This window comes from Saccostrea cucullata, unplaced genomic scaffold, assembly GCF_032062105.1.
Source record: "Saccostrea cucullata isolate Sc308-1 unplaced genomic scaffold, CSIRO_AGI_Scuc_v1 ctg1288, whole genome shotgun sequence".
Taxonomy (NCBI): Eukaryota; Metazoa; Mollusca; class Bivalvia; order Ostreida; family Ostreidae; genus Saccostrea; species Saccostrea cuccullata.
Genome location: NW_026940095.1, coordinates 3954 through 76042, shown reverse-complemented (window position 1 = coordinate 76042; position 72089 = coordinate 3954). Strand labels below are relative to the sequence as shown.

The 72089-nt window shown below is 32.7% G+C and overlaps 6 protein-coding genes and 1 long non-coding RNA gene across 7 annotated transcripts in view; 1 reads left to right on the top strand and 6 right to left on the bottom strand.

Moving 5' to 3' along the window:
* LOC134254756 (caveolin-1-like) overlaps positions 1-1058 on the bottom strand; it is a 1193-nt gene extending 135 nt beyond the window's left edge. Inside the window, exons 1-2 of the mRNA XM_062737281.1 lie at positions 924-1058; positions 1-580 (exon numbers count right to left, since the gene is read on the bottom strand). The exon at positions 1-580 is cut by the window's left edge and continues 135 nt beyond it. Coding sequence (XP_062593265.1) covers positions 248-580; positions 924-986 — 396 coding nt within the window. The 5' untranslated portion in view covers positions 987-1058 and the 3' untranslated portion in view covers positions 1-247. The remainder of the gene's footprint in view (positions 581-923) is intronic.
* Positions 1059-9513: 8455 nt separating this feature from the next.
* Positions 9514-10780, bottom strand: LOC134254760 (caveolin-1-like). Its single transcript, XM_062737285.1, has 2 exons — positions 10662-10780; positions 9514-9924 (listed from the first exon to the last, which is right to left on the bottom strand). The coding sequence occupies exons 1-2, from the start codon at positions 10728-10730 to the stop codon at positions 9595-9597; spliced, it is 399 nt and encodes a 132-aa protein (XP_062593269.1). The 5' UTR covers positions 10731-10780; the 3' UTR covers positions 9514-9594.
* A 5743-nt stretch (positions 10781-16523) lies between these two features.
* On the bottom strand, positions 16524-17712 carry LOC134254763 (caveolin-1-like). Its single transcript, XM_062737288.1, has 2 exons — positions 17647-17712; positions 16524-16853 (listed from the first exon to the last, which is right to left on the bottom strand). Exons 1-2 carry the CDS (start codon positions 17710-17712, stop codon positions 16524-16526), a joined length of 396 nt encoding a protein of 131 aa, XP_062593272.1.
* Positions 17713-34081: 16369 nt separating this feature from the next.
* On the bottom strand, positions 34082-35457 carry LOC134254761 (caveolin-1-like). Its single transcript, XM_062737286.1, has 2 exons — positions 35363-35457; positions 34082-34590 (listed from the first exon to the last, which is right to left on the bottom strand). The coding sequence occupies exons 1-2, from the start codon at positions 35429-35431 to the stop codon at positions 34261-34263; spliced, it is 399 nt and encodes a 132-aa protein (XP_062593270.1). The 5' UTR covers positions 35432-35457; the 3' UTR covers positions 34082-34260.
* A 12754-nt stretch (positions 35458-48211) lies between these two features.
* Positions 48212-50829, bottom strand: LOC134254758 (caveolin-1-like). Its single transcript, XM_062737284.1, has 2 exons — positions 50339-50829; positions 48212-48759 (listed from the first exon to the last, which is right to left on the bottom strand). The coding sequence occupies exons 1-2, from the start codon at positions 50393-50395 to the stop codon at positions 48430-48432; spliced, it is 387 nt and encodes a 128-aa protein (XP_062593268.1). The 5' UTR covers positions 50396-50829; the 3' UTR covers positions 48212-48429.
* Positions 50830-61520: 10691 nt separating this feature from the next.
* On the top strand, positions 61521-63920 carry LOC134254766 (uncharacterized). The gene is made up of 3 exons (XM_062737289.1): positions 61521-61647; positions 62619-62719; positions 63363-63920. The coding sequence occupies exons 2-3, from the start codon at positions 62636-62638 to the stop codon at positions 63720-63722; spliced, it is 444 nt and encodes a 147-aa protein (XP_062593273.1). The 5' UTR covers positions 61521-61647; positions 62619-62635; the 3' UTR covers positions 63723-63920.
* A 2987-nt stretch (positions 63921-66907) lies between these two features.
* LOC134254764 (uncharacterized) lies at positions 66908-68567 on the bottom strand. Its single transcript, XR_009989377.1, has 3 exons — positions 68472-68567; positions 67957-68043; positions 66908-67652 (listed from the first exon to the last, which is right to left on the bottom strand). It is a non-coding gene; the product is annotated as an uncharacterized LOC134254764 (long non-coding RNA).
* Positions 68568-72089: the final 3522 nt, after the last annotated feature.

Genomic DNA, 72089 nt, shown 5'->3' with positions numbered 1-72089 from the left:
TACTTGTTGTTCAATCCAATTTATAGTTTAAATAAATATATTTTATATCAATTTACATTCATTTATTTGTATCAAAACACAGAATATACGGAAGATAATTCAGAAATCCCAGGCACACAGCTTTAAATCCAGATTTTAAAAAAAAAACTCATCCCAAAATACGGGTTTCATAGTTTGCTGATATGTGGAAGACCATTTTTGAATTCATGTCTCAAACATTTAACTCAGTCATATGTTAACGCTGTTGTTATTTTTTCTCTATTCTTATATTAGAGAATAATAGGCTGAAAACTTCACAGAATGGAGCACAGCAGCAGTTGACGCAGGTTCCGAAGGTCTTCTGGCAAAGATTGCAGTGAATCATGCAGACACGCAGGATAGGGGTTACACACCATACGTGGGCGAAAGCGATGAAGGCAAACTGTATTCCCCATCCAATGGCGAGGAAGATTCCTATGAGGATGGCGAAGAGGTTGTAGCAGCAGGACTTGCAGCCATGGAAGCAGAAGTAGGACGCCTTCCACACACAGTTACTGCTGTGGGTACCGTCAGTCTCAGCAATCACGTCCTCAAATCCTGTCTAGAATTATAAAGATAAAATCCATTGATTTTATTTTTCACTTTTTACTTTTGATTTTCATTTAGAAGAAACATTTTTTGCCTTCTTTTGGACATAAGACATATATTTTTATCGTATTAAAGTACTGAAATGTGTACAACAGAGACAATGCTTATGAAACTTGCACTTACATATTTAAAAAAAATAATTTTTCACGAATTATGGGATTCAACAATTAAAAAAATTTTTTTTTGCTAATTTTTTTTCGACAGTGAACGATATGTAAAAAAAAAAAAAATACCAGGTAGTAATTTCTTGCAATTGGGTACGTTAATATTATATTTTTTTAAATTCATTTATTTACCTTTAAATGGTCATTGATGGAGTTGGGATCTCGGTTTTCCATGTCTAAAGTGGATAAATCCATTTTTGAGATTCAGCAGAAGACACAGACACAGGCGTTCACTTAGGCGTCTACCGAGATCCTGAGGACGTGTAATATGCATATTCTTCTTTTATTGAATTAACCCTTATGTTAAATCAAGATATCTCAACAAACAATGATGAAACATAAAAGACTTATCATTAGAGACAGGACTTTAAAACAATTGTATTATTAGGTTATTGTACGTAAATGGTGGGTTTATAAAATATCTATAGCGTGTCCTTTTTGTAACAAAACCAGGTTCAGATTAAAATCCAGATTCGGAGTCTTCAATGTCAAATTCAAATTATTGACTTAAGTTTCTTAACGACCACAACGGACTGTTGATGTTTTCTGAGGAGTAAATAATTACATGTAAAAAGTTTTTTTTTTTTTTTTTTTTTTTAATGCTTTATTTCCATGCTTTGAATACAGTTGCATACATTTATAAAATTTGCACAGAAAAAAATTCACACCCACCCACTTTCGCACTTCACTCATACCTACATCAACAATATATAAATTTTTGCAATTTTTTACACACTTTATATCACAGGCACTTGTTTCGTATACGGGATACACTCTACTTATATTTAATATAGAATAGAATAGAATTTATTTCCAATCATGGTCCCACTGGGGGCATAACACAGATACAAGTATATTATTACATAAAATAAAGACAATGTACATAATATATAAAACATTAAACCAATTTACCCATGGTGGTCTACAAATATTGTACAATATAGTAATATTCAAAAATCATATACAATATTTTGATATGAATTGACTTAATAATCTTAAGATTTACTCATTTTCATTTGTAAAAAGCCATATTAACTTATCATTATGAACATAATAAAAAGAAAAAACCAATATTAACATGGTGGTGTGCAAATATTGTAAATATATTAAAAGATAAAGGTCTATTAATGGTTGCCAGTCTACAAAAGACATCAAGGGACGGTGCTTCAGGAAATGCATGAATTCTAGTAAAATATCTAAAATGAATAAAAGGTTGCATTCCTCCTCATGTCTAATGTAATATCTTGTATCTTGTATCTTGTAGATAGGCAAAAAGAGCACAATTATAAATTACAAAAAGTAACAATGTATATACGTAGTAATGTTCAAAAATCATATACAATATTTTGATATGAATTGACTTAGTAATCTTAAGATTGTCTCATTTTCATTTGTTAAAAGCCATATAAGTAGGGAGTATCCCGTACACGAAACAAGTGCCTGTGCTTTATATGGATAAAAAAGAAAAAAAAAAGAAAAAGTGTATGCCACATTTTTTCTAAATATGTCTTTCTTTTTCAGAGGATTACATTTCCAGCATAATTTTCCAATGTGACCATGCAGACTCAAAATTTTCTGCAGTTAGATTTTTAACAGATATGTACTTTTCAATCTTATAAAAAAATTTTAATGGGCAATCAGCCCATTTAAATTAGGCTTCTTTGCATTTTTAAGCAATGAAAAACATGTAAAAAGTTAGGTAACTTGTAATACAGTCCGAAATATCTGACGTTTTCTAGGCTTTTTTTAACGAATTTGTTTTCCTGGCATGCCGTATCAAAATCGTATAAGTCTGGAAAAAAAGGTCTGGAAAACGTCAGATATTTCGGACTACTTGTAACATATAGAAAAAAAATATAATGCGTTAAACCTCCCGAATGCTACTATTATAATGTTATTGAATTTACATCGATGACTATTGGCACAAGTTGGCTGTGCAGATGCACGAGTTTGCGAGTGCATGTGTACAGCCAACGAATGTCAATAGTCACCAATATAAGTTCAATGAATCCTTTATTATATAGCTTTCTCCCATTGTTTGTTGATTTTGCCAGCATTGAAGTGTGATTTTTTAAGCTGGGAGGACACAAATGTTGTTCTCGCAGTAACTGCTGATCTGTATCTCTGGTCTGAAAAAAAAAATAGGTTGGACGACAGAGAGCTACGTACAGTGCGACCCATTGAAAAAAGTATTTATTTATTGCGCACAAAAAAGATATTTGGGATAGAAGTGATCCAGATAATTAAGTTCAAGTGCACATACGGAACACATGTTTTGTTTGTTTGTTTTAAACATATTATAAAATTCATACAAAGGGATTGGTAATACAGGTATGCATGTACAAGTTAATCGTTAATCATAGAGAAATGATCGACGTAATATAAATGTAATGTAAATTGCAATTTTTTTTATTATTTCAGAACTTTATTATTCTGATGAATAATAATAATTTTGTAATTAAGAAAATTAAATTGGCAATATTAAAAGTATATATAGTGAAAAAAAATGCCGTTTGTCCATTATTGAGTTCAAGGGAGCTGAAATTATATGTCAAAAACTATGCTGCTCAATTCAATTGCCGGTGATTTAAATTCTTTAAAACAATTGCAACATTCAGTAACTATATGACCATAAGCGATCATGATCAGTGCATATTGCATTTTTAAAGTATGCAAAAAATTGGGGTTAACAACAATCTGGTGTCAATGCTTGTCTCTAAATGTGGATTTTCATATAACTTTTTAAGCTTAATATAATTACAAAATTTATAATTTTTTATTCACAAAGAATATAAGACTCAGACTAACAGTTTGGTTCGAGGGGTCGACAAAACGCGTTTTGCTCGAGAACACAGTCAATAAACGTTTTGCTATACTTTTAATTTTTCAACATACATGACGTGCTAGCCTCCGTTTTGACCATCTCTCTCTCTCTCTCTCTCTCTCTCTCTCTCTCTCTCTCTCTCTCTCTCTCTCTCTCTCTCTAAACGATGCATACTGAGGTTGGACACGTTCAACTCCGCCACTGTCGAATACTGAGTATCAACGAATGCAAATGAGAGTTAGCTGATCCAACCCAATGTGTGACGTAAAAATCCCACTCCGCGGCCAATCATGAATTTATCGATTTTTTAAAGACAGTCCAGTAAAAAATGAAAATGTGAAACTTTTTAAAGCATAGATTTATATAAAGAACATAATTTTAAAGTTATAACTACATACTTGTTGAGCTTAAAAAGAAACAAAATTACATGTGTAGCCTTTATCTGTGATAAGTACTGCGGATCCACAGCACACGTTCACGGTTGCAGAAATACATCGATTTCTAAATTCAGATACAGAAAACCCCCTTTCTCTTAAGCTTCAAATGTTGAAATCAAGTAAAACTAAAATAAAAATGGATAAAAAAATAATCACGAAGTTAATTGAGGGCATTGCAGGTGAAAACATATACAGTAGCCTAAGAGAAGTAAATAAAATGTTTATAAAAATTCTAAGCTAAACAAAAATCTGTTGATAGTTTAATTCATTTCACTTGCAAGATAAAAATTAAATGTCAGCAAAAGTGTAGCAAACAACGTGACAATTATACGGGGTTATTGCTGATATGTTAATTTTAAAATAAAAAAAAAATGATATTAAGATGAAATCATTTCAGAAAATGTATAAACTGAGGTTTTCAATAAAAGGGACATAACTTCAATGTTTTTGAAAGGATATCAATACTCTAGAGTTATCGCTCCTACAAGTACAGTGTACACAATGAAATTATGATTATTTTTTTTTAAATCGTTTGAATTTTTTTTTTAAATCGTTTGAACCCTAAATATCTCATGTATACATTATTACATGTATCATAAATGACTGTAATTTATTCTTTTTTGTCAGTTGAAAAAAAAAAACAAAACATTAAAACATTTTGAAATGGCAAATTTGATACATGTAACACATTTTATCCAACAAACATACATGACTCGTACACACGGTGTACATGTATACATAAATATAGCTTAGTTAGGCATGGATCAAAAGCATCCAATGTTTTCCACATATTTTCTCTTGAACCGAAATTTAGTTAATCCTTATTATCAATGCACTTCGTGTAATTTATTAGGCCGTCAAACAATTCTTATTCCTTACTTCATGAATAATTTGGGGTGAGGAACTTAAAATTGTTTTTTTTTCTGTTAAAAAATGCAGTTGATGAATGGTACTTCTCTTGAAGATATTTTAATAAACACTGATTTCAATGAGTTGTCAAAACTGTTCATTGGCCGAAGGATAGAGTTAAGAATAGAAATCCAAAAGTACAGAACTGGTAAGGTTTTGTGGAGAAATATCGGTAGTCAATTCAAAAAGTAGAAAGTCAATGTATGTATATTTTTCAAATTTTATTCAGGGGTTTCTAATCCTATATATCTATTAAAAATCTTTAATATCTTGTAAATATATTCAACGAAAACTGGGATCTATACGTTTTTGTTTGTTGTTGTTTTTTTTAAGTTTCAAAACGACAAGGTTAATTAAATATAATAAACACTTTGGCGAATGAACCACATTTTAGACACGTACAATTTACAAACATCAATAAAACCCTTAGCTTCATGTATGAGAACATTTGAAATCATTCTATTAAATTTTATGTTTATACATCGGATAACTGCAAACTACTTTGTTATCAACAGAGAAATAGTTTCTTTTGTTGATTTTTTTTTGGGGGGGGGGGGGGGGTGGATGAGGTGATGGGGTTGGAAATATTTAATATAAAAATAACATTTTCGTACAATTAGTATGGACTGCGTGGTTACTTCTACAAAGAGAAACAATTTATCCACCCTTACAGTTTATTACACAATTTCGATTTTTAATTTTAAAACACCCCAATATGAGGCCCGTGTCTGTATTAAAATCACCTTTAAAATCTCTGTGTACATCCGAAGTAACGGTAAACAGTGCAGTAGTGGACTCCGGTAACCGTCTACCGTTGTTTGTTGTGATGGGGCCCTAGGTTACGGTCTCCCCCAGCATTACTGGTCAATCACAGGGGAGACCGCAAACAGGTAATTCTCTATTGCTTACATTATGGCTCAACAAAACAACCTACTTCTTCAATTAACCCCCGATGTTTTGCTCCATAAAGAAAATCAATAAATCTACAAACTGGAGCCATCAAAGGCTAAAAGTGGGGATAAGGCAAATATAGGGTACTGCGAAAAGTTCAAGGCATGTACAAGTACTTATACTGTACAAGATAAAAAGAAAATGAATGAATACAATCGATTTTCTCTCCTGTTGATTAGTTTTTTTAGGTAAAAAAGCGCCAAAACAAATACCGGGGTATCTTCCTACAGTAATCTACGGTAGAATATGCCAATCTTATATCAAAAAGTTATACACTGTATTATAATTTGCCCACAGTGGATTTAACATTCATAGTAATTTTTAAGTGATCACAAAATATTGTCTTAATTTCTTTCTGCGTTTACTTGATATCTGATTTTTTTTTCTTAATTAAAATCAACCCATGAAACATTTGAATGTTTTCTTTTCATTTAAATTAATATTTTTGAAAAAAAAATATCTGATATAAAAAGAACCTGGTCTTGTACATGTACATGTATGTACCACTCCCATGCATATGGGGGGAGGGGGTGGGGTGGAAAATTGATATCTAGAATTTAAAAACTCTTTCCTTATTGTCGTTAAAGTTTATGAATAATATTGCACAAATTCCTTGCTTACTGAAGGCTAAATTTTTAGACCATCCTGGCATGACATTTCCGTAGATATGTAAATGGACATAAATATTTTGAGTATCCACACACTATTCAAGACATTCACAAAAGATTGGTCAATATTGACCCAACAGCTAATGGTCAAACCTTGGCATTAATCGATCTTTCTACATCTACATACTTATGTTTGGTGGAAAGAGGTCGCACAATGCCATTTATGTGTGAACATATTAAACATCTTACCCGAATTTTAAATGGATATAACCTTTCATATTCAAAAGATTAAACGCTGGAAAATTCCGGACGATTGAAACTGTCCTCATTCTCCACTATCTGAAAAGAAATTACTGAGTTTCTTTTAGAAAAGGTCAGGAAATATATATGGAGAATGAAATCCATAAATTTGCTATAGATTTTCAACACTATCTTTTACAAATATATAATTTTAAATAAAAGAATTGCTTTGGTTTGACGTTAATTATTGACTGGCTCGTCTATGAAAGAACATTTACATCACTTTAAAGCTTCTCGATTAATCTATCATGCATCACCCTTTGATTAAACCACCATGTATTCTTCAATTATATTTTAGGATATCGTTTCGTATCAGCTTTTTTTTTTTTGATTGTACTCTTGTTTTAGCAATCGCTATAATATAATTGAATTGTTGATCTTTAAAGCTTGAACACAAAAACTCTGAGCCCACACCAATATTCTGTCCCCTCTAAACATTATTGTAACTTCTCGGTCCTTTCTGACTATCGGAAAAACAACCTCGAATGTAATACAACGTCTTGACAACCCCCCTTTTTCACTAACATGGAAAAAAATGTGGGAAGACCCCTTATCTGTGGACTATGGAGTTTTTTATTGATTATAAATATATTACTCAAAATATACAATATCCGTCTATCCTATATTTAAATAAACAAGAAGATGCATTTGAGTTTGAGTTTTTTCCCGACCTTTGACGGAAAGACCCAAGATGGTGCGATTGCTCTTTACAGCTGTTATCACTCTTAATCATTAACCAGAAGGCATGCAGCCACGTGTACTACTTTTTCCCGCGTTAAAGTCAACGTAAATTAAATCGAAACCACGATAAAAGCTAGATAGGGGAAATGATGTTAAAATACATTTTTTTCATACTCATAAAGAAAAGACGTAAACACGTATAGGACATCTTTAATTTCATTTCTAAACAAGAAATCTTACACATAGAATAAATATGTATCACCGAGCGCAGTATTACATTGCACAAATGTCTATATTTGTCGGGGCATATAGACGAAATAGATCGAATTCGAAACAACAGATTATGAACAGAAGCAGAAAATCATTAATTTAGCGTTTAAAGTGATGGAAAATTCCACCACAAGACTCAAAGCAAGGAGTTAAGCAACAGTTAATGCACAATGAATACAGTCTCTGACAAACTCCACAATTTATCTCTAGCTCCTTAAAGCATGGCGTCAAAAACCAGATATGGACAAAGGCAATGTACGCAAATTCGCAACCCCACTCTGCAGCAATAAAGCAACCGCAACACAGTGTCATCAGTTTATAGCAGCAGCCCTTCCAAAACTCGAAGCAGGCGTTGGAGAGTTTGAAGACACAGTCGATACTGTGAGTTCCATCTGGTTCTCCGATGACGTCATTGAAGAGCAACGTCTGCAAAATTGATTGAAATTCAAATATGCAAGAGTTTAAGAACTAAGTAGTTCAATATTTTTAATGTACCTACATAATTCATATGCTTTTTAACTATCTTCAATATCACAGTAGGAAAAAAAAAACAAATATGAGAAGGGCCGAGACATAATCATGAGATGCCATACGACTTCATTGTTTTTTTTTGTTTTTTTTTTTTTTTTTTTTTTTAAATCATTATTTTTTATATCTCATGTACTGCTTTTCATGATACATTGTACTATTTCTGCTGCAAATTCTAAGAAAAGAAATACAGACCGATTTCAGTGACGTCTTACAGCAAAATATCTATCACAGTTCTATTTTCATACCAGACATACTTTCTGATACAGTTGAAATTCTTTAATGTCATTTATTCCGTAATCGAAAAAATAAAAAAAAGCATACCCCGAGATGGCTGTTCAGTCCATTAGGATCCCTGTTCACCAAATCCATTTTTATCACTATATTTCACCGTCCGTATACACTGGATTGAAGTCTTTTGGATGGTTTGATAAAACCGCCCCTCCCGATTCCTCCCGTGTTGTTGCACGGTGGCTATAGCAATAATCAGCGGTTCATAAAATTTGGCGACAATAACGGAAGCTTTGCTTGTAATTTACACGTTACAAGATAAAAAAAAATTACCTGGTTTGTCAATATTTGATAAGGATATGAAATTCAAAAACAATACATGTACTGTTAAGACAATCTGTAACATTTATTTACTCTATCAATTATTAAGACTTCTGTTTGAAAACAGCAATATTATTTATCTTTACATGTTTGCACAAAAGACCTTCCAACTTCGTAAGATATCCGTCCCACTTTTCCATTGTAGTAAATCAAAGTTACTTTAGAAAAGAAAACGCTCATGAATATTCAATAATCTAACTATTGGATAAAAATCCACAAGTCCGCATAACCGATAAAAAAGCATCCTCAGAAGATAGTGAGGAAGACATTTTTTAAATTGTCCTCTCCTAATTTATCAAACTGCAGTTATTTAGTAAAGGTGTCAATGCATTGTTCAAAGTGAGCCATAAAACAAAATTTACTAAATCGGCCAATATATCCGATATACTAGCTAGTATTTTAATTTACGGGTTTCTTTCTTTCTTTTTGAGAGTATGATATAAAATAGATAGCTTTATTCTATTCTCATCAAATCTTTCTGTTGGATATAAGATTTCGCCACTAAAAGAATTATATCTCAAAAAATGATGCATAACACATTTTATTACAAATTAAACTGTATAATTATGCATTACAAGGATAACAGAGATCCACAAGGCACTATCTGCAGTCAGAGTCAATAGTAATATAGATTAAGTTAAGTGGATTTAGGAAGAGTCGTTCACGACTGAAACCGCGTTGTTTTATCCTCTTTTGAAATGATGGAAAATTCCACCACAAGACTCAAAGCATGGAGTCATGCAACAGTTGATGCACATGGCGTACAGACGTTGGCAAACTCCACAGTTGATCTCAAGCCACTTAAGACAGGGTGTAATATACCAAATATGATAGAAGGCAATGTACGCAAACTCGCAACCCCATTCCATGGCGATACAGCAACCGCAACACAGGGTCAGCAGCTTATAACAGAGTCCTTTCCAGAGCTCAAAACACGTATTGGAAAGTTTGAAGACACAGTCGATACTGTGAGTTCCATCAGGCTCACCAATGACGTCATTGAACATGAGTGTCTAAAATTAAGAAATGAATCATAAGTTCTTGGTTCTGTTTGTGATTGTCTTTAAATATCTCTTTAACAAGATAATGCCAGTGCTTTCTCCCTCTAAATAATCTAATAAAAATCAGATTATTTATCATGAAATGTACCTATCAATTACTAATCCTTTTTTAAATCATCTTTCCCTAAAATACAATTTGCAAAATTATTACCAACAAAAATGCTCTAGATTTATGACGCAAAAATGAATTTACGTGTTAAACAACGAGATGCATTAAGCTAGAACAAATAGGCATTTTCTCCTTTTTTTGTACCTTTAATGGATATGTTAACCACACGGCCTGTTCATGGAAATTTCGCGCAATTGTCATTTTTACAGATTTAATTGATACAATGTACGGAAGGTGTATAAAAGTTAAAAATTTACTGGATATGTCACCACACCTGTTCAGAGCAAATTTGAGCATCGCGCTTTGTTTAATTGATACAATGTACGCAGAATATCAAAAAGTTAAAAATTATGATTTCACACATGCATTAAAGTTACGCCATTAAAATAAAGCAATATTAACAATTCTGATTTCCACTGATTGTTATACCCTATTTAGCAGAGGAAGTTTAGATGTGAAAGCTAGGTATAAAAAAGTTCAAAAGCATTTTATTTCTACACCACTTTCGTAGCGATTTCGTAAAGATTAAATGATAAAGCTTAAAAATATTGTTTTTTCATTAAGATGTAAATGTACCTACCCCCAAGTGACTATTAAGTCCATTAGGGTCTCTGTTAACTAAGTCAATTTCTCCAGTTTTGTCAGTCATGTTGTAAGAGAGGAAAGTTGTTCTGTAGAAAATGAAATGTTAACTGTCCAGGTTTATCCGTAACTAGTGACAATGTATTTCTACTGGTCGGTCTTATATATACACACTTCAGTTTCCGTTGCTAGCGTACCTTGTCCATTCTAAATATTGGGGACAAACAATGGTTTTGAATCAATATTTAAGCGGTCAACTTGCAATTTTAGACTATCAATAAAATGTTTGGGTTATTATTCAATTTTAAAGACCCTGTCCATTTTTACGTAAAATGTGTAATCATTTTCAAGTGTAAATATTTCTAGAATAGAGAAATCAATGAATTCTTACGTTTTGATTGTTAGAAGTTAGGTCAAAAAGGTGAATATTATTTATAAAAGTAAGAATCTATATAGAACCCTCTTAAGAAATAATAAATCAATCAGAAATAGCAACATAACAGTGAGAAAGTTCTTCGCATTTTATAATTTAGGACTCTTTAATTGATGGAAGGATATGAAGATAACGAACAATATTCAATATCAAAGTCCATAAAACAATACAAAATAGGAGCAGAGCAAACACGGACCTCCGAAACATCAGAAGTGAGATCAGGTGCCATGGAGGAGTGAGCATCCCTTGCCGACCGTTAACACCCGCCGTGTGTGCTCCTTGTCATGACCGGGAAATAACGGAAAATTCCGTTGTAAATTCAGTGTATTAATAATGGACTAACAATTAGTATGAAAAATTTCAGTCAGCATTTGACTCAATGATAATTTGTATTTGCTGACAAGGTCATTTGCTGACAAGGTCATTGATTTATTTCACTTTTTTAACTAGTATTGAAGCATGTGACGGACTTTGGCTTATATTATCTGCCAAACATCCTACAACTGCTTGATGTAAAAATTTAGTCTATTTATTTAAATGAGTTTGAAGTTGATCCTATATGGTACTGGTGTCAAAATATTTCATTATCTAATTAAATAAAAACTAAGTAAATTAGTTTAATAATGTTTGAAGAAGAACAATTGTTTTCTGACATAAAATCAGATTAGTGAACCGTCGAGTTTTTCTTTGTCTCTGTGTTATCACAATACAAACAAAATACTATCATTTAATCAGAAGAAAAAAAGGTTTCCGAGTACCAATTTCAAATCTGAAGAAATAAAATATATAAAAATGATGATTATACAGCTCTACATAAAGTCACGAGGTTTTCGAATAAAGTTTCAAAATTGATTAGTAGTGATTAGTCATTTAAGAATTAAGATGAGTTAGATCCCACCTCTGAAAGTTTTGTCAATCCATATGTTATGCTCTGTTGACATATTTGTATTGTTGATACTTTTTTTGAGATTGAGAACTGTACAATAATGTACATGCGTTTTTAGTCATTTCTCATCATTAAAAGCTGAAGTTTCGCTTATCAGCTTTAAAATTGTGGATCTTAGAAGAATGTATCATATTAGCTTTAGAATGACCCGGTTATTTTTGACAAATTTAACCCTGTGCACAATAGATAAATCGGATTTTAACAGTATTTATAGTGCATCGTCAAGCATGCTCCTAGGTTCATTGTAAGAATAGTCAATATGTTAATTTGACGTTAAACGCTTCATATATTTAATTTTGACATGGAATGCATAATTGAAAATAAAATACCTCTATTTCATTTACTATATTTATGTTTTTCCAAACAGAATTATCATTTTAGAAAATAATTGTTAGATAAGTCAATTTAGACACGAGAGAGAATCCCTTTTAAATTTTACTTGGTTTACCAGGGCGGGTCAATATAATAATATATTATTATAAACATGTATTTGGGCATGCCCAGACATTAACAACTTTTAAAAACGTGAGATACAATGTAATTTGTGAACTGGTCGAAGCCCACTATTAATGAGTTATCCCACCTTAGCGCACAGAACTCTCAACAAAGATTCAAAGAGAAAGCAATTGAGAATGTAATTATGTCAAAATTGTAAACCCCGAATTCTTAAACGATTCCATATTATTCAATAGATATCTTCATCTACGGAAGTTCCGTTGAGGCCAGTTCAAAGAAGGAAATATATTTTAATTTTTTTTTACGCAATAGTTATTGCCTTTAATCGCAAAACTTTGCGTTTAATTGCAATAATTATTGCGTTTAAACATAAAACTTTGCGTTTAATCGCAATAATCATTGTGTTTAAATGCAAAGCACATTTCGTTTAATCGCAAAAGATTGCGATTAATAGCGATCTTTTGCGTTTAAATACAATAATATTGCGATTAAACGTAAAAATTAATGCATTTAAACGCAATATTTCAGCAATTAAACGCAGTACTTTTGCAATTAAACTCAATCATTATTGCGATTCAAGGCAAAAAAAAATTTCTTTCTTTGAACAGGCCTCAACGGCTTCCGTCTTCATCTATATCCTCTTATTTATTCATTCTATACTTCATATCCATAATGATTGTAACTTGTTAAATATTTTATTCAAAGCATGTGAAATAAGCGAAAATATTAGGCTCCAAACAAAAAATGGTTTCAAGTAGTTTCCTGCCAAAGTTCGAGTATAATGTATTTGGTAACCAAAACCAAAAAAAAAAAGAAAAGAAAAAAAACACAAAACTGAGAGTCAACAAAAGTTTCATGAAAGATTTTATCTTTGAAGTACAAAAAATAATACCAGTAAGTAAAAATTAACAAGTAGTATCTTTCCAAAATGTCTCCTTTCTTGATTACGGCTTTAAGTTCTCTTGAAATGATGGAATATTCCGCCCATTGACTCATAACATGGTGTACAACAGCAGTTGATACACATCGTGTACATTCGCTGACAAACTCCGCAGTTAATCTCCACAATTTTGATGCAAGGTGTAAGCATCCAAATATGGACAAACGCGATGTACGCAAACTCGCAACCCCACTCCATGGCTATACAGCAACCACAGCATAGCGTCAGTATTTTATAGCAGAGTCCTTTCCAGAGCTCGAAGCAGGTGTTAGAAAGTTTGAAGACACAGTCGATACTGTGGGTGCCATCTGGTTCTCCGATGACGTCATTGAAGAGAAGTGACTATACATAAGAAAAGAATTGCATTAAGTTAGTGTCTTAAACTTACTGGAAAATGTCTTTTAGGTTAAAAAAATTAGCCTGTGTAAAGTCTTATTGACAAGTACAATTCACTTTTATTTTGATTTAAACATGTACGATACAAGCTGCAGAACTGTAGCTCTCCGAAAAAAATATTTTGACAGACAGGTCTGTCAATGTATTTTTTTCGGTGAGCTACAGTTTTGCAGCTAATACAATACACAAAACATTTTTAAAATCACCTATGAACCAGTCTCCTTTTTGTTTTTACTCAAGTTCTATAGTTTCACTTTTTTCTCTTTTTGTTAAAACACATACGAGTGCAAAATGTAAGGAAAATGCTCGCCATCGAAAATGTTGTAATTGTACAATGCAAAAACAAACTGATACTAAAGTTAGAAATGGGATGTCTAAAACAATGAAAAACCAATTCATTCAAAACTTTGTGTTTCCCGTGATTCTATTTTAATTTCTATGTCAGTCACAAGAATTTCCATTGACATTTTAAGGAAAGATAAACGAGAGAAACTGAAAATGTTGCTTCTGGGTGAAGCTGTCAATTTACCTACCCCAAGATGGCTATTAAGTCCGTTGGGATCGCGATTAACTAAGTCGATTTCTCCAGTTTTATCAGTCATGTTTTTAAAGACAGTTGACCTGCAGATAAAACTATGATCTGTCCAGGTATATCCGTTAATAGCGATTGTGTATTTCTACTGGTCTTTCTTATATATACACTTAAGATTCCGTTGCTAAAACACACTGACCTCTACAAATATTACGGACAAACAGCATGTTTGGAGTCAATATTTAACCGATCAACATAAAATCTTAGTCTCTCAATCAAAATTGGGGATAAATTATCAATTTAAACATCCTATTTATTTTCAACCAACAGGTTAACTATCATTTGCAAGTGTAAATGTTTAGCGAAAAAAATGATTCTTGTCATGTTAAGATGTGGATATGGATATTGATAAGCATATATTGTAGCAATGGATACTTGATGCATTAGTAAAATATGCATTGAAAGGTTTGAACCTATCTTTTAACTTCTGAAGTTAAAAGAAATTCCATTATCTCTGATACCAGGAATTGTAACTTGATAAAAATAATTTTTGTGCAGCAATATTGGAATTAAAAAACATTTTTGATATTATTTTATTTATATGCCTCTTATGATGCACACCTTCATTTATCTCAGTTAAGCTTTGATTATGAATTGAATGATTCCGCAATCATATTTTTTTTTCGTAAGAAGTCGTCCACTTGGCCCAGTGTTTACAATATTTGCTCTAGATTTGCTTCTTAAGGAGATTATTCTGATATTATCCTTACGTCATTGGTTTGAATCCAAATGCTGAACGTAGAGACCGGTTTTTGAATGACACTGTTTAAACCGAGGTCGCGATTTGCAGTATATAAGGACATCTGCAATACTTCAGGCACAACCAGATTCTTTCAACATATAACCACTCGTTCTTTCAGTTTGTCCTTGTAACAACTACCAAGGAATTTTGAAAATAATGAATAAAATGCATGTCGTGTATCAATGACAAATGTTAAAAAGAAAACTAAATAAAAAAAAAGATAAATGGAAATCAATGCAGCAAAGGTGCGTAAACGGTTAATTAATGAAAATTATTTTAACATCTTTATCGAAGAAATAAATGGCATTATGCGTAGGAAATGAGTTTCAGCTTTATAAGTTGCAGATTAGTATTTATATGAATTAAGTTGTGTTGGTATCATTCAGGTTGTGGGTCTTAATTATATAAAAAAAAATATATGGATTTTTTTAAAATGTCCGGGGTTAACTTTAGTGACCAGATATAAACTCAAATCCTCTTTGATGTGATGTGTGTACTTTAAATCAATATAATTATATAGATGGTTCCATGGAGTTGTTTTCTAAAATAGTTTCAAGTTTGTGATGAATTCCTGTCATTGATATATTAAGATTTTTACTGCTTTGTGTCAGGTTGCCTCTGGTTAGTACTGTACTATCTTTGTTTACAACAGACACTCACAAAAAGTCATTGAGAAATAAATAGACTGAATTGCTTTTTATTAATTTATACTTTTTTGAAGAATTTGATCAAAACAATAAATACAAACATTTGAGTTTTTTAACTTTGCATCATCAGATATGTTTTGTTGAAAGTTAAAACTCTATCTGTGGATTGACCTGGAAGACTCCGTAAAAATTTTCAATACGTCGTTTAAAGGTCTCTTGAGTGTTCGAAACACATACACGTAAATGTCATTTAAAACACTGACATAGTCGTCTGTACTTCTCCTACCCTGTGACGAATATCCCTGAAATATCTCTTTCTTGCGGAAGTGAATAACTCGGCTTATAATTTAACACTGGTGACAGTAATTTGTTCCTCTGTCTTTCATTTGTTACATTTTTCATTATGATATCTTAAATGTTACATTATATTTCCTTTTAGATAAATTATTTTATTCATGAAACTGAAATTAAATATTAAAAGATCTGAAACTTCAGATATAAAGTAAGTTTTATTATAGACCATATTTTACAAAGCATTTAAAATATTGATTTAATGTTCTAAAACGAATTTTATGACAGTTGGCTACATAATAGAGGAAAATGCAATTTTGAACAAAAAAAAAATTAACAGGTATTTTATTCCAATAAAAAATTGCAATAAATTTATTAATCTTTATCACATCTTTTTCTTCTCGCTTTATATCTTCTTTAAGTTCTCTTAAAATGATGGAATATCCCGCCAATAGACTCATAACATGGTGTACAACAGCAGTTGATACACATCGTATACATTCGCTGACAAACTCCGCAGTTAATTTCCACAACCTTGATGCACGGAGTAAGCATCCAAATATGGAAAAAGGCAATGTACGCAAACTCGCAACCCCACTCTATAGCAATACAGCAACTGCAGCAACAGGTCAGCAATTTGTAACAGAGTCCTTTCCAGAGCTCGAAGCAGGTGTTGGTAAGTTTGAAGCAACAATCAATACTGTGGGTACCATCGGGTTCTCCGATGACGTCATCGAAAAGAAGAGTCTAAAATACAAAATAAAGCACAAAAATAGTTTTTTGACAAATGCTTATAAAAGGAATTTATGTTGTACTTTTTATGATTTTAAGTTTTAGTCATGAAATAATTTTCAAGATTGTCAGACCTTCCTTAAAAAAAATTGAAATTGGAAAAGATCATGGAATTTTTTTTTAAATTTTAAACTCATTTCATATTTAATGTAAGTTTCTATTCAGTGTTCCGTAACCATGTTTTTATTTATAATTATATACACCCAATTGTAGAACTTCTGAAAATTGGATTGAAAAAGCAGACACATGTACATGTGAAAGTTACTTTAAAATAGAATTCTTTTTTTTTAATTGGATGGTTGTGGTTGATTTACATTATTTTGTTAAACAATAGATGTTTAGGAATTGGATACTAAAGTCTTTATAAATCAATATATTTTAATGATACAGCGACTGTTTATGCATGGTAGAAAAAAGCCCTCTCGCTGTGAATTGGTCAGATCAAAATAAGATAAGCGAGAAAATCCTTTTTGTTTAAAAAATCCTTAATGATCAATAAAATCCGCGCGAAAAAGTTTCGCGCAAAATATGACATTGACAATATGTGTTATATATTCATCTAACAATTAACATAAATGTTTTACAAAGATTTTTATAGGAGTAAGTTTTTTGATTTAACAATCGTTTTGGATTTTTTAAAAATAAAGTCATCAAAATAGCACAGAAAATTTTACATATACCGATAATTTAGATATTTTAGCTAAAGAAATACGTTTAATTAATCTGAGAACAAATTTTAATTCCTTACCCCTAAGTGACTGTTCAGTCCGTTTGGATCCCTGTTTGCCAGGTCTATTTCTCCAGTTTTGTCCATTTCATGTGAATTTGGTTATCCCTCGCAAAACGTAACGTTATAGAGGTAACCGGGTATCTTCAGCTGCTTGTGTTCACTGTTGTCATGGTCAAGTTTTCCAGACTATAATAAATGGGTATTGACCAACGCATATGAATAGTTAAATATTCATGAATCTTCAATAAATCTGAGTTGTTGATTGTGTGTTAGGTATGGCTATTAACATTTGCAATATTTACTATTTGATGCTGATCTGCAATAATACAGTCGGGCCCACTTTTTATGCTTATCAAAATAAAAGTTTTTGTTTTATACACTTTATATGACCATTCCTTAAAATTAATTTAAAACATGTTTTTTATGTCATGAACGATTGATTTTCCAGTAAAACCGGAATTTGGAAATCTTCAGAGCGTGAGATCGGTCATCAGCAAGATTTCTTCGTCAAAAATCATTCGAAATCTACGCACAAATACTTTAAAGCTGACATTCCTCTTTGATAAGATTTTTCACTAACTTATCTAGCCTTCGGAGACCAGGTCGTTCAACAAACTGTTGGTCGGGCACTTATTGTGTTTTAATCACACTAAATTGTTTTATTTTCCTATGAAGCAGAATTTACGTGAAAAGAAGAAAAAGCATTTGCCTTGACTTTTAACTAGGCATTTAGTTATATCGACGAAGTTCTATCAATAACCAATAATGCCATCTGTATGTAGACAACATTCATCCCAGTAAACCTAATATATAACCCCCCCCCCCCCCCCAGATATATTTGTCACAGTTGCTTTATATTTACAGTGTAAAGGTTTTACTCATACAGATGGCAAAGTTCATCTAATAATTACAGCTTATATTGTATAACAGCGAGATGACTACAACTTTTTCATCGTCAAGTTTAATTTCTTCTTTCCTTTACAAATATTCCGGTTTCACCTGCATATACGGGTGATTGACTCCCAGCTTATTCGATAAGAGCGTGATTTGAGTACGCTCAGCTTTTAACTGAGGCAGCCTTCTCACAATACTTTGATGTTACAAGGATTTCAACAACCTCGTTGTCAGCGTAAATTCTGGAGTCGTATTAAAGTCCTTGTTAGAGAATATAATCTTTAAGTAGGACGTATTTTGCTTGACTTATTTCATACCAATTTGAGATCATGCTTTTTGTAGGAATTTTTTTTTGTCATCTTGATCTATAATAGGGCTCACGGCGGGTGTTACAATTTCAAAGCACGTGTTTACGGGTTCCAAGCACTTGTTTCAACATCAAAAATTTAACAAAGGTCCATCTTACATTTAATGCCCTGCTTGCTGAATATTATTTTTTGAACTTTTTTTATACGATCAACCGCTGTTCGTTTTCTCCACCCTTTTCCATTTCATATACTGTTTACAGAACTATGTTTGCTTTTTACATTTGCAGGTAAAGTTGCCCTTTTGTTTTAGATATTCCAAGACACAGATTTTAAAAGAAATACTGTTGTCTACCTATATTCGCCCTGGTTTATTTCTTTCAACGAGGCCAAAATGAAAAACATGTAAAATGAAACGTATGTGAAGATTTCCTTGCATAAAAATTTATAAATCTTAAGGTAAAAATTATATAGATTTATCATTCACCTTTACTTTCTTTAAAAATTTATAAAAATGTCCTAGAAGTTCTTCATTTAAGTCCGTTTAAGACCCGAAGTTTTCAGAACAAATGTAGAATACTGTGTGTATACTTAAAAAGAGGGCTGTATATTTAAGCGACTTAGTGCAGACATAATGCGCTGATTCATGAAAACCGTTAAAAATTATTCATGAATATAAAAAAGTCGTGTAATTTTGTAATAAATGATTCTGCCAAACACTCAATATCTAGTGATTGAGCTAAATTTAGAGTCCAAATTAGTCACATATACAGTGAATGTTATGAGATTAAGAACGAATTTTCAATTTTTTCTGATTTGTATACCTGTTGATCAATGAAAAACTCTCCACAAAAGTGCTTAAAATATCAAACACAGAAAAAAATGCACAATAACAACGCACTGAAAATACTGATGTTTTACTGAGTTCACAAACATCAAAAAAGTGTCAGAGATGAAGATACGTATGTATTTCTTTCTTCTAATTTCTTACGTTAAAAGAAATGACACATTTACAAGCGTGAAAAAAAGTAAAGTTTCCATTAAAAGTTTATTGTTGAAGTCAAAGAATGTTTGCAATAAATAAGCTTGATTGACAAATCACTCTTGAAATAGTAGGTAATACCACCAAATTATTCAATTTTTATCTTTTGAAATGATGGAATATTCCGCCAATAGACTCATAACATGGTGTACAACAGCAGTTGATACACATCGTGTACATTCGCTGGCAAACTCCGCAGTTAATCTCAATAACTTTGAAGCATGGCGTAAGCATCCAAATATGGACAAAGGCGATGTACGCAAACTCGCAACCCCACTCCATAGCTATACAGCAACTGCAGCAGAAGGTCAGCAATTTGTAACAAAGTCCTTTCCAGAGCTCGAAGCAGGTGTTAGAAAGTTTGAAGCAACAGTCGATACTGTGGGTGCCATCTGGTTCACCGAAGACGTCATTAAAAAGCAGAGTCTGTAAGTAAATAAGTATTTTGGTCAAGTTACTTTTATTGGTTTTTTGAAATACATTTAAAGCGTTTACTCTAGATATGATTTTTTCATTCCTTGAAAAGGTCTTTGATGAAGATTTCGATGAAAATTTCAGATATACTTAGGGTCAGAAATATTCACGGAATTTAAAATACATTTTTTTAAAAATTAAATTTTGATAAGACCGTAAGTTTAACTGCAAAAATTGATTCCTAATTATTCTATTTTAAGGATATTAAGGGAAGGTTAATGCAAAAAAAATATAATTTTTGTAATGTAATAATAAAACTAATTGAATAAGTGAATATTTCTTACCCCGAGATGACTGTTTAATTCATTAGGATCTCTATGTTCCAAGTCGATCTCTCCAGTTTTATCAACCATTTTTACACCCTCACGGTACCAAATGTATGTCCCTTGTGATAGACGTTAAGCGTATCTATGCTCGTTGTTAACCAAGCTGTAGAACTTAACTGATTCAAATGGACCTTATTGGTCAAAAATGACAATCAATGTTGATTTAAGTATTTTACGGATTTCTTTTGCATTCGATATTGGTCATTTAATTGGAAGAGCCATTTAATTTTCTAAACTAAGCCGAAAGAAGTCCACGGAGAAAATTTAGTATTTTGTAGTCTGCAATTAAGCAATAATTCAAAATGATGACCTTTTACCCGAATTGATTAAATTCTCCATATATTTCAAAGGCTTAAAGGACAATAAAATTTTTATTGAGTTTTTCTGGTTATGAAACCTCCTAAACCAGTTTTACTTTTAATTTATCATAGCATTGCTTTACTCGTACGCGTACTGCTCATTTCTATTTTTTGTCCTATTATTTATTAATAGTTACTTTTACATGTTTGACCTGACCTTGTGACCTTGTATTATACAGGGGACATTTATTCAGTGTCTGCTGTCCAAACATCTTATGATTATTCATAATAAAATATTATTTAAATAAAAAATCACGTCTAATTTCAATTCCAAGATATCGGAATTCTTAAAAAACGCTGGGTTATAAATTAAGTGAAAAATATCAATTTGCCAGGTTTTCTTCTGTTGTTTTCTCTACATAGACAAACTGTTTTTAAACAGAAGAAACAGTTCTGCAGGGCGAAAAAAAAATTAAGTATGAAGAAGAGCAAATGTTTTTTACCTCTTTTTTTCAGTATTAATCTTGTATTTGAATTTTTCGAAATAAAAATATGCAAACTAACAGTGGAGATGTATTACGTAATTCATGAACAAGAATATTATATATAAAGTTTATTTTTTTTCATTCTTATAAAGTGTATTATTTCCTAATCCAAACAGTCCATTTCTATTGAAGATGATTATTTTTTTTTAGGTTTTACGCATTTGCTGTTACATTGAAATATCTTATTAATTTGTTTGGCACACATTTTTCTTGCATTATTTTGCATCCTTTCCCGAATTCTTGAAGAGCAGTTCTTTTCGGTTGTTGCAAAATCAATCGGGACAATAACTTATCAGTTTGGAATCTTTATTTCTTTGTTGATATGCCTCCTCATATTACTCATATTAAATCAATTTCTTTGATTTTAATAAATCAAATCAAAGACTCTTGTTGAGAAAATTTCACTATTTGGAGCAATAGCTATCATATTTTACCATGAATGTATTTCGTCCAACAAGATGTTTCTCTTGGGAACTAACAAGTTTTACATTTTGGTCTTGTCTTTGAATTTGACTCAGTTTAAAAAATACCTACGCCATAATATGAAAGATAGAGATTTTGTATTGAAGAATTTATACTATATGTCAAGAATTCATTTTCCTCAACAATTTGAATCTTTAAGATAGCCCTTGAAGCTTACGTACTTTGAAAACAGGGGCAAAGATTATGTTTGATAAACACAGATTCTCTATCCTTGTTGTCCCCAAAACTGAGAAATTATCTCTATATGTTTCATTTGTAGAATTTCCTTCTTCAAAAGATATTAAGGTCAAGATCTAGTAAATGACTTTAGACTAATTTTTGGTGCTAGATCCATTATGACGTCATAATCAATTTCCACTTTCTTTTTCCCGTACTTTACGGCTTTAGCAGTATTACGTAGAAAATAGGGCATTTTCATGACATTCAATTTGAAATCATATGAAAAGTAAACCGGATACCTATATTAAATTCGATATTATTTTAAAGAAGAGGCCATGAACAAATTACAGTGACTGTTTTCTGAGAGACTGTAGGCAATCTGGATACATTTCCTTTGTCAAATATAATAAAAACTCCCATATTCATGACTGGTTTTCTTAACTTTGCATTGAAAATGACAGTTTAAAATACAGTTTTTCATCTTATTTACCTACAAATTATGCCCCGAAACACCTTATTTGACCAAGCTGAACTTGTAAAGCATCAATAAAGGAATTTATTTCTCAAATTTGATAAATCTGTAGGCACCTTTCATTTACTAGATCTTGACCGTAATGTTCATAAGTTGTATAACCACTTTAAACATCAAATTTTGTTCTTTTAAAGGGGCCTGGCCGCAGTTTCAACTGATTTTTTAAAACCAATTTTAATGTTTGCAATTCCTACCTAAGGCATCATCTATTGATTAGCAAAAATTTTAACATCATTTGTTGATAAACAAACAAGATACAGAACTTAAAGTTCTTCATAATGTAAACAAGGCTCATGCCTTGTTTTTGTTGACATACTGTAGTTCACTTAATTTTCGCGACACCTTATTTTCGCGAGATAATCATTGACTCTTTATTAACGTGACAAAACTTTCACGAATTGTGGTCATTGCTCCATATAATCTTAAGGAATTCTATTATACGCGAGAATGAAATTTTAGCGAGCATACCGTCTCGGTAATTACGCGAAAGTAAAGTTCTCGCGAATAAAAAGTGATTTACAGTATACAAAATATCATATTTATAACAAAATGAAGGTCATCAATTCAATAGTAATTGTGGAATCGAATATAAAATTAACTTTTATTTGAACATATCTACTTTAAACGAACATATTTTAGTATATGAACCTGTGTAAACAAAAGCATGACACTAGCCTTGGTTACATAACAAAGGTTTGGAGCTCTAAATCTATCTAGTATCTGGACAACTGGAGTTCACATTTTTGATGATCATTAGAAAGACCCTAGTTAAATATTTGTAGAAATGTAAAAATAAATTTTAATATTTTAGCTTAAAATGTGTCCATGCCCCTTTAAAGCTCAAGGTACAGTTAAAATATTTTTTTTAAAATACTGTTATTCATGGATCTGCTTATTTTCTTCAGATCATTGATATTGGTCTTGATATTAAGAATGCAAGCAGGTCACTCTAACCTTTCACCAAACAGATGAAAAAAAATATACATGTAGTTCATTATATATTTTTACAGCATTTAGAAATAAAACAAGAAATTGGTAAGATAACTGGTAGTTTTATTTAACTGAATAAACATGTACAAATTTATGTCTTATTTTCCTTGCTTTAGAAATAAAAAATAACAGTATCACAGTTTGTAATCGTAACGTTTCGATAATTGATCTAGAGAATTCGTAATAAAGCTTATGGCTAGGTTCTTTTAAAATGATGGAATATTCCACCAATAGACTCATAACACGGTGTACAACAGCAGTTGATACACATCGTGTACATTCGCTGACAAACTCCGCAGTTAATCTCCACAACTTTGATGCATGGTGTAAGCATCCAAATATGGAAAAAGGCAATGTACGCAAACTCGCAACCCCACTCCATAGCAATACAGCAACTGCAGCAGAAGGTCAGCAATTTGTAACAAAGTCCTTTCCAGAGCTCGAAGCAGGTGTTAGAGAGTTTGAAGCAACAGTCGATACTGTGGGTGCCATCTGGTTCACCGAAGACGTCATTAAAAAGCAGAGTCTGTAAGTAAATAACTAATATGGTCAAACAAATCTTTCTCTTCAATGAATTCTCTAGCTCTAATTATCAAAATTAAGAACCTTCGATGAAAAATATTTTTAGAAAAAAAGCTTATTTGAATGGTAAGTGTTTCCTTGGTGCTTCTATAATATAAATTCGAACATAGATACCTAAGTTTATGTTAGTTAAGCGGTAGCTAGTTTCAATGAAAAATATATCTTGTGTGTTTCTTACCCCGAGATGACTGTTTAATTCATTAGGATCTCTATGTTCCAAATCAATCTCTCCAGTTTTGTCAACCATTTTTACACCCTCACAGTACCAACTGTATGTCCTTTGTGTTGAATGTCTACCGTATCTGTGCTCGTTGTTAACCAAGCTGTAGAATTTAACCAATTCAAATGGACCTTATTGGTCAAAAATGACAATCAATGTTGATTTTAGTATTTTAAGGATTTCTTTGGCAATCAATGGATGGTCATTTAATTGGAAAAACCATTTTATTTATTGGACTTAGCCGTACGAAGTCCACGGGTAAAATACCTTGTTGTGTAGAATGCAATTAAGCAATAATTTGAAATGGTGACCTTTAATTTTTTTCGAAAATCAAAATAAATGAAACCGAATTCTATTCAATATTCCATATATCAGAAGCATATGATACAAAACATTTATTGAACATTTTTGCTGGCTATGAAAACAAAAATGTCCTTTTACTTTATCATGGCATTGCTTAACTTGTTCTGCGAATTTCAAATTTACATTCCCTCTCTATTTTTAAATTATATTTACTTGTACATGACGACTTTGACTTCGTAGTATGAAGAGTACGTATACAGGTAGTGCCTGCTGTCTAATCCTATTATAATTTTCGATAATAATATACTATTTGATTGAAAATCATTAATTTTTCTACTTCGTATTTTTAAACTTCAATCTCTGATTCTTTAAAAACGGTGATTATAAACTACGGAAAATATAAATAAGTCAGGTTTTTTTAATTGTGTTATCTTCACCAGAGACAAAACGGTATTAGACTGAAGAAACAATTCTGCAGGGGAAAAAACGTTAATTTAAGTATATAAACCTAGGATGTTCTTTTGCCAATTTTTCATATTTTTATATTATGTATGTATTTGAATATACCGATATAAAAATACATGAACAAATGATAAATATGTTATACATAATTCATGAACAAGAATATTGTTCAGTTTATACTTTCTCTTCTAAGGTCTATTATTTCAAAACAGCCCCTTTCTATTAATGATGTTTATTTATTTTAGGTTTTAAGCATTCGCTTTTTAACTAAAGTATCCCTTTTTCTCTGTCATATTTTTCCTGCATTATTTTGCATACTATCCCCAATACTTTAGGAGCCGGTCTTTTCAGTTGTTATAAGTATAATTAATGACTCACAATAATTCATCTATTTTGAAGTATCTACTTCAAAGTGTGTATACCTTCTGAACGTAAATCAAATGCATTGTAATTTTCATGAGGATTGTTTATCCGTGTTGTCCCTAAGCTTACACATAATTTTGTAGAATATCCTCCCTCAAGGGAGCTATTCTTATAACATGGATTGTCACTTGCAAAGTCAAATTCCGCTACTATAAAACTCCATGTACAATGAAAATATAAAGCTGTACAAACAAAGACAATATTATGCTGTTAGTCTGTTCGGATCAATCATATTTAACTTTTAAATAAGACTGTATGCAGATCACCCTAAACTTTAACCAAACAAATGGAAAAGATAAATGTAGTTCATTTCATATTTTGCAGTAGTTAGAAATAGGTTTAAAAACGTAGCAAGATAAATTGTAGTTTTATTCAATTAAATAAAAAAGTACAGTGTTTTTAACTTAAGTCTGATTTGCCTTGCTTTAATTAAAAAAAAACCCAACAGTATCACAGTTTGTAAGTGTAACATCTTGTTAATGTATCGAGATAATTCATAAAGGAACCATTGACTAAGTTCTTTTGAAATGATGGAATATTCCACCAATAGACTCATAACACGGTGTACAACAGCAGTTGATACACATCGTGTACATTCGCTGACAAACTCCACAGTTAATTTCAGTACATTTGAAACATGGTGTAAGCATCCAATTAAATATGGACAAAGGCAATGTACGCAAACTCGCAACCCCACTCTATAGCAATACAGCAACTAAAGCAGCAGGTCAGCAATTTGTAACAAAGTCCTTTCCAGAGCTCGAAGCAGGTGTTAGAAAGTTTGAAGCAACAGTCGATACTGTGAGTACCATCTGGTTCTCCGATGACGTCATTGAAGAGCAGAATCTGTAAGTAAATGATGAATATCCTTAAAAACTGTTTTTTGAAATGATTTTACAGCTATTGCTCTAGATATTGGACAGTTCACGGAAGCTCAGTCGATAAAGTGTTCGGGGGTTGTGCATTCGAATCTCTGCCGCGACTGACCTAAATCGATTAAATATGGGTAGCAACTGTTCCTTCGCCATGCTATCCAAATTTAATTTGAATGAGGCCATAAAAACCGAGGCCCATTGTCACGGAGGGCGTTGGCAAGATAGAGATTCCTCACTGCTCAATGGCACTGAATGCCCAGTAAATGTCAATCAAAAACTCTACGTAGCTTACGTTACTTGTTTTTAAAATCCGACTCTAAATAATTTTTTCTGGTTCTGATTTTTTTATTCTTAAAGGTCACAATTTGAAGCCCTTCACCGGCATGTGATGACTTCTAGCTCTACATGAGTGAATAAATATCGAATAAGACTAAAACAAAATAGAATCAATCAATCAATCTAGATATTGGAACTAAGATCTTGATAAATTTTAAAATATATTTTGATTTTTAAAGAAAAAAAACACGATTTATTCAATTTAAAAAATTATAAATGTAGAAATTGATAGTTTTATTTAATAATTGCTCCTTCGCTGAAAACATCAAATTGATTATAGATCATGAACGTACTTTTCCAAAGTCAAAACAATGATCTACTTCAAAAACAAATTTTAACTCTGAACAATCAGCCTTTTTGTGAAAAATTAGCAGTTGGATACAAATCAACATAATTAAATGGACCTCTGTTTCTTTAATTTCAAGCATTTCATCATTTATAAACTTTTAACTACCACATTTCGTAAAAAAACTACTACATTTTCAGTCCCTTTTTATTTTATAACTCAGAGTATTTCATTACGTTTTCTTCATATTTCCCAGTTCAGACACTAAAGGAGATAAATTTTCCCAGAAATGAAAATAAAACATTTTACTTGTTATCTTGATCATTTCATGAGTTAAACTTCAAAAATTATTAAATTATCACAAGTAAACATTTCCTACCCCTAGATGACTGTTTAATTCATTAGGATCTCCAAAAATAACAATTGGTGTTGATATTAATTTTTAAATGATTTCTTTTTACCGGGTAATTGAATAGTCATTTAATTGTAAACCATTATTGTACTTTCTAAAATCGAACCCCCATTTTCTTTGTTACGGCACCATGGCGATATTAGATTGTAGATACATGTATGTCTAAATTAAAATAGCAGAATCTATAAATTGACCTTTTGCAATTGTAGCACATTTCAAATTAAAGGCATGTAAAACCAACATTATTTTTAAAATTTCTTCACTCGGTCAGGTAATTGTCTGATTGACTTGGAAAATAAAAATATTGTTGCCCATGCACTAGTTATAACATTTCTGTAGTTTGAAGATGCTAAGCTGAAGTCCTTTAAAACAGTGGTGTTAAAATGTGTAAAATTGAAACAAACTAAAGTAGCATTTATTAAACTTCTCTTTTAAAAAATATTTTACTCCTTTTGCACGGCTTGACTATAAAGGGGTCTGTTTTTTGTTAAAATGATGTATTAAACATTATGTAAAAACTTCCTCCATACAGAAAATGGATGAAATTAATATACAAAAACTTCCATAGAGCGAAACACATAAATTTATATTAAAGGTCGAACGTCTGCACCAATTTTGCGGTTTTTACTTAAGAAAATTTTGATAAGCAGGAACGATTACAAATAAAGTACTAGTAAAATAACAATCTCTATCATTAAAAGATAACGAGCTAATTGTGATCAAAAATATAAAAATAATGATACAAACTAGGGTTAGAGCAATCAGTGGCAGGGATCTCTAAAAGAGACCATCGAAAATTAAATGACTTAACATGGTTAACCGTGGAATCATTCGGTTTTATGGTGGCTTGATTTTAGCGGAACTTGTAGCGACCCAGAAATTAATTTCCAACATGAATTACTAAACTAAACTTTTGATTCTTGTTTCAGTGTATAGACGGTAATTGATTTAACAAAATAACGTAAAAAGAAACCTGAGTTATTTAGGTTCTATAAAAACTGTATCCCAACATTTTTGTTTTCAACCGCAGATAGCATACACTTCCAACTGTCCACATTTTCCCTTTGTTTACATTCTAGATATCTCAAAAAATCATTGCATCTCACATCTCAATTCCTTTCTTTCTAAATATTATGAAGATGTGATCACAACATTCATAAAAAAAATATTAAACCAATACTTTAATATCTCTGTGGATAAAAAGACTCATGCTTAACTTTTTATCATTCGATGTTTTCTTTTTTCCAAAACTTAAGCCACTCAAATTGTAATAGAATACGACAGTGATCAAAACAAATGTAAATAAACAAGAAAATCAGGGGCCACATCACTCACCTGAGCAACTCATTAGGTAAAGCAAAATCAGTTCATTATTGGAAAGTTTTAATGTAATAGTGGGTTCAGGGGAGGGGGTGTATTTGAACAAACTTGAATCTATGCTTCCTATCGATGCTTTTAAATTTATATGATGCATAATGGCTTTGCTGTTTATAAGATGAATTTTTATCAATAGCCTTTGTATACCTTTGTATAGCTATGATTCAATATAACTGCTCCTGTATTCTCCTGATTGGTCATGAAGTGAACAATTTCAAATTTATATTTCCTTTTTAGTGCTTTTATATTGATGATAAATCATAGCTTTGTTGTTCTTGTGAATAATTTTAACGATTTTCTCTATGTATTCCTGGTACTTAAAATCTTCATCAACCTTTGTGGCCCCACTCTATTCCCAGGGTCATGAATTAAAACAAACTTGAATCTACACTACCCAAGGATGCTTCCATATAAAATGAACAAACACAGCCTATCTGTTCTTGAGAAGAAGAATTTTAAAGATTTTTTTTCTATGTAATTCTTCTCAAGTCTTTGATTACCTATGATGGCCCACCCTTGCCCCGGTGGTCATGGTTTGATCAAACTTGAACTAGGTACCTTCTAGATACCTGATATGTGCAGTGATATCAAAATATGAAACAGATGATTCAATCTGGATGGTATCATTTATTTCAAGTTTATATATCAATTATTGCAACGGCAAATGTTTTCTTTTGCCCAATTAAGTAAATTTGTGAGGTCAATTTTAAGTAATAAGCATCTATCTATGATCTCAAAACCCTGGACCTTATTTGATCGTGGAGAAAAAGGATTTTAACAAGTGTTAAAACATCGTACCTTTTGGTGTTGTTGAATAAACATTTTATGATTTCTCAAACTGTCTAAAAGTTTGCTGGAGTTGTTAAGTATCCAAATATGATTTATACCATATCTCAAACACTCACAAACACTATTGTACATTACTCCTAGAGTTTCTCTTCATTAGTGAGCAAATGTCACTTTTTTTTGTATTTTAGTGATGATTAAAGAAACAGGTTTTGAAGATTCTGAAACCCTCTACACTGTATGTACATTTATTTGTAAGGATTTTCATCTAGTTAAAATCCAGTATATGCATAATATTTGAAAAGTCATGTTATCATGGAAATAATTAAAATATTGAAAACTGACTTAAGATTTTGAAATAACATTTCTCCTTAAAAGGTATATAGCTATGGTTGTAAATTGAATTTTCGAATCCATAATCAAATTACAGCATTTGAAAGTAAACACTGTACAATGAAAAAATAATTTGATTTGAATTTGCGAGTCCATAATCAAATTCAAGCATTCTAAAGAATACATTGTACAATTCAAAAATTAAGCTGACAATGTTGGTTCCTGATATGTCAGGTCGGATCAGTAATATTGATTTTGTAATAAAGAATGTCAGCAAGTGTAATTTGTGTGAAAGAACAATGAAACTCTTTAAAAAAAATGTTAACAGGTCACTCAAAACTTCCCCACTCCCAACCCCAACCCCTTCAAATGAAAAAGTGAAATATAGTTCATTTGTTGGCAATAATTAGAAATAGGAACAAGAATGCAACAAAATAAATAGTAGTTTTATTCTATTGAATAAAAACGTACAAAGTCTTTTTTCTGTCTTGCTCTGGAAATTAGCAGTAATAGTATCACATTTCTTAATTGTAAAGTCTCGTTAATGGATCGAGTAAATTCATAATAGAGCTTATGGCTAAGTTCTTTTGAAATGATGGAATATTCCACCAATAGACTCATAACATGGTGTACAACAGCAGTTGATACACATCGTGTACATTCGCTGGCAAACTCCGCAGTTAATCTCAATAACTTTGAAGCATGGCGTAAGCATCCAAATATGGACAAAGGCGATGTACGCAAACTCGCAACCCCACTCCATAGCTATACAGCAACTGCAGCAGAAGGTCAGTAATTTGTAACAAAGTCCTTTCCAGAGCTCGAAGCAGGTGTTAGAAAGTTTGAAGCAACAGTCGATACTGTGGGTGCCATCTGGTTCTCCGAAGACGTCATTGAAGAGAAGTGTCTAAAACAAATCATTGAGATTGAGAGGATATTACAAATATCATTATCCATTACAAATATTACAAATAAATTAAGCCAATAGACAATATCCAAAACAATCTAAAAAGAGATTATATATAATCTGTCTCACTGTCAACGAATTCCGTTGACAATTGAAAATATTTACATTTGCAAATGTTTTCCTTTATATAACACTACTGAAAGTAAGCGTATTTATAACTGTATAAATACAGGTACGGGGTCAAGAGGTCATAGATGTGCGTATGGATAAACGTTCGACGTAATTTCTCAGTGACGTCCTAAAGGGTCGACGCGCGTTCAGTGGATTACATACATGCCGTTGGGTTTGAAAAATAATGCATTTCACACATTAAAAGTCACAATCAGGCAAATTTTAGGTATGAATAAGTCACAAATGTAAATATAAGTAATAGGTATCATTTTTTGACTTTTATTGGGATGTCAACCCGTTTTACATTCCAATAAAACTAAAAAAATGATACCTTATTTCTTAAATGTTGACCTCATTGCGGCATTACGTAAAATGTGAGGATTGAGCTATCATTCTATTTTTATGATGCATTCTCATCTTAAAGTTTATAGTTACAGACGGTTAGCCTGTGGAATTGTCAACAACTATTATAACTCAATATAAGATACATATTTGCTTGAAATTCAATGATGCTTCATTTACTATTAGTTTTACATTGTTTTAGTAAATGTCAGTTCACACAGTTACTGTATTGTGATATTTTATCCAGGAAAAGGGATCATTTATATTTATTTGGAATTTAAATTTAATCCGGATAACGTGTAAATATGCTGTAGATGAATTAATTTCATTTAACTACTGTTTGCATAATAAAATTAAACATTTGTAAAAGAAAAAAAAACATACAAACAACTGCTTACCCCCAGATGAGAATTCAGTCCATTAGGATCCCTGTTTTCCAAATCGATCTCTCCAGTTTTGTCAACCATTTTTATTTTTTTTATTCTTTTAACGAAAACTGTGATTGAGATTTGACAGGGTGGACTGTTCAGATTGTTGTGGTGGCTGGTGTCCAAGGCTATACAAAATATACCCCCACGTATTTCTTCTGATCAGTACGAACAGATCCAAGTATTGACTCGGGATTGTTTTATTATTTTTTTTCCTTTTCTTTACCATTGGTCACTTCAATAAATCTCTGATACGCATGCATGACAGTTTGTTTAACCCCTAACAACCATTATTGCAGTTAAATGCCATTTTCGATCCCCAAGGCAAATAGAAAATAGAATTTAAATTTAGATAAAGGATGTCCAAGTATTCGTTCTTTTTTCTGTAATTGTATTTGTTTAAAGACTGGAGTAAGCTATCTTTGCATTGTTCGTTTTTACTATGAATTAGATTGAATCTGAAAAGATATTCATTCAGATTCTTTTAAAACTCGAACAAATTATCAATATTGTCTTTTTTTCCTTGTAGAAAAATGAAAAAATACATATTTACATGTACCAATAAAATTATTAATATTTCAGGAATTTTTGTACATCATATATTTTTTTTTCATTCCCTCATCGATTATGTCCTTATGAACGTGGCCAACTGTGACAGTCAGTGTGTATTTTTCAAACATTCTTTGTATTTAGCTTCTATAGTAGTGAATTTTACCATGGTTCCCTACTTGTAACTGGTTAGTTTTATATTTGTACGTTAAAGGGTATTTGCTAAACAAAGGCGTAGGAAGCTGGAACTATGGATGGGGGCTTAACCCCCCTCCCTTTTTTGCAAATATATACATAATACAGGCATTGAAATTTGGGGTCTACCTTTTTTGTTGGTTTAGCCCCCGCCCCCACTTTCAGTTTGCTTCCGACGCCAATGCTTAAACATACCTGGGTATATCTTTCATCCCGGGGATCCACAAAATAAAATTGGAACCAAAAAACCTTTTGTTTGTATTTTTTAATGCATGCTTTTAAGTATCGTTCGGAAATCAAAGTCTTATTATTTGTACATATAATATGCAGACATAAGTCTTATTTGTGCATGTAATATGCAGACATGTCTTTTTTTGTAAATGTAATATGCAGGTCAATGCAATCATTGTAAATCAGTATATATGTCTTCACTTCATCAAGAGATTCCAGATCATCGTTGGGGATTTGCGGAGACAGTCAAGAGTCATGTTGAACAATAGACCAGAAAACGTATAAATAGTATGATTCAAGTAGAGCTTCGTCCTTTCTTCTGGGGCCTCATTCCTTACAAACTTTAATATGTTATAGGAAGGACTTATGTTTTGTAGATCTATATCACACTTTATTATTATTTTTCAGTATTTCATCGGAAAATAATGTCGATATTAGCAAATCGGATACTCTTACTTTTTTTATCTTTGTCATTTCTCCGTGTCTACCAATAATTACAAAAAATATACATGTACCTATATGTACATGTATGTGCTAAAAAATGAAAGAGATACTCCTATAAGTATTTGGTGATACATATTAGTTCATCTGAATTCAAAATATATTCATATATGTTTTTCCATGCAATTATATACATGTACATGTATCACCTATTTAGAAATTTGTACTGTTTTAATGAAAATTAAGAACTTTCGTTAGGCTAATACTTTTAACCAATCTAATTTCAGTGAACGTGCTCGCGCGTGTCTTCCAAAATTTTTGCATACAGAGCATGTAATTGTTAAGCCTCAAATAAAATGTTTAATATCAAATTGCAAAGTATTTTGTCAAAAGACAAAAGCAGTACACATCCATGCGCATGCTTTCATGCTACAGGTATATATCTCAATTTGACCATTTCGACTTTTGTACGTGTATACTGCTATCATATTGTTTATAAGTTTAAAAAGTGATGAGTTTTAAAGGCTTTGAAACTTTGAATCAAAGCATTTCTTTCAATAAAAATGACCTGCAATTCATTAATCATTTCACTAATTACATGCGCACGCAGATCGACATTGTTTTTTTTTCGTTCCACATATGACTGTACAAAGTATATGCATTGCATTGTGATACTTAAGACAATAAAACAAGACTTGCAAACAATGGGATACTTTATTGAAATGCAAAAGTAGATGCAATATATTGACATTCAACAAAGTTGTATTTGCGCAATTTAAATTATTTCATAACAAAACATACAAAAAGTGTCACTTCTTATTAATCACAGCCATGAGCACGAACGTTCGAGGAAAATAGCAGCTAGACTAGATTGTTACTTCTTCATAGTTACACACATCGTGACTGGGCGAATTAAACAATTAATCAAGTTCTTTTAAAATGATGGAATATTCCACCAATAGACTCATAACACGGTGTACAACAGCAGTTGATACACATCGTGTACATTCGCTGACAAACTCCGCAGTTAATCTCAATAACTTTGAAACATGGGGTAAGCATCCAAATATGGACAAAAGCGATGTACGCAAACTCGCAACCCCACTCCATGGCGATACAGCAACCACAGCAAAACGTCATTATTTTATAACAAAGTCCTTTCCAGAGTTCGAAGCAGGTGTTAGAGAGTTTGAAGCAACAGTCAATACTGTGAGTACCATCTGGTTCTCCGATGACGTCATTGAAGAGCAACGTCTGCAAAACAAGACATTTAATTCACATCCAGTACGTTTGAGAGTTAACAAAAGAGAATAAAATATATTTTTAAGAAAAAATGTTTTACACGGCTAAAATTAGATTATGTGAAGTGAAAAAATGAAGTGTGAAAGTGGATGAATGTGAAAAAATTTCTGTGCAATATTAATATTTGTTAAATGTTTTTACATGGGATTATATGAAATAAAGCAGTAAAGAGAGAGAAAAAAATTGCTGCTATGCCATTTTTATGCTTAAAACTTGAGGATATGCATGCAACAAAGATAATTAAATTCAGACATTATTCGTCTGATGTGGTCATCCATTATTAACTAATTGATGAGGGTTCAAATCAAGGCATTGTCCCGATTATAGGATGTTTTGCAATACACTGTTTCCAGGGGAACTTGATAACAATTAATATTAATAATCAATTTTCAAAGCGGACTTATTTTTAAGGCATTTCATCTAAATTTTATGATGTATAATAATTACATTTATATTAACATAAAACCATATTACTTTGAAAGAAATGTTTTGTTTGTTTTTTCAATAGAGATATTCATTAAAGTCTTTTTGTTAAAATAACATGTACAGTGTATCATTCGAGACACTTTACACTAACTTTGTCTAATTTAATAGGAGAGGAAAATGAGATATCAAAAATAAATATTTCTTTAAAATTTTCAATTTTAAAATAAATTAACATATAATTAAAAAATATATTTTTAATCTTCAATTATTTCTTCTTCTATTGAAACAAAACCCCTACCCCTAGATGACTGTTCAGTCCGTTGGGGTCTCGGTTGACCAAGTCAATCTCTCCGGTTTTATCCGCCATTTTCTTTTTCGTCTGTCTTCGCGGATCAGTAGTTCAGCTGGAGTACTCAGGGCGATACTGGGAATGAAACGTATGAAGCAATGGTCAAAAAAAGTTTATAGTATACGCTGTATTTGTTTACTTCTGTTGTCCTTAGCAATCAAAACAAGACATTTTAACCAATATTCAACTCTAAGGTCTAGTGGTCATTGATACAAAAGATGTTTGTATTGAAACTGTAATGTGAAAGCGATGGGTCAATAAGAATCGATCACTTTAGGTTAAAACTTGTTCTATATCTTTAAATGGGTGAATTACAATAGCAAGTCAATATTTCTGGTTGGAAAAGGACTTATAAAATGAGAAAGAAAAACAACTGGTTTTAGTAACTATAAACAGTGTATTGATTTAATCTGAGTATATGCACGTATAGATTGTATACATACAAAACACTGTACATATTCCATGTTCTGTGTAAATTCCAGGGATTTTTTTTTCATATGATTAAATCAATGTGAATAGACAAAAGTATGTCTTACATGTAAAATCCAAAGAGAAGATTTCTTTTTAAATACGAGAATTAGTTTACAATTCATTTACTAGTATTTATATATTTTTATCATTTGGAAAGACCTGGGGATGTGTTTTGTATAAAATACACGAAATCATCTTTCTTACTTACATACAGTACTTTTCCTATAAAGGTTTTTCTGAATGTCGTTTTCTTACTTTATTAAATATCAATTTTATTTATTCATTACAGCAATCAAAAAACCAACACTATATCGCTAAAAATAACCCATATCATATTTCATCTCTGTACAATCAATGCCTAAAAACGAATAAAAAGTATCTTTAAAAAAGTACTCTCTCTCTCTCTTTCTCTCTCTCTCTCTGTATTTTATCTATTTTAACTAGTATTGGTAGAAATTAATTCCTTGAAGCAACAAACACTATAAAGTACATGTATGGTGCATAGTATGTACCTAGTTACAAGTTTGTCCTGTGCAATAAATCGTTAGATACATTTAAATGAAAATGAGAACATTTCACGGCCAGTTCTTTAGAAATACAAAACAAAAAACAAGGCATGAAAGCTGAAGTTTAAACACCAATTAGATATTGATTGAATTCATTCAATTTCTATAATTGTTGGTCCATTGTCGACTGCCTGACATCGATCTATTCACGTCAAGTTTTGAGTGACCGAGCGAAATGTAATTCTATGTTACGGTTCCTTTATATTAGATTCACCAGGACTGATGGACATTTGTACAGTCTTTAAATTTCACTTTTTTGAATCTATCAAAACAATTTTTTAAAGAGAAATTTCATATTTAAAAAAAAAATCTTGACTAAACTTTTTTGTCTGACAGGTTATATGTCGATATCATTTCAAAATTTAATGACATAATTATCATTAAAAAGAATGGGAAAGTCTTGATATTTTTTAAATTATGACATCTTAGTGGTATTACTCTTTAATTATGGCATTGGCAGTGACATTTTAATATTTATGTAACACCCGGCCGCTCTCTCTTTTTCTCTCTCTCTTTCTCTCCCTCACATAAAGTCCTTAATCTAGACAACGATCTTATATAACGTTCTCTCTTACTTCTCCCTTTATTTACCTCTTGTCTATCTTTCAAAATATGTTACGTCACTAATAACCGGAAAAATGCAAAGGTGTTGAATTGATCTGACTTTCGCCATGGTGTAAATAATTAAACATCTCGAACCTGTCCGTGCTTGAACGGCTCTGAAAGTTAATAGGCCCAGGGACCTGAGGAATTGCTATTTCTTGAAATCTATATGTAAAAGCGACTCGGAGCATGCAGAAATTGATTACAGTTTGTCACATATTTCGACTTAATGAACAGATGAAGTTGTCAAATAAAGAAATTAACCTTCTTCTACATGAAGTAAAGTTTATGTCATTTAGTTAGTTTAATTTTCTACTGAATACGAGTACGGCGGATCGAGTGAAAACCGAGACAATAATTGTTTTTTTTTTTTTTTGTTTTTTTTTGGTTTTTTTTTTTTTGTTTTTTGTTTGTTTGTTTGTTTGTTTTTTGTGCAGTTATACTTGAACAAATTCATTTCTGAATGGTTACTATCATAATGATGAATTCCAAATTTGCCTTTGAAAATATGTAACAATGTACATTTGATAGCGTAGAATTAAGGAAAACATAATTCAATGTGACAGTTTTACAGGGTGGATTTCTTCGGGGTGGATGGGTGGGTGGGGGTGGGGGGTTCAACTCAACGCAGATAATTCAATATGTTGTAGGGTGGATTAAAAGATCTGTGTTTCCTTGGCAGGTTGACCAAGGTCATTTTTCTATATTTTATCATTAAAAAATAAGTCCAGAAATTTCAAGGTCCGAATCTCCCCGACCCCCTTTCATCTCTAATCCCGCCATATATTTTCATATCCATCTAAAACTTTTGAAATGCTGTATAGTCCGACACCATTTTTTACTATGTTAAAGTAAAAGTTGCAAAGGGCACAATTGAATACTTTTTGTCAAGGTTTGAGGAATGTGCCATGGGACAATCTTATTTCGTTAAATTGTATACATCTTAAGTGTGTTTTCAAATAAATTGAATCTAATCCTTTTAAGTACTATTCCTAGGATTTAACGCTCATGCCGAGGGCGAGATCGAAGTCAAGATTTGACAGAAAAAATAAATTCGAATTGTTTTCACCAAGGACCTCCCTAGGAGAGGTTCCCACCCTTAAGAAAGAAATTTATAAAAACATTTTTTAATTATAAAAAAAGTGAGTACACGTCTTTCGAAAATTAATAGAAATAAATGTACTGACATTCACAGCAAAAACTGCACATGACATATATACAATACAGAGTATACAGGGTTTTTTTTGTTATGTTCAATGTCGGACAAAAAATTTCTAATGAATGACTAACCTTTCTATAACCAGTGGATGTGGCTTTTAACCGCGATTTTTCTATAGTTTTCAAACCATGTGTTATCGAGACATACAAAGAGAGGTAAGTCAAACGGATTTTTTGTTAAACACCCTTCCATATAAACTCTTCTTTGCTTTCATAAATGAACAATATATTAACTAAATTGCTCAGTTTTGGAGAACAGTAACTTAGCGTTGGTTTGTATTTATTTACTTTTTTGTTTTGTTTAACATCCTCCTCGAGAATATTTCACTGATATGGAGAAGCCACCATGCACTGACCGGTGGAGGACTATTAATAGTACTAAATACTCAGCAGGGCCATTGAGCAGTGAGCGATCCTTTTCGTGCCAGCACATCCTGCCACACCGGTCCTTGTTTACCGGTATACAGTCTCATCTGAAGGACGGTCTTCAAGTAACATGCAATGAAATGATACCCTATCTAGAACAAACGCTCTAACCACTGCGCAACTTCAGGCGATAATGACTGCATGTATAAGTTGATACAGAAAATGTTGATCTTAATGTATATCTGCATTGTTCATAATTACGAGTATATAACTGAGAGAAATACATGATAAACCGATATTTTAATTTCTGCACTTTTGAGTTTGTCTCTCTTTAACTACATGGAGAAAAAGAGACCCATCAGCCTTAACGCTCACCCACAGGGGCTTGCTCCCGGCGTGTAATAATTATTTATCTAAAAAAATCATATACCGTAATAATAAAACTACAGTTTTATTATTACGGTATATGATTTAAAAAAAAATAATTATTGCACGCCGGGAACAAGCCCCTATGGCTCACCTGAGTCAATGACCTGGCAGAGCGTTTTTGAAATTCTCGTACCTGTAAATATTTTAAACATTAATTGTAACTCCACATCGTGTCACTTTCATATCAATAGAATCAAAGTGTTTTGAAAAAAATCTTGTTCTTGTTTGTGGGAGGATATTTAATGTACACATGCGATACGTAAAATTTTCATCTCTCATTTCCTCGGGGCTCGTTAAAAATACATTCTCTACACACCACAAATGAATATAACATTTTTTACTTTTAATTTGATCCCATAAGCATTTTGTTTTGACTGCCTTCTCTGTGTATTGATAACGAGCATTAAGTTTCCTAACATTAGCTATGATTATATTCAAATATTCGGTATTTTAAATATGCTCGTTCAGTTCGTACTTTCATTTTTTAAAAAAAAAATCTGACCGGGGTGGGGGTGGGGGTTGTTCTTGTGTAGCTTGTCTTTAGCAGTAAAGAAGAATCAATCTGCTGAAATCTCTGCTTCAAAAAATTACTTCAAAAACATTGCCCGAGCGCTGTTCATAGTCTTACAACCTAATTAAAATGAGATGTTAGATCTGCTCGCATACACCTTACACTAGCACTCTCATAGAGGGTCACATCAGAGGTCAAATTCGGAACAGCTCTAGACTTATTTGCTTCAACACTATACGATGATTTTGCAGGCGACGGTTTGATTGGTTGATAGAATTTGACCTCTGACGTGACCCTCAATGGAATGTTATTAGATGTTAGTGTAGCGAGTATGCGAATGGATCTAACATCTTATTTTAATGAGAATGCTAGTCTTACTTCTTTTGTTTGTAAATTGTCAGAATTAGCATTGCAAAAAATTTAATCGCAACTTGGAAAACCTTCAATTTTCAGGGGTTTACATTAAATAAATTTGAAAAAAGACAATTAATCTTTCCCTTCTATAAAATAAAGAATGAAGACCGTACTACTGTAAAATAAAATGTTTAATATTATTATTTTTACAGCATTCACTGTAAAATCAGAACAGACTTTTAATATCACAGTTGGTTTGACATATAATTTATAAAATAAAGCAAGAATCTGCTCAACAGAGCAACGAATATATTTAGTCTCTTGAAAAAAGTTGCAATCTAGTTCATCTGATCATTTTTTAAAATGATGGAATATACCACCAATGGCCTCAAAACATGGCGTGCAACAGCAGTTGATACACATCGTGTAAATTCTCTGGCAAATTCCGCAATTAATTTCCACAACTTTGATGCAAGGTGTAAGCATCCAAATATGGACAAAGGCAATGTACGCAAACTCGCAACCCCACTCCATGGCGATACAGCAACCACAGCAAAATGTCATTATTTTATAGCAGAGTCCTTTCCAGAGCTCGAAGCAGGTGTTGGACAGTTTGAAGACACAGTCGATACTGTGGGTGCCATCTGGTTCTCCGATGACGTCATTGAAGAGCAACGTCTGCAAATAAAACAAAATTAAGATATTATTATTTTCAGTCAAAAGGAAGGACGACATATTCCATATAGCATTTCTCTCGATTGTTTTTTCTGAGAAAATATATGTTACATTAAAGTTTTAGAATTCACAGACGAAAAGTCTTTGTGAAATATAACTTCTCATACACTGTTTAGGGGTTTTATGCTTACGGATATAATTTCGCGCCCATGCATCCTAAAGAACGAACGATTTTTTAAATTCCAATTTCATCTACTTTTTATCCATTACCTATATTTTGAAGTATCGGTGGGGGGGGGGGGGGGGGGGTTCAAAGTAAAAAAAAATGTGATAAAAGTTTGGCCTTAGAAAAAAACACACAATTTCATCTCTCAAACAAAGATAGGACTTTGTAGTTTGGACAATTTTCCATACATTTTTCTAGTTAATATGTTAATTATTCATCCCTGAAAAACAACTAATGTTTTTCCCTTTCTTTTTTTTCTTTAGTATATAGATATTAAGCGTCTAAAATTGTGTCATATAGCATATTATTTTTAGTTTTTAGAAGTTTCAAAAATTTTCTGTATTTTCTAAAGCAATGTAATTTCAAAAAATTTTGATAAAGGGAAAAGTAAATTACTTGGTTTACAAATGAAAAAAATAACCTAAAAAGGCGGAAGAGATAAAGGTGGGAGATTGACTGCAAAATAAAAATTATAATGCAAAATATGAATTCATAATGTATGTTAAAAGTTAAAAAAAAAAAATACAAAACTTACCCCGAGATGGGAATTTAGCCCATTTGGATCTCTGTTACTGAGATCAATTTCTCCAGTTTTATCAGTCATTTTAGATAGTGATTCGATGCGTTTCAGTGAGTTGAATAATCTCCAATGGGCCCCTAGGGACCTTATATAAGGACTCACACCCTACTGTGTCCGTTGTCCACGAAACAAAACAAACACTGAATTATTAACGATATCCTGGTAAAAAGTAATGTGTCCGAACGTGTTTCGTAATTAACTGACCGGGACACCTAGCACAACTAATTAATATATACAAAAGGTTTGTTAGGATAAAAGCGGTGATAATTAATAGAAATTCTTTAATTTGAAAAGATGTTGAAATGAACATTTATTTCAAATCAATAGTAAATTTATAAGGAAATTTGAAGTGGAAATAATGAAGTTGGATATAAAGTCGATTTTTTTTTTAATTAACAACTCATTGCAGCAATGTCAGATTTACTTTTATAATAAATCTAATCACAGAGAAAATACCCATGCGTATAGCTTTTAAATAGATAAACAAATAATAAATTATAAGCCTTATGAAATAAAAATGAATTTATTTATTATTAAGTATAATTAATTTATTTCTTTATTTAAACTACCCATTTACACAAGTTAGATGAATGACTTTTATCCGTTTCGAAACAAATTGTATTGGTTTATCAAATAATTAATATTCATATTTCTGGTCAAGGTAAAGAATTCATTTTAAAAGTTTTTTTTCTATTGTATAATATATCTTACATACCGGTAATAAATGCAAGTTGCGACCTAAATGTAGATCTTACATGTCGTATTCTTTAAGATGGATTCTGTTAATTCCAACCCCCCTCCCAATAGCTTTTAATTTATATTCATAAATTAAACGATAAAAATAAAATCAATATACATATGACTGTATTGAAAACAACGACTTGTTCTTCTGCAACTATCTATCCAGTATCTCTCAGCACTCTCAGGGTATTAAACATTTTTTTCAATCCAGGAGTTTGTACAAGTGTACATGTATTTACCTGTATGGATGTACAATTTATAAGGTCTTCTATACTAGTATTTGCCTGATAAACTGCAAAATAATTGAAAAGCTTTAAGGTTCATAAAACCTCTGCTCACTGATATAAAATGTTTCTTAAACTTAAATCATTTTGTGAAGTAAAATACAAACTATTAAAGCATGGTTTGCAGGGCAAAATTGGACAAAAAAGACACTTCAACTTGACAAATTTATAAAGGAATAATGTACATTGATGTCATGAAGAGTTATCTCTCTTACAGAGTATCGATGTACCTTAAGCATCCATTACCATTACGCGAGAGAGAGAGAGAGATGTTTGTAATATTTAATGCTTTTCCTCCTTTAAGAGTTTGTTCTGTCCAGGTAACGTGGGATATTCTTAAGGTACCGACGGAGGGGTATAATTGTTAGGCGGATTAGACTGCTTAAGGCCGCATATTATCCACCAAACTGTAACGCTGATGTCAATCCGACAGTCTGCTAATTAATTCCTTTGTATATGAATCAAATTCATTCATGTAAATACAATGAAATCTGTGTAAGATTTCATAGACGATTTATGAACATACATAAATAGGTACATTTATTATATATAATTACGTGTATTTATAGATTGAGAACCTGAAAGTGTCTATTAATCGTTTTTTTCGTAATTCAGACAGCGTATATGAAACATATAGATAATCATGTGATATATCGAGGACAAATCTGGAAAAAGTAAGTTGAAGTTAAATGTTCTACGCGTAACCTTGCATTGTTTGCATGCAAGTAATGACGATTATAGACAGATAAAAATAAAATTTGGTTTAGAAACTTAAAATTTGAAAACTCTGAAAAACATTCATGTCCAAACTTTTTTCTTGATTTTGATCTAAAAAGAAAATATGAGAGGAAAATAAACTATATGTTTCAAAATAAACAAACCAATCAAATAAAAATTAATAAAAATAAATGTGTTAAGTACAAAGCAGTGTAATCATTCAGAAACATACTTAGTATCATCAACAAAACCTTGCAAAATATCGACATGTTGCTAAGGTTAAGTTTCTTAGCCCGATATTTTCTATTCATGAACCGAACAATTAAAATGAATGATTAATTTATTTTTTGAGAAAATATATGCCTACATCGGTGTAAAAAAGAACTTTTAATTAATTTATCATATCTTATATACGTATTGATTTTATTTGAGTACAAAATGTCGTGCAGGCAATATTCTCATTTTCTATGTTCATGCAACTAAACGGCATCTCTTAAATACGATCGGGTATCACAGGAGATAAATCAATATCATAATTATTGTTTTTGTGATTCAGACACGTAGATGTGAACACCAGTGTATTGAATGAATAACTATATTAATTTTTCATCAGCAATCGATCATTTTGTACATCTAGCATGACTGGTTGATAAATTTTCTTGTCATTTCATATCAATATTCAGCAAAAGAGTGAGAGGTGTATATTTGATTGAATTTGTAATTTTTATCGAAAATTATGTACAATGGTTAAATAAAAATTAGCTGTGACTATAGATACAGAACTTTGGGGATAACAAAACAATTAATAGATTCAATTTCTTGGAAGTTTCTTATTTGGTGACCTATATCACATGTTTGCATTACTGTGAAAGAGATAATATGTTGACACCTACGACCGGTAGGGCGAGCGTTAATACTTAATACAGTATTCCGTTTTAATTAAGGTCGGGCTCGTCCAACCGCACATGACATTTAGTGCGTCCATTAGAATACAATTTATTTACTATTTATCTATATTGATCTATATTATTTACTTATTCATTTCAACAAGGCGATTATTTTTTTGTTGTTGTTGAACTTTTACCTTGTCCTACGTCCGTCTGTCTGTGCAAACGTGTCCGGTCCATATCTTTCTTACGGAGGGACATTAGAATCTACTACTCCATACAAAGATTGCTCATGACCTAGGGGTGTGTCATGACCTTGATCCAAGGTCATTTGGGTAAGTTCAAGGTCACTGGAAGAAAAAGTTCATAATTCGTGTCCGGTCCATATCTTTCTTATGGATAAACTTGGTAGGTTCTCATTTCACACAAAGATTGCCCATGATCCAAGGGTGTGTCATGACCTTGACCCAAGGTCATTTGGGGAAGTTCAAGGTCACTGGAAGAAAAAGTTCATAATTCGTGTCCGGTCTACATCTTTTTTATGGATAAACTTGGTAGGTTCTCATTTCATGCAAAGATTGCCCATGACCCAAGGGTGTGTCATGACCTTGACCCAAGGTCACTTGAGGAAGTTCAAGGTCACTGGAAGAAAAAGTTCATAATTCGTGTCCGGTCCATATCCTTCTTATGGATAAACTTGGTAGGTTCTCATTTCATGCAAAGATTGCCCATGACCCAAGGGTGTGTCATGTCCTTGACCCAAGGTCATTTGGGGAAGTTCAAGGTCACTGGAAGAAAAATTTCATAATTTGTGTCCGGTCCATATCTTTCTTATGGATAAATTTGGTAGGTTCTCAAATCACACAAAGATTGCCCTTGACCCAAGGGTGTGTCATGACCTTGACCCAAGTTCATTTGGGGAAGTTCAAGGTCTCTGGAAGAAAACGTTCATAATTCATGTCCGGTCTACATCTTTTTTATGGATAAACTTGGTAGGTTCTCATTCTACACAAGGATTGCCCATGACCAAAGGGTTTGTCATGACCTTGACCCAAGGTAATTTGGGGAAGTTCAAGGTCATTGGAAGAAAAATTTCATAATTCATGTGTGATACATATCTTTATTATGGAAAAACTTACTTCTGAAAAAAACCCAGCGGGGGGTATTTTGTCCCGTTTGGACAGTTCTAGTTCATTTCATCAACGGGATTTAATTTTTGTTGAACATTTATTGTTATTCTCGCGAGAACGTAACTTAAAAAATCGATGCACTGTGGGTGCAGAAAAACTCGTTTGGATCAATGTGTACGTCCGAAATGTCTCTTTGCCTAGGCGTTGTCGTTAGAGGTCGCTGTACTCGCTATAATGTATAATCTCCTTGTAGCGAAGTTTGGGACACATGCACTTGTTTCCGAATTAAATTTTAAACCCATAGTAAAATAATAACATAAGGTATCTAACTCCGAATTACAATGAGTACCTCCTCCTCGGAAACGCACTCAGAGGATATGCATTTACATATTGTTTATAACCATTATCTTCTACGATAATTTATCTACACAACCATTTATGGCATGCATGTCTTTGTTTTCTTTCATCTCCATCAGCATCAAAACTCTGCTCGCCTAGTGGAAAAAGTTGAATTCAACCATGACGGACAAAGAGCAATATTTAAAAACAAGAGGCCCAGGGGCCACAGCGCTCACCTGAGCACATCGACTAGGAAAAAGCACATATCAGATCAGAACTGAAAGTTTACTTGGGGGGGGGGCTTGAATTTTAACCCCCCAAGGGGTCATGATTTGAACAAACTAGAATCTACACTACCTGAGAATGATTCCATTCAAATAGAAAAATATCACTAATCATGGCTTTGAAGTACTTGAAAAGAAAATTTTAAAAGGTTTCCCTATATATCCTTATGTAAAACTTTGGTCGGCCATTTTGGCCCCACCCTAGCCCCGGGGGTCATGATTTGAACAAACTTGAATCTACACTACCTGAGGATGATTCCACATGAGTTTCATCTTTCCTGACCCAGTGGTTCTTGAGAAGAAGATTTTTAAAGATATTTCCTATATATTCCTATGTAAAACTTTGGTCGGCCATTTTGGACCCACCCTAGCCCCAGGGGTCATGATTTGAACAAACTAGAATCTACACTACCTGAGGATGATTCCACATGAGTTTCATCTTTCCTGACCCAGTGGTTCTTGAGAAGAAGATTTTTAAAGATTTTTCATATATATTCCTATTTAAAACTTTGGTCGGCCATTTTGGACCCACCCTAGCCCCAGGGGTCATGATTTGATTAAACTTGAATCTACACTACCTGAGGATGATTCCACAAGAGTTCCATCTTTCCTGGCCCTCTGGTTCTTGAGAAAAAGATTTTTAAAGATTTTTCCTATATATTCCTTTGTAAAACTTTAGTCGGCCATTTTGGACCCCGCCTAGCCCCAGGGGTCATGATTTGAAGAAGTTAGAATCTAAACTACCTGAGGATGATTCCACATGAGTTTCATCTTTCCTGACCCAGTGGTTCTTGAGAAAAAGATTATTAAAGATTTTTCCTTTACATTCCTATGTAAAACTTTGGTCGGCCATTTTGGACCCACCCTAGCCCCGAGGGTCATGATTTGAATAAACTTGAGTCTACACTACCTGAGGATGATTCCACATGAGTTTCATCATTCCTGTCTCAATGGTTCTTGAGAAGAAGATTTTTAAAGATTTTTCTTTTATATTCCTATGTAAAATTTTGATCGGCCATTTTGGCCACACCCTACCCCGGGGGGTTATGATTTGAACAAACTTTAATTTACACTACCTGAGGATGATTCCACATGAGTTTCATTTTTCTTAGCCCAGTGGTTCTTGAGAAAAAGATTTTTAAAGATTTTTCCTATATATTCCTATGTAAAACTTTGGTCGGCCATTTTGGACCCACCGTAGACCCAGGGGTCATGATTTAAACAAACTTGAATCTACACTACCTGAGGATGATTCCACATGAGTTTCATCTTTCCTGGCCCTCTGGTTCTTGAGAAAAAGATTTTTAAAGATTTTTCCTATATATTCCTATGAAAAACTTTGGTCGGCCATTTTGGACCCACCCTAGCCCCGGGGGTCATGATTTGAATAAACTTGAATCTACACTACCTGAGGATGATTCCACATGAGTTTCATCTTTCCTGGCCCAGTGGTTCTTAGAAGAAGATTTTTTAAAAATGCCATTAATTTTTCTCTAATTCATAATTATCTCCCCTTGGAAAAGGGCGTGGCCCTTCATTTGGAGAAACTTGAATCCCCTTTACCCAAGGATACTTTGTAGCAAGTTTGGTTGAAATTGGACCTGTGGTTCTTGAGAAGAAGATGAAAATGTGAAAAGTTAACGACGACGACGACAACGAAGACGACGACAACGACGACGACAGACAACGGACAAATTTTGATCAGAAAAGCTCACTTGAGCCTTCGGCTCAGGTGAGCTAAAAATGAGTGGGTTAAAAATTCATTTCCCGATTTTAAATATTGCATTGAATAAATAGAATTTAATTAGATTTAGGTCTCATTTTCAATAAAAACATTAAGACATTTTTTTAAATTTTAATTTCAAAAACAGATTTTTAGCAAATCACTGTGCGGAAATACATGTACCTGTACCACATCTTTGATTGGACAGCAGTTTGTCTAGTCCCCTACGTAATATCTAGTTACCTGTGTCATGACAATGGTCTCACCCAATCAGCTGCCGAGGGTAGCAAATGGAAGAATTGATAGAAGGGAAAGATTGATTGTATGTTGTATAACATCCATCTCGAGATTTTTTCACACATATGGAGACGCCACCACTTGCTGGTGGAGAGCTAAAAATTTTGTCCTATACTCGGCACTTAGGGCCATTGAGCAGCGAGGGATCTTTTTGTGCCAGCACCTACTGCGACCCGGGATCTCGGTTTATACGGTCTCATCCGAAGGACAGGTCTCCACGTCCCACAATGGGATTCGAACCCGCGACGTTTGGATTGACTCCTTACTTCGCAACTCTAGAGCAGACGCTCTAACCACTGCGTCACGCGGGGAAGGGAAGGAAAACTCAGAATAGCTTACATTATAACTGTTATAGTATCAAGTTGTGTAAGAAATACCATTAAGAAAAACATTAAAATTAGTAAAAGAATTTATTTGCTGAGCAATATCACAGGCTATATGAAGTCAATAGTTTGAAATACTGATAACATTTTAAAGTATTTAAATCTCATCTCCAATAGAAATCATCCATAATTACCAAAAGCTGTTCTTTAGTGAATACTAGATTCTTCTAAGAATTAAAAAAAATGATCACAGAAAATACTTTCAACCTGAAAAAAAATTAAGTCCTGCGAGCTAGGTCCTTTTAAAATGGTGGAATATACCTCCAAAAGCTTCGCAGACGGGAGTCATGCAGCAGTTGACACACATGGAATACAGTCGCTGACAGACGCCGCAGTTGATTTCCAGAACCTTAAACATGGGGGTGATGTACCAGATATGCCAGAAGGCGATGTAGGCGAACTCACAGCCCCACTCCGCGGCGATGCAGCAGCCACATAACAGGGTCATTATTTTGTAGCAGCAACCCTTCCAACACTCAAAGCAGAAGCGAGACAGCTTCCAAACGCAGTCGATACTGTGAGTACCATCCGGCTCGCCGATTACGTCATTAAAAAGGAGGGTCTGAAAAAAGATTAATCTCCAAATCAAATTTGAAAATTGGTGGATTACATAATATTTGCTACATCTAAAAAAAGTAAAGCCTACACATTTTCCTCGAACTCTCCAAGTTTTTAAATACCTTTACAATGTTTCAAAACACAAGCAGCTACATTTTTGATGGATAAAACCAAAGGTGTTCCGTTCCACGGCTGACACCTCAGTTCATCTAGCAGAGATTGCCAGGCGTCCTTTTTTCAGAATGTGCATATCTAACAACATATACACATACATATATACGCCTCAGGTTATAGGTTATACGGTAAACTATTGATTTTCCAGTTTGCTGTATTCAAAAGTCAAATGACAGCCTCCAAAATGATTAAAATCGGATACGTTTTTCTGGTAGGGAATCTGATATCGACACTCTATCCCTGACTTATTAGGTATTCATACTTTGCAATGATGCTATGGCCATACAATCATGTATATCTATTATCTAAATTTGCAAAAAATTCATCGACTTTTGATAGAAGTATCAGTCTGGGACTTGCTAATTCCACATTTACTACTAGTATGTGAAAAGAAGCCAACATACTGTTGGTATGTTGGTTTTAAATTTAAAATAGGCCAAAGGATATATCAACAATTAGACGTCTTCTTTTTGCTTCAATTTCCGACATACCTTTAGATGAGACCTAAGGACATACGCAAGGTACCTTACCTTCTGATATTTTTTTCCAAGGTATTCTAAATTTAAGATTTTAGTGCCATCATTTGTTCATAGACAAAATATCAGCATGCATTACCAGGGGGTTTTGGAAGATATAAAATTTTGAAAGTTTTGCATGTTTCAAAGAAAAATGTACAGAAATTACAAAACATAAATTCCAGATTTTTTTCCATAAAAAATTGTTTCAAATCTATATATAGACGTTTAAAGTATTGTACACAGGCCCTTCATATAGTGGAACTCTTCAGCTCCAGGGAAGAGTCCAAAAAAGTTCAAAGTATGTTGCGTATACTTGATTGGTTATTTGTTTTTTATTTTTTTTCACTCATTTAAAGACGTCGGTACTCAAAGAAATAAGGTCAAAAGCTCTTATCCTAAACAGTTAAAGGATTTGACAATATTTTAGACATATAGTACATTGTATAATTAAAGTTGTTTTAATTTCTTATAATTCGAAATAACTTTATTTTGCATCAACATCTTTTCCTTGCAAAAGTTTCACTCAATGCAAACATTTTGAAATTCTTAAATTATATAGAACAATAAAAAATACTTTTAGAGGTTTTTTCCCCAGTTTTATTTACTTATTTAATACTTATCTCGCGAAAAAAGCGCCAAAATATAATGGTGCATTGTAATTTGCATTGCCTCGATTAATTCATGCATGCTTTAAGATATATTTAACATTTTTTCTTGCATGCAAATTTCATCTCTTCAGCTATATAAATGTACATACACTAGGTTCAATTAATTAAAATCAAACAGTTGCATTTAAAATGTTTAGCATAATCCAAACAAGTTGATTCTGACAGCTGAAATCTGAGAAGTTTGAGCCAAGAGCCAGAAGACCTTATTTATAAGTGAACTTACCCCAAGATGACTGTTAAGGTTATTGGGATCTCTGTTTGTCATATCCATATCCGCCATTTCTATCTTTAAAAAAGAAAATTGTCCGAAGAAATAATTTTTAAACTAGATGTATAAGCTGTACAGTTATAGCAGTATCCTCTCAAAGACGTGAGAAGAGAGTCGTGCGTTTAATTCCTTTCCCAAGCAAAAATAACGGAAAACCGAAGTAAACTACTAGAATATTTACAAAAGCAGCCTGGCTACCAAGGAAAAGTCTTTGAACTTTAACGTAAAAAAAAACATCGGATTGATTTTTTTCTATTAATGATACTGTTTTCAGTCATTACTTGGAGACTGTTGCCAAAACAAAAATGAAATCCTTCATCCTTTAGATGACGCAGTGTTGCTTCAAGCGCGAGTATATACTCCGTAGTTTGTAGGAATGGTGAAATGTCGTTTTCAAAGCAGAAAAGAAACGGATGAATGCATTATTGAATGTTTTTGAATTGTCCCAGTTCCTAAAAAAATGACAATAATTGGCTGAGATTACACTTGACATGTCGGTTAGGCAGTTCTGCAAGATTAAAATCTTCAACATCGATCCCATTTCCCAGCGTTACTAATTGTATCAGGTTTTTAAATATTTTTAATATTTCCACGCATATATAATTATGATATACTTCTTCGTTTCGATATAAATCAGGCTTTGATAAATTCCTGCACTACTAGATTAATTTAAAACCATATTATAAACCTAATGCCTCCAATTTTGTTATAATATAGTTTGAAAAAAAAAACTCGGCCCTGTTACGTTGATGTTAATTAGGTCAATATTTTAAAAAAATTATTGGACCAGGTTCACTGCTCCAACAGACTCTTGTCCCCAGATTCCTGGTCAAGTGAGGGATCTTTTTGTGCCAGCATCTATTGGGACATTGGCCCTTGGTTTACACGGTCTCATTCGAAGGATCAGTCTTCACGTCCCACAAAGGGATTCAAACCCGCAACATTAGGATCAACTTCCTTACTTTTGACAAAATAATGAGTGGAGTGTTGTTGTTGATCCAATTTTTTTTTTACAAAATGCAAAGTGCAACGCGTCTTGGTTGGTGGGGGGAGGGGGGGCATAACATTGATACCTAATTTGGGGTAGTAAAGTTTAATAAAAGGTATTAAATTGTTTTTCAGCTCTACTTATTTCTTTAACAAAATTATAGGGGGAGGGGGTGTCTATTTTTAACAAAAATCAAATTGCATAGCATTTAAGTTGGGAATGGGGTGGGGGTCATAATATGCATACGTAATTGGGCAGTTTCCCTTATACCAAGTAGAAACATATCACGCATGCTACATGTACAAGTCTCAATAATTTTAATTATTTACCAACCTAATTAGTATATTTCACAGTTCCAGGCAATACGGATTTTTTTCGTAATGAAAAATAACAATGTACATCGAGAGTTTATTTGAACTTGTGGCACAGGCGTCGGGCCCGTCCCCCCCCCCCCCCCACACACACACACACACACACTTTCAATTTAACTTGCATCCCAAATTCCGTGGAGTTTGGTAATCAAACCGCGACGTTCATCAAATTCTACTAATCTGGTTCCCACAGACTCGACACGGTTTTTAAACTGGTTCCCTAGCGGAAATTATTGTCAACTCGTACATAAATGTGAGGGTTTTGAGACAGTGAAAACGCGATATCTAAAGAAGTATTTCATCAATGAACTTGAAAATTAATAGGCTTCTTCCTTTTATACTGCCACGCAAGTATGTAAACGCTGAGAGTGGTTAATGCAAAGGTTCTCTGTCAATCTTGCCCACAAATGATAATTGTCAACTCGTACATAAAATGTCAGTGTTTCGAGGCAGTAAAAACGCGATATCTGAAGAAATATTTCATCAATGGACTTGAAAATTAATAGGCTTCGTCCTTTTATACTGCCACACAAGTATGTAAACGCTGAGAAAGGTTAATGCAATGGTTCTCTGTCAATCTTGCCCACAAGGTAACGAACACACTAACACACTAACACACACACATACATACGCACATTCGCGATGCTATATCCCCTTCGCAACTAGTTGCGCGAGGGGATAATAAGATTACATGACTGAATCAGCAAGATGATGCATGTAGAACACCATAAGGTTAGTATGCGAGATACGAGCCTTTCGAGGAGCTCTGATTGATCATAAATAAATATATACTTTTTACTTGAAAATTATAAGTCTTACTTTAGATGCAAAATGAATACAAAATTGTGAATATAAGAACAATTGGGTCAATTGTAAGCAATTAAAAAAATATTTATAGGAGCAAAGACTTGCAGGGATGGGGTAGAGAATTTATAACTGTTGAAGGCTTCCGCAATATAGAAAATGGTATTTTAAAAAAGCAAATTTTATAACCAATTCCAACATGCACGCAAGGATTTTAAACCTTTATAAAGAATGAATCTTGACCTGAATACCGAGCGACTCTCGAGATTGATTTACACCCCATTAAATACAAATATCCATGTACCCAAACTTTGAAGGAGATTTTTTATTACGTTTATTACTATGATAATTTCGTATCTATACCTACAGACTAAATGTTTGTGCCGTAAATATTTTTGGTGTGATAAATATAATATTTATAACAAAAAAATGTCCGAGTTTTAAAGTGCTCTGTATGTGTTAAATAAAGGAAGCTTAAGAACTACTGAAATTTAGGACTTTGAGATTTTGTCACCAATAGGACATATATTACATATTGGGTTTATCTGGTTCATTTTAAAATACATGCCTTTTCTCTGGAAAATATTACAGCGTTCAGTGTATAGATGTGACCACAAATCATTTCAACCTTGGAAAATTAAAACCAATAATGTATTCTGTAACTGAATCTTGGTTTTATATAATGTCTCATCACTGTAGATTCACCATTTCTAGCTATACGCACATGTAAAACATTTAGGGACAGATTTTTCTAACGTCTGTCCTTTCTTAAATATTTTATCAAAAAACTCTACTGTAACAATAAAGATAGTCATATTGATGAGTTTATCTGATTAAATAAATATTGCATAAAGGACACAATTTTAAGTGAGCAATTAAGTTTAAATATTCCTTATAACAGCTTATTTTTTAACATTTAAGTACATTTTGAATTAAATTATACAGTTACCTACTCAATTTTTATTAATTAATTATAAGTCATAGCGGCTTTAAATATCCATTCTAATTTTTTTATACAAACTAGTATCCCAATCACAGATTTGTTCATTTTTTGGGAAATGACTTAGAATTCAATAACTGTTTTAGCATACAGTACTTAATTAAAAGAACATACAATGTAAGTCATTTTTAAAGAAGAAAAATTTGATTGTAATGTATTTTATCGTTTAAAATGTACAAATAAATTCCCACAAGCTTCGCAAATAGGAATTAGCCAGCAGTTTATACACAAAGCGTAAATCTTCTGACAAGACACACAGTTAATTTCCAGAGTCCGTAAGACCGGTGTTTGATACCAAATGTGCCAAAATGCCACACAGGCAAATTCAGATCCCCAGTACGAAGCCATACAGAGGCCACAGGTCAAGGTCATCATCTTGTAGAGACAACTTCTCCAGAACAGGAAGCATAGATTCGTACACCACCAGACGCCATCTATACTCCGAATACCGTCCGGCTCGGCAAGTATATCCTCAAAGGCCACCTAATATGGGAAATATAAAATTTTCATCATGTAAGCACCTAACGTGACACTGTTCCTTGGTTTGTGAGGTCAGAGAGACCTGTGGCTTCCTTAAAACATTGGCTTTTACCATTTCCAGGTTAATTAGGACTTTCAGTAAAGCGTGGCATTCTTGGCGCTACTTAATTACACCATGTATATCCCAACATGCGGGGCGTATGCTATGTTGTGCGCGGGGTGTATGCTTCCGAAGCGAGAGAAAGGGGGTCAATGTACGCTCTTTGTCCATTTTCTCAATTTACGGATATTTTTCGCCAAAAAATATGCCTACGGAAGAAAGCATTATCTAAGGAAATATGGATACCTATAATCCACTGGACACCTTCTAGTTTCATCAAACACCTCAACACAATTCCGAGATTTTAGCAAGATTGACACAACACTGTGTTTATGATCGAATATCAGAACAAAGCTTTGCTTTATCGTCACTTTTATATTATTGTTAAATACATGTTTACAATATAAACGTTTGTACAAATTGTCTGTAAATAAAACAGTTCGTATATAAAGATATTGACGAAAAATCAATGTTGTGTCCGGGGTGTATGCAACATGTTGTACGCGGGGTGTATACACCCCATATTTTTCTTAAAGTATATAAGTTTTATTTACATAGGTTCAAAAGCGACAAATAGTGTTGATAAAAGATCTTAATACTAATGCCAAACAAAAAAGTAATTTCCATAAACGTACTGAAGTAAAAAACAAATTAACTAAATTAAAAAAAAATTAAAAACAAACTATCATATTCAAGCATAAAAGACGCTAGATGTACAAGGAGCGATGGTTATCTACATTGTAGATGGCGCAGTGGTCTAAAAAAAAATCTCCAAAGGGGGCCCTCCCCCCTCCTTAATCCCTTCATTGAAGACACTTTGCCCTTTCTTCGGCTCTTTTTAATCTAGCTTGTTAAAAATAATAAAAACACTACATGAATGGTGTATTATGAATAAATCTTTTTATTTTTGTTTCTGCAACATTTATGGTATCAATACATGTATTTTTAAGCATTTATGACAGTGATGTAGAATCTTTTTTGAAGAGGGGATACCCGAAAAAAACCTTGAGATAAGTGGACTTGCTATAAAAAGGGGGAAGCGCTTATCGAACTCAAAACTCCTAGATCAGATGGGGTTGTAGGTATCGTCTTTTTTCAGTACCAATTCTCTCTTTGTTTTTCACTTAAACATAAAGCATATATGGTTATGCTGCAACAAAAAAAGTCCAACCTTTTAACATTTTCTGTAGTGAAAAGTTGTGTCTGGAACAAAAAGGGGGGTGATATTACGTGTCTGTAATATATTAATTTTCCTTTCAATTTTTGCAATATTTGGACTATTTTTTGGGTTTATCTGATAAGATTTCGTATTTTACAAATTACAATAAACATGTAAAGCCGGCTATAAAAATGCACATTTGTAATAAGGGACGACAATTTTCTGAGGGCATGCATAATTGAAAAAAAAACAAACTGTTTTTGGTACAATTACAATTTCACGTTGACTTGTAATTAATATCAATGAATGTCCACTCCTCCTTTATTTTATTATTGTATATACACGTATTAAAGATACCCCCCCCCCCCCCAAAAAAAAATGACCTAAGACACAAACACACCCTCCTCGGGCCCATTCCTAGAAAATATGTACTCAGTACAATACAATGCCTCAATATTAAACAAATAGTTTGCTGCCAAATATGGGCTTATGGGGCCAAAGTACACAACGTAAACTATTACGTATTACTATTACGCACACTACATGAAGGAGAACATTTTTTTTTTTTTTGGTGTTGATGACATTACAAAAATCTAAATATTTTAAAACTCATTTAAAAATATCGAAAAAAAGTTAAACAGAAATTATGAGGAAATGTTAAATGTTCAAAATGATGCATGTGTGATTTTATTAAGGAAGGATTGAATAAGGTGAATTTAAATGAATGAATTGCGGGTTATCACATTAAACAGTTAAACAAAGTACCCTGTACATTTACTTCCATGTGCATGTAAAGCCAAAAGTACGATGAACGTATTATTTCCAGTAAATCGAATTCATGAACCTTTGTGCTATTACAAAACTGGTGAATAATTAAAAAAAAAAGTAGAAATTTTATCACGAAAGTCAGTTGTTAAGAATTTTTTAATGACATTTCAGACAATGATACTTTAGAGTAAAAAGATGGGTATACACCCCGCGCACAACATGTTGCATACACCCGGACACAACATTGATTTTTCGTCAATATCTTTATATACGAACTGTTTTATTTACAGACAATTTGTACAAAAGTTTATATTGTAAACATGTATTAAACAATAATATAAAAATGACGATAAAGCAAAGCTTTGTTCTGATATTCAATCATAAACACAGTGTAGCGTCAATCTTGCTCCCATACACAAATGTGTTGAGGTGTTTGATGAAATCTAGAAGGTGTCCAGTGGACACACAGTTAATTTCCCATATACTCCTTAGATAATGCTTTCTTCCGTAGGCATATGCTTTCTGGCGAAAAATATCCGTAAACTGAGAAAATGGACAAAGAACGTACATTGACCCCTTTCTCTCGCTTCGGAAGCATACACCCCGCGCACAACATAGCATACACCCCGCATGTTGGGATATACATGGTGAATTAGCGTCTGTCAAATGGTGAATAGATTCAAGTTCAAGTTCAAGTTCAAGTTCTTTATTGACTTTGAGCATTATAGCTCATCAGTACAAACAAATACAAACATGACTGTACAGGTTTACAGGAGAATATGATTATTATGTACATATGAAACAAATGTATATATATATATATGACATAAATGATTAATTTAACATGTCTTTTCTAGTTTTTAGGCTAAAGTAGATAAATTTTCCTAAATTGCATAGTTCTTTAACATTTTCAACATTAAAAAGTTGCAATAATTTAAACATTGAAGGTTTTTTCCAATAATAAGACTTTAAGTATTTTTTACGGTGAATTTCATAAGCGGGACATATTAAAATAAAATGAAATTCATCCTCAACATAATTTGAACACAAAAAACAATATCTACAGATTCACATTAGTAAAGAAATCAATAACATTAGGGACTTTAAATTGTTGTTGACAACGATGAGACGACTTAAGCTCCACCTCTGTGCAGGATTAGACAATGTAATTGGTTATTCGATGCAATAATTGGCATTTGCCCTAATTTCTATCCCATGTACTTAGTCTAGTATAATTATTTCAACAGTGAAGGATAGCTGTGTAAATTTTAGAAGTTAATTATGTAACGTCGAGAATGCCACGCCTTACTTAAAGTCCAAACTAAAGTCCAAACTAACCTGGAAATGATTCTAAGTATTTTTATACGCCCAAATCGATAGATCCGGGGCGTATATTGTTTTTGTCCTGTCTGTCTGTTTGTCTGCAAACTTTACCCTTCGCCATAAATTTTGAACTATGAACGATAGAGACTTCATATTTGGTATGCATATTACATTATTTAAGCTCTTTCCAATGTCATTAAGGTCCATTACCTTTTGACTTCGACTTTGACCTATATGCTAAAAATAGCTTCTCTGAACCTTCACAATAACTTTTCAATCATAAGAGATAGCAACTTCAAATTTAGTATGCGTACTCCACTAATGAAGTTCTTTTAAATGACACCAAGGTCAATGACCTTGTGACCTTGATTGTGACCTATATGCTAAAAATAGCTTTTTCGTATCTTCGCCATAACTTTTGAATCATGAGAGGTAGAGACCTCATATCTGGAATGCAAATTCTAGCAATTAAGTTCTTTTAAATGGCACAAAGGTCAATGACTGTGACCTTGACTGTGACCTGTATGCTCAAAATAGCTTTTTCGTACCTTCACATTAACTCTTGAACCACAAGAGATAAATATTTCATATTTGGTATGCCTACTCCCCTAATCAAGTTCTTTCATAAGACGTCAAGGTCAATGACCTTGTGAACTTGACTATGACCTTTATGCTAAAAATGTTTTTTTTCGAACTTTGTTGCCTCCGGGTGCATAGTGTTTCACAAACACATTTTGTTTTTCAATGTTACAATACTTTCGGGACATTTTCCACTTTTATTAGTGACTTGTCCTTCAAAAAAAATGTGAGAATAAAGACCAAAACTGTGTTCAAAATGCAACAAAACTGTTGATACCTCAATATTAACGCGGTTTCAATATATTATAAAACTTCCCGAAAGGGGGTTTTATATTACATTTTATCAGCTAGGAATAAAAAAATTACAACCTGTAAATCTTTGTTTGTAAAATAGTTTTATTTTTTCTTTATCCATGTCAATTCCTAAAGATACATTTTGTCAATTGCATAAAATACTACAAAGTTTTACACTTTTAAGTTCTCTTTGAATATAAAACAGATTCTGACTTACCTTAATGTGACTATTTATTTCATTAGGATCTCTGTTTACAAAATCTGATTTAGAATTATCCATGCTCTGAATGTTGTCGTTGTATTCTTTTCTAAAGAACTGAGTTTTTACAAGGAACCAGGAAGAAGCATTACAACTGTTTCATGCTAAGATCAATGTTTGGTCATTCACTGATATGGTTCCAATAAATCTTAACTTTAATTTGACAAGTTTCATGTGTTTCAAGCTGTTAGTAATTAAATTGTTCATCGATACTTTAGTTGTAGCTGGTTTATTATCGTCGTTTGTTTTATTTTAGTATATATTTGTATATTTTGGCCCTTAGCGGTACTTCTTGATTTACTGTATACTGTAAAGTAATAAATATAACAATAAACCGTTTACACAATATAACAAGTTGCTGTCCTTTAAAAAAGGACTGCAATACGTGGACCATATGCATGTTTTTTCTAACCAACTGGGATTTGACACCTGTTCTGGATTTATACGGAAGAAAAATTTCATGGGAAAATAGAAATATGATGGTTCTCGAGTAGCACAGCTCTGTAGTACGCAGATTTTTAGTCGGAGCCCACCCCCCTTCCAAGCACACATTAAAAGCCGTTGCTACAGACCTTTATCAAACGATATTTAGATTGCTGAAATATTAAATTAATATTGATTATATTATTTTGCGAGCCTTGATGCACAAAACTAATGCTGGTGAAAACTTGTTCTATCTTTTAAAAGCTAGAAGTGAACTAGTTGAATGACGTTTTTCATTCAAGTTGTTAAGTTACATGTATCTATATATACTGGAACTTCTTCCTACTTTTTAAAATGATTGTAATATAGAATCAATCAATATTTAGTTTGTATATAAAAATTAATGTAAAAGAGAGAAAATCGGATCCGCAAATGAATAAGTAAATGGGATATACAGATTTAAAACCGCGATTTGCCAATGAATGGCATGTTTTAATTCGAATAGGACGAATTATTCTACGGGCAAGTTACCTAAGGCGCGAACGCTCTAGCATTCTCGCGCATGCGTAGCCTGTCGTTTGCCCATGGCATCCGGTTTAACCTCGCTTATATATTTACTGCGTGGACCTCAGGGTCCACGCAATAAAAACACAAGGTATCTAACTCCAAATACAGTACCTGGAATCACTTTCCTAAACGCTTTCAAAAATTAAACAGCCTTATTTAGAACTCACAAACATCTCTTTTTATATTTAAACATATGAAGTCGTAAAAACAGAATCCCGTGAGAAATTGGTGAGATTTTATTAAGTCCTAACAACTATCCTACCATGCCTCATGGGTGTAAGTGTCTGATTGTATATTTTTCCTATTGAGATTTTCTCTCAAAAGAATTGTTCAAATGGGATAAATCCCTAGGATACATGTATATACAATGAGACATTTTTTCCATACATTGTTAAACATGGGATATTTCCAATGGATTCAGATGAGTGGGATATCCTCATTATAACCTGTTCTCTTCTCTAATAGAATATCTACCTCTACATCACTATTGTCCTTCCAGAACCATACCTCTCCCCTCCAGTATCAAAAGATAGTACTAGGAAGTCTGTCTATGGAGAAACCTTATTTTGAACCCTTACTTCCTCCCACCAGAAATCCTTTAGATTCTAACCCCCTCCAAGTCTTCCTGCAGGCCACCTCTACTTCCCATTGAAAAAGGTTAATTTAAAATTTGCTATCTTATATTTCATAGTAGTATCTTTATGGTGGCATATTTCTGCCCCCCCCCCCCATACGCAAGATAAATTATGTTAACAAGCAGCATAGTTATTTAGACACGCAATATATTTAAGTCAACATGCAAGATAGTTATTAATTTATATATTGTTAAACTTACTTGCTAACACCCGTATCTGACAGCTGCTTTTAAATAAAAATTCTTTTCAATAAAAATGGAACTCTTAAATTTACCTACCTGATCTTTGGTCATTCGCAAAATTATTTTGTTGAAAAACATCCTGATTGCACACACAAGTACTTTGAAGTTGACATTAAAAGATGTTTGAGTTTCTGATTGACAATACCTATATGGTTTTTAGAGTCTTCCAACAATCTATTGCCATTCCCATGGGTATCAGTTGCGTTCTGTTATAAACAGACGTATTTTTGTAATCATATGAAGCAGAATTTATGCAAAATCTTGTGCGTGAAAAGAAGAAAACACGTGATGTGGCCTTCAACTCGACATTTAGATATATCGACGACGTATTGTCAATTAACAATGATAATTTCCATTCCTATGTCGATACGATATATCCTGGCGAGGTTGAAATAAAAGATACCACAGCGTTTGAAACATCTGTTTAATGCTTAGATATTTTTACTTGAAAAGGGTATTCTTACAACCAAGCTCCATTATAAACGTGACGACTTTAACTTTTCTATCGTCAACTGACCTTACAAATGCAGCAGTATACCTTCATCATCTGCGTACGGAATTTATATATCTCAGTTGACTTGATGTGCAAGAGCATGCTCTATGTATGAACAATTTCTAAAGCGAGGTAAATTATTGACAAACAAGTTGATGAAAGAAGAATATAAGCACTCTCTTTTAGAATCATCATTTCGTAAGTTCTATGGCTGATGCAATGACCTTGTCAGCAAATACAATTTATCATTAGGTCAAATGGTGACTCATCTGACGTTTTTCATACTAATTATTAGTCAATTATTCATACACTGAATTGATGACGTAATTATCCTTTATTTCTCGATCATGACAATGAGCATATGGTCGCTGTGACCGATCGGGGGGGGGGGGTGTTCACTCCTCCATGGCACCTGATCCCATCTCTAATGTTTTGGGGGTCCGTGTTTGCTCCGTTTGCCAATGGAGAGTTGCAAATACAATGGGATTCGAACCCGCAACGTAAGGATTGACTCCTCTCTTCGCGACTTTAGAGCAGACGCTCTTACACTGTACCACTACGCCACGCGGGAAAAAAAAGAAAATACTAGTAAATCATCATTTAGAAGACATGTGTGGTGATTTTTTAATCTAAATTTCAAATCTAATGCGTTTTCACAAAGGAAATGAAGAAGATTAAGATAAGATAGAGAAGGCACTCTTGAATAATTACCGAGATCTGTTAAGCAGGAAATCACTAATTTCTTCCGCGTCCTAGGCTTGATGAAAAGGAATAGAAACGTAAGTAAAATTGTTTATTTTTTAAAACAAATATTATAAATGCACAATCAAACATTGCTAATTTCGAACTCTTCTATGATAAATAAACATTTAGCGTAAAATTCATTGTTTTTTGTTATTTGTTTGATATTAGGCTCTTCTTGGACAAAGGCTTAAAGGAGCTTTTCTACTGCAATTTTGTTTATTGTTTGTGCAAATGGACGTCGCAGTTGTTGTCGACGTTATTAAATTTATACTTTCGACTTATTCTTAAGAATTATTTGGTTATTTTTAAATTTTAAAATTTTCAGAAAAGGAAATTTAAGTGTGGACTCTTGAAATTCAATAATAAATAAAGTACTATAAAAATGATATATGTATTAAAGTAATAAGGAGTTCCTCATTGACAATTAACATCTATTTAGTCTCTGAGAAGTCTTGGAACAAACTGTTAGAATACCATTGTTAACTAATTATATTCCTTTACCGGTCGACCTATTTTTAGGGATGAAAAGCAGAGTTTATTCTTTAAGTCCTTTATGAGAGGAAAATTATTGCTAAGGTTTTCATCTTAACATTCAAATATATCAATGGGTTAAGACAATTAAATTAAAAAAGAATTGCTACTTTGATTCATAAGTCGACATGATATATATCCCAGTGGAGTCGGGGAAAAAACCCTGAATCTGCAACAAATGTTTTATTTCCACATGTTTGACAGACTAAAAGGACAAACAAAAAGATAAATTGCTTATAACAAACGTCTCTCTTTTATTAAGATGTATATACATGTATGTTTTAATTAATTGATTTCTTTTATGTCCCCTTTCTCAAATTCCTTCAATGTTCAATCGTATGCACTGCATCTGTATCATCAATTCATTGTCATCGTCTGTGATAATTCTTCATTTATATATTTATATTGCTAGATGATGTTATGCATTTTAAAATACGCACTGTATTTAATTTAAGTAATTTAATGTATCATACAGGCGCGGATCCAGGTATAATGACAAACACCCAGGAGTTACTGAAGGACGTACTAGTTGATCCTAACGACCATGACCCAGACAAACAGTATGCCTACGTGGAAGTAAGTTAATGCACATGATTGTATTAGAGCAAAATTAATATCCATAAAAACATTAATAAACTTAATAAAGTGTTTTCGATAAATACAAGTCTTTTTCTACATTTAACGGTTTTCAAACACCGATGGTTTGAAAGTGGAAATACGACAACTTAACTGTTCAAATGAATTGCGGGAAGCACTGCTAACTAAGAATGTCAATACCAAAGCTGATTATTGGTATTAATTAAGGGGAGATCGGACACATGATGAAAGAATTGCTTTAAAATGTGTTAGACATATTTAATTAAAAAATATGCAAAATATGAAGAAAAAAAATATCATTGACTAGTTTTTCTTTCAGTCCAAGGCCCTGTTCCTCCTTAAAGCAAAATATTTTTAAGAAATCGTACACAAACATAAAAATAAAAATGATAAATAAATAAATAAATAAAATAAAGTAGTTTTAATTTGATGTGACCAAAGTGGACACGTTATGGGACACAAATTTCTATTCAGAAGGCAGAAATTAGTGTAATGCACCTCTTCATAAAATTATCGCCAATAGCAATACATTATAATTGAATTCTTTACATTGAAATTTCTTACATATGTTTGCTCACAAAAATGTAGAGATGTATACTTTAATTTGAGACATTTTTTGTAGGATTTCACAGAATTTGAAGGCATTTTTGCGGAGTCCGCTGAAATGCAATCCTGTGACATTACTTGGGCATGCTCGAAATTTATGTTTCATCGTGGTCTAAATTCGTACGCCAACAACAGCTGCAATTTCTGCTGCATTGCAGCATTTTGGGGGACATTGTTTGGAATTGCAGCATATTGCGAAAATTTTTGCATGCGACCCATGGGGAGGTTATCCGAGCTTAGAAGAAAAACGCCGGGCTTATCGAGCTGCTTTGGCGCTTGGTTGAGTTGTTTTAAAGAGCTGGGTTTAGCTTGTTTAGGTTTCAAGGGAGAAGACAAAACAAAGAAGAAAAGAGATTCTGAGATAAAAACTGTATGAATAACAAATTGTTTTTACATAAAAACATCAATCGGTAGACCACTTTGGAAATAGATATATTAAACAGGTATAATGTTATACATGTATAAAATTCAAATTGTTAATGATATTATTTCAGAAATTGAACAAGTATATCAGCAAAATGCACACAAGGAATTGTGAAGGATCAGAGATTAAACCATTGTTAAATGAATGATGTCTCGCTGTTTTTAATTTTTACTTGTTTAAAGTATTTTGCTTATTCCTTATACAATAAATTTCCACTCGCGTCGTTGATATCATCAAGAGGAAGTAAAATCACGTGACTGGAAATGGCTTCCTACGATTCATTTGATAATTTGCTTTTGACTACAGTTCGTTCTCTGACATTGTACGAAGAATTAAGTAGATGTATGGCGGCACATTTCCGCCAATTATCCATATGCAAGATAAATCATTTTATTATACCTCATTATAAATATTCTACACAACGCGTTATCTGATTGGTTCTACGCTTCACGTGATCGGGCCGTAAAACTTCATATTTCACGGCCGTCGGCACGCTTTTCATCATATTTCACCTTTTCGAAACACCTAGTGTATTTTCCCCGCAATATAGTTCTCGTTCGTTGAACGAAAACTGCCGAGAGAAGTAGACGTCACAATGGCCTGGTTTACGTCAAACTGATGACAATGTGTTGACCAAAGGGTTTTATAGTAACTTTACGTAAAAAATGAAAGTGAATTTGAGAGCGGTGCCGAATTTGAAAGTTTATGTTTATTTCAAAGGCTTTGCTTGTTTCGGTATAATAAACAATTCATTGCATGAATGTTCGGGAAACATGAAGACTTATTCAGCCAAGAAATATCATATTCCCCTCGGGCGAAGCCCTCGGGGAATATGATTTTTCTTGGCTGAATAAGTCTTCATATTTCCCTCACTATCATGCAATAAATGTATATTAACATACCATGCAAGAAAAATATGTCAATATGCAAGTTTTTTTAATGTCTGCACGCAAGAAAATTATGTCAGCATGCATACTGCAAATCTTATAAGAGAATATATTTTTTAGTATGGTATATTAACTTACTTACGAAGTTTACACCATTTTCTGGCTGCATACAGTGTACATGCAAGATGCAGCATAATTATGTTGACATACGACTTATTTATGAACATGCGAGATTGTTAATGCAAACTTGAATGATATTTATATTAATAAATGATTTATTTCTGTTATACATGTAAAACATGCAACATTATTATGAAGACGTGCGACTTGTTTATGTCAACATTCAAAATTACTCATATTCAAACTGATCATAATTGTACAAAACACGATTTATGTCTTTCACAATTTCCTAGATACAAGCAGCTCACCAGATTTGTTTTGCTCCGAATTCTGTTTCAAATACGACAGGACAATTATATGTGAGAATGAAAATGTCATTTATTCAATACAGTAAATGACGAACAAATTTTACAAACACGGAGGGAAATCAGTAAAAACCAATTGAAACATTTTGCACATATAAATAGATATGAACACATACGTTCTGACCCCTTCCCCCTTCCTAGAAAACAGGTCACAAAGAAAACTTTAGTTCTGACGAGAGACAACATAAACGTTATAAAAATTGATATACGGCTAACAAAAAGCAAGCAAAAGATGCATGGCGACAAATATGGCCAAAGATATGATCAGCAGGTCACATCCCATGCCATCGAAAGTACGATATCTATTTTGCCTATTATTTAAATTTAAGTATTTTGTGCAGTAGCTTTAGTCTACATTCGTTAATAAACATGTATATTATTATACTTGACACTGGCCGTCAAATTGTTATCATTATCACAGTATGAGGGTACGAATCCCACTTTGGGACGTGGAGACCTAGTGACATTTTTGTCAATGAACTTGTTATCAAAAATCATATTAAAAAGTTGAAATCTAAATTATAATAAAGGAGTTACCGATTGCCAATATCTGTCGTCAGTGTTTGACGTGTTAACTTTAATTTCAGTTCAAGACAGCCAAATTCTCATGACCTATCAAAAGTAAACGCACTCTAATTTAACAACAAACATTATCCACATAATGTAATTATGCCGTAGAGAGCCTAAATTTATTTTAAACAAAAAGAAATGTGACCGTGGATTTATAAGCTCAGTTGGACCATTTTTTCTTGAACGACGATTGAAATTTTAATTAACTTTCTTCTATTTTTTTTACTTAAAGTTTATCTTTATTCTGCGTCTGTTACACGTTGGGGTACCCATCTCTTATTCGCCACTCCTCTCATACCACTGAATGAAATTTGATGAAACTTTCACAGAATCTTTATCACATATGCATTTTGCCATTGTGCATCTCCTATTTTACTTTTTAATCTGACACATATTTGGAGTTTCCAGTAGCAAAACATGGACACTGCCATTACATTCAAATTTTTGTCTTATTTTTATTTCAGAGTTACTTCCCTTTTGCCATCCGAGTTGTTTACGTCTATGAGGAAGACAATTGTCATGCATTTTGCCATTACAATCATATGGTGACCGGGAATATCATTTAGTGAGCTCAGTGCTCACAGTAACTCTAGTTTTTTCAGGTGTTACTTTCAAGGGATTTGTGTGGAATTATCTTTTGAATAAACTAAATAAAAAAGTATCTGCAAGATTCCCCATCATTTCAAGTTGAACTGTAGCGCAAGACTTATTGCAAAGTGCTACATGTAATGTTCATGGTCTTTTTTGCGACTACATTAGCAAAGGAACCACGAAATAAACTAGAGGTACTGTGAGAAATGAGCTCACCAAATGATACCCCCGCCTCCCATATGAATTTAATGAGAGTTTTCATGGACGGACGAAAGTAAAGCTAGACGGACATACCGATTACTATATACCCTCCCTTTTTTCAAGCGGGGGTATAATAAAATAAAGACTGTCCCAAGTCAAACTACTCTTGCAAAGGTGGAACAAGCTGGAATTAGGGTTGAGAGATCCGTTTCAGTGCATTTCCTAAAATGTTCAAGCCAAAATAAAGTCAAAATCTGTTTTAAAAATCCCCAGACGCCATTGTAGTAGTTCAAACAAAATATGGTTTTCTTTTTCCATTCGATATACATGTACTAATACCCGTTTTAGAGACAGGTTACAGGTGTATGGGCACATTGCTTTGAACAAAAATCATTCTGGTCAGTAGCTTTTATCTTTAATGATATGAATTGGCTTGTCATCTATCAGTACCGATTTTGTATCTCAATAACCGTTTGATAAATGCAACGTTGTATAATTTTCAAATGTTGAAAGTATTAGTTGACAAGTTATACTTCTACCAATATTAACTGCATTTACAATTTAAATATGACAAGCTATAGTTAACATTTTCAATTAAAATGTGATTTTAAAAAATAACAAAATATTAATCTACTTATCAATGATGACAACTGTTGGCTTTCTGGAGGATGCATGCAAGTTTGTTCATTTTCCATACAATGACAAATTTCAAACCACAAGCTTACAGTTACATTTTTTAAAGATTCACCTTGTATTCTACGATTTACAGTGTTTCTAATAGTCTACATTTTCACAGTCTAAACGACAGATATGCCACTACTATCGACGGCCGCAGGTTTAGTTTTTTTGCGTTTCAATAAACCACCAACGTTACAACATCCTGCAATGGAGGGCGCGATTGCTTTTTCGCACCCACCGGCGCATCGTTTACACAAAAGATTTAACGGTGTTATTATCCAAATAACTTGAAACATGAGGCCTCCGATTAATGATGCTATAGAATTGGCAATACAGGGCCCCGTCAGAAAACTGCAGCACTGGTAAACAAACAGACGCCATCTTTCATAGCAGACCGTGCTGGATTGCCAGTACAATGCGTCGCTCTTCAGGCGCTTGGGTTCTGAAATAATTTGATTAAACCGGATGCCCTGAAAAAATAAATTTATTCAATAGAAAACAATATTTGTACGAAATAGCTTCTTTAAAAAATTACTATCGGATAATAAAAAAAATGCATGATATAGTAGACATTAATGAAGCTAACGAGATGACATTTAAGGCTTTATGGAAAGACAAGCTTGTGTATTTTATTAATTTAAACATTTCTTCATACATTTACAACCACTTCGCACAGTGTTATATGAAAGATATAGATTTTTTTTTTTACAAATAAACTTCTTAAAATATAATTTTCATCAATATTTCTTTCTTTGGGCCTAATCATAAACTTACGGATTTATTACTGATTATCTCCCGTGGGTCTCGGTTTTCCAAGATCATGTCGAGCTCTTATGTTGGCTTGACAGAGAGTATGCTTGTCTGAAAAAAAAATTATATAATTAGATACCTAAATAATAATATAGTAAAATTGTCTGAAAGAAAAAAAAAGTGAAATGAACAACAAAAAAGGCCAGAAAAAAATAAAGCAATTAATGTTTGAATTTAAAATAAATGGATAGCGATATACCGGTATCTACTTCTGCCTTCATCATGCATGCTAGAAAACCTAGGCTCTAACCATTCTCTTTGAAATAGATACAATGTAAGCTTTAGGATTATGTCAAAAGTGACAAAAATCATGGCATTTTTTTTAAAACCTACTCATACTTAAATCACTGTTATAAGACTTGAAAGGTTTTTTCTTTATTCTCATTTTGAAATTAATTGATGTATATTAATTAAATTGTAAACCTAAATTACAAACAAATTTTGGTTTATTGTATATTTTTCCTAACGAACAATCTTACCTTCTTATCAAGAAACCCAAGACCACAAATTATTATTACAACGACAAGCCAATCAACCAGGACGGAAGGTAAAACTATAAAACATCAGATTTCTGATGTGAAGATTACTCCTCTGATGAGGAAGCGACGATTTATCTGATTAAATTTCCATGTAATAAATATAGGATCTCCTTTGATTTGTAGTTGGATAGGACTTTTATCCAACGAGTTGTGTGATTTTTTATCCCCAAGCCTTGGCGAGGGGATAAAAACATACAACGAGTTGGATAAAAATCAAATCCAGCTACAAACCATGGGAGATTCTTTTTATTCCATGTTTAATACTTCACAACCGATGTTTTCCACTGTTTTTATATAGGACTTCACTTTATTTAACATCATTACACTAAGGCAAAAACAAGTGTGACGTTAACAACTACAGTTAAGGAGATATGATACAAACATTTTTTTTCTTTGGAGGAGACTTAATATCATGTCACAAGTTTAGAAAAGTGCCGGATAATTCTTAAAAAAAAATCTCCTAAGAACTGGAAAATGAAATAGACTTGGAAAATATTAATAAGCGTAATAGGTAAAAAAAAAAAAACGAATAAAGACAAATCACACACAGTAAAGGCTTACAGGTGAAGACAAGTTTCAGAATATGTTATCTTGGTGCTAAAAGAGTAATGAAATGAACTTTAGAAAAATAGACAAGCCAGGTGAATTTTATGAGGAAAAAACAAAATGACAAGAAATCAATAATATCATATAGACTGATTTTTACCATTTTGCATAAAATTTTGCTAAAAATAGGTAACAATTGTTTCTTTGAAAATCGATCGGTACTTTAAGGTGAAGGTTGGGGAATCTTTGGATCGAGACTTAATATCCGAGGCCTCATTTCACGGCAGGATTTGGCACGATGAAATTTTCTCGTTGCTATGTTACTAAGAACCGAGTAAATGGTGATGTCTATAAGCATGATAAGTGAGCGAAATATTCATAAATGTGACGTAAACAACAAGCAACAAATGTATTTTATGCACTCTTTCGAGGTTAATCTTTTGTGTAAAAGTCTGACAAAGTATAGAGGTTTCGAATTCTCGACTGTAAGTCCAGTGCTGATTTTACAGGTAATATCGCGATGTACATGTACGTACAAGGCATGTTCAGTTTCAATCCACTCAAATAAAAACGAGTTGCTTCTCTTTCTTTACAAATCATCTGATTTTTCTCAGATGTAATCATCTGATTTTTCTCAGATGTACGAGGGTCATTCAAAAAGTTCGTAGACTTCTGCCCTATTTTTTTTTTTATTATTTAACGTCGTATCATATCCAAATATAGTACACAGATCTTAACAACAAATTCAAAACATTTGAGTAAAAAAATTGGAATATATTTTCATATTCAGAAAAGTTATCGAAGATTTAGAATAGCAAAAATGGGGTCACGGAGCAATGTTAAAATTAAGTAATTTAATAATTTTTACTCTATAGCATCTAAAGCCATACCTCTAATAAATGGAACTGAAACAAAATTTTAATAAATTTATTACATGTTTAATTGAAGTCTTGCTGTATTACTTAAAGATATCAGTTTCTAAACACATATGGACTTGATTAAAAATGGCAAAAAAATGACGTTGGAGGACGTCATTGAGTAGCGAGTAGCAATAAAATTTTGCTTTGATTCGGGAAACTTCTTTATTAAACAATTCTGTACAAACCATGAAATATATGAAAATAAGACGTGTATTTGTATAAATATGGAAATTACAATTTTTTGAGTGGTAGCGAATTTGAATCGGACGATGGATGGTCTGCAAAGAAACAGGTTTTAGTTTAAAATCTTGTCAGAAGAGTTAGGAACGTCATTAAACGTGATGTGCGTTTCACTGTTGCGGAACTAATCAAGTTACATGTACGCTGTAAAGGATTTGAAAAAAACTGACAACCTAGTTCAAGCTATTTGCACAATTGTTAGCAAACTAGGTGTTAATTAAGAGTTATGGATACATTTTTATGAGTGGAGAAGACGCTACAAACCGTGTATGAAATTAAAAAGCAGAGTAATTTTGAGAAACTTTCTCGGCGTTGTTTTTGACGTTACAATATGTTGGTTAACCGTGCTCCGTGATAACAGAATATGCTGCTTTAAAAATTGGCTATCTTGAGTTCTTTTTAATCAAATGGAATAAAACTTCACACTTCGACAAAATAAATGTTCATATTTACGATAATGTGTTCTTCTATCATCTTCACCGTATATACAACAGGTAAAGCGGGGGAGTCGCTAAAAAGTATGGGGGAGTCGTTTTCAACGTATGGGGGAGTCGATTTTCACCGCTTCGGAGTCAGAAGAGATGTGGGTCACGTATTTTATCGGTATTTGTAAGATGTCTTTACAAAAAACAAATAGCCCACGGAAGGTAGCAATAGTTAAGCTTTCTTTTGGTCATTTGTCTGGTTAGCATATACGTCTAGTTTTCTCAAACACTTCGAAACTATTCGACAGATTTCATATTTACGTTGATCGAGTGATTAAAACATGCATGATTTGCACAATCTAAGACTTCTGTAGGGATTATGACAGTTAAGACAGCAAAAGCAAATGTTAATCTTTCAAATGCAACAATTCAAACTTGGCTAGACCTCATAAAAAGTAATTATAAAGACATTTTCTCTTCAGACAGTAATGGCTACGTAGGGGGGAATCGTTTCTGGAAAAACATAACGTATCGGGGAGTCGCAAAATAAAGTCAAATGCATACCTAACATGTTGTTGTTTTTAGTTATAGAAAAAAATCTGCAATATACATGTACAATTGGATTGTATATGTTTGGAGCACATGTGCTTGGGGACAAGACCCTCCCCTAGCTCAGTCTGTAATTTTCTTATGCATCACAAAAATTCAAAAAGATAACGAACCCTCACTTTCAACAATGAAAGTCTCTCTATTAAAGAAGAACAACCAGATTTTTGATATGGAAAATTTCTTAATTAATATCAACCATTTTTTTTATTCGAAAAAGGGAAACCTCTGGCGCGTCATTCCTGTCCCTTGACTTCTTTTTTTGGGGGGTGGGGGGGGGGTTAGAAATTTTTAAACTGGTATATACCTTCATTTGGTCCACATATAACATTAATAGTTTTTTTATTTGTCATATAAAATACATCTTCAGGCACAAACGATGTATCTTAAATGAGAATATTTGGGATAATCTGAGACATGTGCTATTATACAGGATGCTGAAGAAGGGACTGAATTGCATATTTCCCCAAGCGCTGGAATGTCTTCTGCATCATAAATAAACGGAGAAGTGTAAATAATTATCTCCGAACTTTGAACAGAACAAATTCCAAAATATTTTTTCACGATATACATACATTTAATGATATGATACCTTCCCTTACCTTTTCGCAGATACACACAGTTCCTCAGAATATGATACTCCCTCAACCCCCTTCCTTTTTGCACTTTCGTGACCACAAATAACGACGGGTTGTACATAAACAGTATGTTCTTTAAAAAAATATTTCAATAAAGGAAGAAATTTTGTAAATTTCTTACTAATATTTCAAATGCACAATCATTTCTCAAATTAAAGGCACGTTAATTGAAAGAATGAAAAT

Coding starts and splice junctions, on each gene's coding strand:
- LOC134254760 (XM_062737285.1), bottom strand. CDS start 10,730: ATGACTGACAAAACTGGAGAAATTGACTTAGTTAACAGAGACCCTAAT. Junction 9,925..10,661: donor GACTTAATAGTCACTTGGGG/GTAGGTACATTT, acceptor TCTTAATTTTAG/ACACTCATGTTCAATGACGT.
- LOC134254766 (XM_062737289.1), top strand. CDS start 62,636: ATGACAAACACCCAGGAGTTACTGAAGGACGTACTAGTTGATCCTAAC. Junction 62,720..63,362: donor AACAGTATGCCTACGTGGAA/GTAAGTTAATGC, acceptor CATTTTTTGTAG/GATTTCACAGAATTTGAAGG.
- LOC134254761 (XM_062737286.1), bottom strand. CDS start 35,431: ATGGCGGATAAAACCGGAGAGATTGACTTGGTCAACCGAGACCCCAAC. Junction 34,591..35,362: donor GACTGAACAGTCATCTAGGG/GTAGGGGTTTTG, acceptor CTTGTTTTGCAG/ACGTTGCTCTTCAATGACGT.
- LOC134254758 (XM_062737284.1), bottom strand. CDS start 50,395: ATGGCGGATATGGATATGACAAACAGAGATCCCAATAACCTTAACAGT. Junction 48,760..50,338: donor ACCTTAACAGTCATCTTGGG/GTAAGTTCACTT, acceptor ATCTTTTTTCAG/ACCCTCCTTTTTAATGACGT.
- LOC134254763 (XM_062737288.1), bottom strand. CDS start 17,712: ATGGACAAAACTGGAGAAATAGACCTGGCAAACAGGGATCCAAACGGA. Junction 16,854..17,646: donor GACTGAACAGTCACTTAGGG/GTAAGGAATTAA, acceptor TTTGTATTTTAG/ACTCTTCTTTTCGATGACGT.